Here is a 72,089-nt window from a genome sequence, read left to right on the forward strand (position 1 = left end):
TCAACATATCAAACTGGCAACATGTGAAATAAATAGAGGCTAAAATAGCAAAATGGTAACAAAGATTACAACTTACAAGCTATAGGACAACTTTCCGTTCTGCAATGCTTTGAAAATGAGCGATGATGTGCTATCCCAATTTGACAAACAATTGAAAATTCTCACCTCATTTGACAAACAATCAGGAATAGCAGCTCACAAAATCCTCAAATCAGTAGACAGTAGGGGCCTTGGGGGCTTGGGGCTGGCCGTGGCCGTGTGCCCGCGTCGGCCGACTGGACTCGCGGAGGGCGGAGCCGGCGAGTCGCGGCGCTGAAGCCTGGCGCACCCAGCCGCCCACGGCGGCCCGTAGCGCGTTGCGCGCGTGCCGCCGCCGGCCCGTCGGTCACCGCGGCGCCGCCGCTTCGGCTCCGCGCCGTGCAGGCCGCCGGCCACCGCTTACCGCCGCCCAGTAGTGTGTAGGCCGCCCGCCGCCGCCGGCCCGTCGGCCGCCGCGACGCCACCGCTCCGGCTCCGCGCGACCGCGCAGCCGCGCAGGCCGCCCGCCGCCGCTTACCGCCAGGCACCCTCCCAGTCCCAGCCCGCCAGCCGCCGCTTGCCGCCGGGCGCCGCCACCGCCAATCCGTCGCCGCCGCCGCCGGACGCCGCCTAGGGTTCGAGCGCACTGGCCGTGGTGCGTGATTCTGGTGTGTGCGTGCTCACGCGTGGGGGTGGGGGGCAATCGAGTGGCCGGATGGGCCGGATGGGCCAGTTGGGCCAGTCGAGGGAGAGCGAGGTTGGCCTCCGGTGGGCCTTTTTGAGTGAAATGTCTATGCTAGCTTCTGTATTTTTGTTTTTTTCATACATATATCTAAAATACACTATGTATATGAATTTTTTTTGCAAAAATAATGGGTATTCAATTGAATACCATTGAATCTAAGTGGGCCCGCCACTAGTGGCAATTAGTTGTCCATATTGCAATGATTATAGCACGTTGCAATAAGTACTATCGTGCGTTGCAAAAGAGTCTTAGATATAGCAACGAACTCAGTGTTGTTGCAAAAGATATCTTGGTTATTACAATGAAAATAGTGTGGTTGCAAAAGGAATCTTGGTTATTGCAACGAAAATAGACAATGTTGCAAATGAGTCTTAGATATTGCAACGCTAATATGAATCGTTGCAACTAGTATTAGATATAGCAACAAAAATGGTATTGTTGCAAAAGAAATCTTGGTTATAACAACAAATACTGAAACCATTGCTATACAGTAGGTGCTATTGCAATAATATATAACCGTTGCAATATAGGGGAACGCATGGTTGCAATAGATGAGTTTGTGGGTGCCGCCAACTTGGTTATGTTGGTGGACCTTTATTTTGGCCCACACATATTTTAGGCTTTTCTTTCACGAGCTGAGAGGCCTAATCCTGGTATATGTCGTCCTAGCGTCACCTCTCCTCCTTCTTCGCACGACTCATCTCCTCCGCTTCTTTCACGAGCTGAGAGGCTTGAGATGATATGCCCTCTAGTATTTTTTGATATTATGATGCACTTACATGTTCATATTGCTTGGGAGGCAGAACAGTGGAGAAAAATCTATCAACACAGAATAGTGGTGTTGTCGTCAACACATAATAGTGGTGTTGTCGTCAACATAGAACAGTGGTGTTGTCATCAAGGGCAATGACGGCATGGAATGGCATGGAGTGATTAAAAAAATCATCACCCTTTATTTTGCTAGACAGCATGAAGTCACATTGTTCGAGTGTGACTGGTATGATGTTCCTGCACCAAATAAAAGCAAATCCAGAGGGTACAGTAAAGATAAATTTGGGATTATCGATATTGATACCACTCACTTTCGCTTCTCAGATGATCCATACATCCTAGCAACACAAGCGGAGCAAGTGTGTTATGTAAAAGGCGGGAAGAAAGGTACTAAATGGTGCAGTGTCCTCAAAATGAAACCTAGAACCCTGTTTGTCATGCCGAAAGTAGAGGACAATGTTGGTGATACAAATGTAGACTTGGTTATCACAGGAGTGGAACCAATGAATGTTGAGGACCATCAGGAGGCTTTGACAAACTGGATTAGGAAAGACATGCAAGGGTTATCTAGTGATGCATCTGTACTTCAAAAGGTGGTGCCCATGCCTGAACCGGATCATGCGGAAATACCAGAAGACGAAGATGATTCTGATGACACCTACATTGGTGATGGAGTTGTTGCTCCGGTCAATATACCTGGAGAAGACAAAGATATTTTCTTTGTGTAATTTGGAGTTGCAAAGTTTACTTCGTGAGCGAAGGCGGATGCACGGCCGTTGTCATGGCCGCACAGCCCCGACCATCGCGCCTCTAGATCTGTGCAGCCCTGGCCGTCGCGCCTCCAGATTCGCGCCGCGCTGCTCTGATTTGCTCCGGATTCGGGCCACACTGGCCTAGTCATCGCTCCTCGGGGCTGCGCCGTGCCCCGGCTGCTATGCCACTAGATCTGGGAAAAGGGGCCTCCGCCGCCCATGGCCGCGCCTCCTGCGCTCGATTTGGGGGCCAGTGAGGCTAGGATGGTGCGGCGGCGGGAGGTGCGGGGCCAGCGAGGCCAGGATGGTGCGGCGGCGGGAGGTGCAGGGCCTGTGGAAGGGAGGCAAGAGGTGCCGCTGTAAGGATAAGACTGGAACGTGCGGGTGGGTGGCGGTGTAGCTGCCGCGGCAGTGAACGAATAGGAGCTAGGGTTTCAGGGAATCCGTTCGACTTTTGTTTCATGTGGATGCGATCCGATCCGTCAGATCGAGGATTCAATGGTCAGGAAGAGATGGGCCGTAAAGGCCACGCGGACGGAAAAAAAAAGATGGCCCAGATCTATACTTTGGGGGTATATAACATAATTTTTTTGAAAGTTACTTCACAAGGGTGTATTAATTAGTTAGTTAAAAAATAAAAAAATAAGCTCCCATTGATCCAGAAAAAAAAAGACATAATGGGGAAACCCAAGTCTTTAGGCTCCCAAACGCAAGCATTACCGCTGCGCCAAACATTTATTCATGGTACTCTTTGTATTTTATTATTTTATATAAAACTGCTCTTGTAGAGAAAATGCAAAAAAGAAAGTACAAAAAATACTACAAACAAGATGTCGAACCTAGCCACCAGGGTTCTCGAGCAGCACTAGCATTACCACCACACCACTCGACCATTTGTGATAGATTGTTTCATTATTTGTAGTTAACAAACCTCGCTCGGCCCAGCAGCGACAACCCAGCTCCGCTCGGCCCACTTCCATCGCCTACGCCATTCTCGCTCGGCCCGCATCCTCCCTGCGCCGGACTAGCAAGCAGCCAGGCCACGTAAATAGGGCAAAAAAGTAGCCAGGCCACGTAAATAGGGCAAAAAAATAGTGAGGACCAAGGGAATTGAGCCATGACCCCAGACACAAACCACACATACCTTACCATTGGGCTACTAGCTCAGATGGGCTTTTACATAGCATAGGAGCTTTTTATACAATACAATATTGATCAACTGATTTGGATTAAAGAACACATGAATAGTTGATCTTTCTCTTTTTAATCTAGAATCAAAATTTGTAGCTGGTATTTATCCATCATACATTATCCAAATTTGATGAGTTTTTTTTTCTAATTTTTTCTAAAATCGCCATATTTTCTTTACTGGCGTTTATTTGTATGTTAATTGCTATTTCTTGAATTTTTTTATTTGACATGTTTTCTTCCAACTAAACAGAGAATAGAAAAAATATGTTTTTGCATAACAATTGCTAATGTAACTTGATATTTTCCAATCTTATGGTTATCATAAGGTTGTATTCAATTTTGAGGTGCATACGAGTTCGAACATATTATGAGGTACTCAAATCACAAAGTTTGACTTGAGTTGTGTGAAACAATGTGAGAGGTCTATCCATTTTATGAACAACGTAGACTCCAATTTTTGTGAAATCTTATGAAACTTTTATGTTAAGCTTATAGACCCAAAATATGTTGTCATGTAGATTTGTAGAATTTTAAACAAATTTAGATATTATTGTAATTATTATGTAGTAATTTGGAGATAGAAGTTTGAATTGTCCCTAGAAGACAATTGATTTTTTCTTCTATCTCCAAGACATGGGACAGAATTGAACATACAAGTCTAAATATAATTTTTTGCATTTTTTTGAATCTTATTGGAGGTACACATAGTTCAACTTGGAGTTATTTTCGATAAGCGTGTAGAAATTCATTTAAATGATAGAAAATAGTAATTCTATTAAAAAATTAATAAAACTCCTACATGACAACTTAGATGTTGTTTATTACATTTTAAAAATATATTAGTGTATTGAAGATAATTTTATTTGTGTGTTACTTTACGACGGTGTAATAAAATGAGAAAGAAAAAGAAAAACATTAAGCAGAAAAGGAATGAATCAAGCCCATTTTGGCCCAAATGGCCCAACTATTTCTAGCCGTCTGTCGTCAATCCGATAGTTCTGATCGCACTCATACAATATAAAATCAGCTGATCACCCCCACAAACCATAACTCTCCTCTCACACACCTCCACCTCCAGCCGCAGCCCCCCTCCTTCTCTCACGCGCCCGCCCATCTCATCTTGACCGGTCCTCTCTTCCTTCTCACGTTTCTTCCTCCTCCCTTGCTCTCCCATGGTTTCCCTTCCCTAAATCCTATCTCTACAGCAGCAAACCCTTGCGGGGAACTAGAAAATCGGATCGAGGACAATAAGAGGAGCAAGAAAGGTGCATCTTCCATGTAAATCGGTCCGTTCCCCATATCTTCCTGCTGCCCTAGGGTTTGGGGAACGACCAAGGTGAGGTGAATCCACTTTAGATCTACTAATTGATGTTTTTAGAAGGTTCTTGATCCTGAGGATTAGTGGATTTGTTGGGAAAAACACGGTTTGAAGGTCGATCTAAGGTGTGCTGTCCTGTAGCTCGGGCAGTGTTGCTGTCCTTGTAGTTTTTGCAACCTAAACGATTTTTCCTCCAAACGTGGATCATACAAAAGTTGTGGAAGATTATGAGATCTAACTGTTGCCAAAGTTTCGTATGTTTTTGTGGAGTATACTTTCGGTTATGGAATATTGTTTGGACGATGTTTTTGAATGTCGAGCTGGTTGACAGCAGATGTTCAGAGATGTATTAGATGATCTTAAGGATGGAATTCATGGAAACCTATAATAACAAAGTTGTAGGTTTCTCAGAGACGTATATCCTAACAAAATTTTAGAATTTTTGGACAAGGGGTTTGGGAGATATAGGGCTGCTGCCCAAAATTTCAGACAGATTCTGTACTTCACATTCAACTGCAGTTTTACCCCTCTTTGGATTATGCTAAAAATAAAGGATCTAAACAAAGTTGTAAGATTTCTCCCTTAGTTTTCTAAGGTGTATTTGCTTACTGTCATATCTTTTATAATTTTAAAGATACCAAAAGGTGAAGCAAAGCTGCTGCGGTTAGCCTAGGCGATGTTCACCATTGTTGCTTGTTTGACGGGTTGAGCTGAATGAGTGATTTACTTGCTATGTGCACATGGTTTTCTACCTCCAACTTAAATTTCAGAATGATAACTTATCCAATATAATCCATTCAATTACAAGTTTATGCACATCTTACTGTTGTTATTACATATACCATGTTCTTTACTTTATAACTTGGTAATGGCTCTTGTTGGCATAATTAGGATGAGGTTTATGTTGTCAAATGAGGAGAGACTTATCTAGTGCATGCGGTGTATACTCTCTTCGTGTGATCTATCTTGGCATTGCATTTCATTGCATCACAATGCATGGCATATGGAGTTATGTCGCTTAATAGCATGATACTGTAATATTTAAGAGTCCTTCTCTATGAGAGTCTGTTTGTTGCTTAATGATGGCTAAGATTTGTTAAACCTTGCCTTTAATCATTTGGATATCATGTTAGGATCTTTCATTTATGCTAGTGTGCTTTATTTTTTTCATATCTTTTTGTTTGTTGCTTCCGCGATGTTCCTGTTTTATGTTTTAGGGGAGATGCTGTCGAAATATTTCCCTTCCATCTGGTGTGGCTTAGTAGCATCCTAAGGTGGTGTTAGTTTTCCTGGGGTGTTACATTAACAACAGTATATACTTCTTAACAGTTTGAATTATCCCTGTCAGGTGCTTTGTGCTTTGAGCATATTTTTGTTTAATAACCTAATTCATACAACTTTTGTTGCAGATTGTCAACGAAGCAGCTAACTTCAGATATACCAAACCAACATTTTCCTGAATGTATACATCTTTGATATTCTTCTGAACATCTTTTCACCTATAGCAGCAACACTTTGTTGTAGTTAAATTGTGACTGTTTCTTTATTGTCTTGAAAAAAACTTAAAATGTATACCTCAGAATATTATTCTTATGTGTGTATGTGTATCTAAGGTACATTTTGCTATAGTCCTGCCAACTAAGAAAATGAAGTCTTTCAGTTTATGCAGGTAAATCTGGAACCAGAGCTGAGGACGAATATGGCAGTGTCAATGATGGTCCACTCGTTGACTACTGAAGAGCATGTTTATGAACCTGAAGGCACTGGTGTATGCCTGTGCACAGTGTTGCCAGCACATTGTTTGACAGAAATCAATTAGATTTATATATGATTTCGGACCATTTTATTAGTTCTCATATACTATTTCAGTGACTGGATAGGAGTCAAACTGTTTTGAATGTACCTGGCTATTGTTTTTAGTTGATGGGTTCATATAATATTATATGTATTCTGGGTTGAAATGATGATTATGATATATGGGCATATAACAACGATTTCACGTCGTTGCTATATCCATTGAGCGTATAACCACGACCCATATTGTGTTGCAATACCCTGTACGCATATAATCACCAGACATATTTCATTGCGATATGGTTGAAGCATATAATGACGGCACGTACATTGTTGCGTACCTTGTACGCCTATTACGACGCTTTCTCGCCGTTGCGATATCCATTGAGCATATAGCGACAACCCATATTTTGTTGGGATACGGTTGATGCATATAGCCACGACTAGTATTTCGTTGAGATAGCTTGTTAGCATATTGCAACAGCATAGGTCTTGTATTGCAACAACATCCTTGCGTTGCATTATCGCTTGTTTGCAATAGCACAATGTTGTTGCAATAGCCTCTATAGCAACGACCCCTACCGTTGCAATAGTGACAATGGGCGTTGTAATATCTACTTATTGCGACGACACACGTCATCGCAATAATGCAACCTTATTGCAACGGCTGCCTGTGTTGTTGTAATAGCATATTGCAATGCACTTTTATATGACGACATGATTTTTAGCGCCACGACATGAAATCGTTGCAATAGACCCCTATTGCAATGAAATGACCCCTATTGCAACAATTTCGTGCCGTTGCGCTAGTGACAAAACCTTGTAGTGGCAGGAGTTTTAACCTCATAGGTAAAGGTGAAAGAGACCCCCACCCCTCCTTTAATAGCCATGGTAAAAAGGCGCGAAACAGCACCTGTAACTTGCATTGAATACGAAAGGTCATCCAATAGCCGGTTGACGCGTCACTCTGATGTAGCACTGGCCCGATCTTCCGATAGGTATAGATAAACTCGATTTGATGGAGACTCGACATTGACGATCCGGCTTCAAATCAAAGACGATTCGAACCCTGCAACCACTACATCACTGCTCCATTAGTTATCAACCAAGCACAACTTGATTCACCTCGCTGAAAAAACTTTCCCTGCAAGTGAATCGAAGAACCCAAGCAAGAGAACGTTAAACACGCAATCTGAAATTGCAAATATGGATGAAGAAAAGATCAATATGGGGTTCAAGCTCTCGATTCGAATGGACTAGTCATCACAGGCGAGGAGAACAAGAACAAGGGCCCTGGATCACTGTAAACGAATTTGGCATCACAGTTATAATGAATCAATCTCAGTTTCTCGATGGAAAACTAGAACTAAACAAAACCCATGTTCTAAAGGCGGTGGCTATTGAGTTTTATACCCAAAGGGGCATCCTAGGGTTGGGGACAACTAGGGGGGAGGTGCCTACAACATGGGTTTAAGGCCCGACACGATACAAGGCCAAGTTGGCCCAAACAGGTGATGCAACACCTTGTCATGGTCACACAGAATGATCCACGAACCTTCTGGAGCTAGGACTAGAACCAAAAGAATGGCGTTGTCATCCCCTTTCCAACACATCAAAGAATGCCTCGTTTCCATGTCGTATGAGGGAGATAGCCGAAACCGTGCAGGGGTGTCGGTTGAATCCGAACCGAACGCGACGACTGTGTTGATGATGACTTGTGACTTGGGGAAGACCATGACTCATGTGTGTCTAGCAGGGCGACATCCTCATCATACTCCAAAAAGGCAATCCTTGGCTCGATTCGAACCGATGCTCGAGGGTGACATTTTTCGGGAGGAGATCTTTAGATCACGGGTTCGGTCGTTGGTGTCTAACCTTGCCCACGAGTGGCTACTGTTGGGGATCGCCCAAAAAGATGGTCACTGTCAAGGTCATTCGAATCAATGCCTTTTTTACAACTCTGCTTTTTACTTAACTTTGAGTGAAACCTTCTGGCTTCGGGCGAAGAACGCAAGGCAAGGAAACAGTTTCAGCCCAAAGCCAAGTAGTGCCAATCGTCCTTTAAACTAACGGATCCCAACCTTTAAAACTCAAAGCTAACCTCGAGTGCCAAGTTATCTACTATCTTGAGCAGGGTCATGCTTTCTCTTGACAGGTAACGAGGAGTGATGTTGCATGAGCCTTGGCTACGAAGCCAAGGCGACCTGAGCCTCCCGAAGCTAAGGTGGCCTCAAGCACGAGGCTGTGACTCTTGGCGTGAGGTTGAAGGATGCAAGAGCGTTGAAGCAGTCAAGGTTGGATTTGCGGAGCCTTGTGAGAACGTGATTTGTAGAGCTGTCATTCGGCGTGAGAAGCGTGACCTCGAAATGACCTTCATGTAAAGATTATTCCTGGAATGTAGTAGTTGGTTAAGGGTATTTGTGGAATGTAAAATATCTCTCTGGACACTATGAAAGGGAAGCCCTACCTTGTTGTAAATTTTAATGAAAAGACATCTCAAGTGCTATTACATCCTCGTAGTATCTTAGCCTCGCCGGAGTCGAAGATACTGCGCCTTCCATTTCCATTGTGTCTTGACCTCATAAGAGTTTGAGATACAACACAATTCCAAGTTTTCAAGAGCACAACATCAATACAACCCAGAGAGGTTTTAAAGATAGGCTCTAGTTGAAGAAATCCTGAAGAGACTACTCGCCTAAGAGGTCTAAGTACCCAGATGCCTTGAGTACTCGTACTCCGCAGAAAGGAGTCGCATCCTAAAGTACTCTACATCGTGTATCTGAAAAGACTCATCAAAGTAGCCTTGTGCGCGGACACTTACATCTACCATACAAGCAATCATCAGGGTAGTTCGTAAGCTGCACTAAAACAAACAAGTCAAAGCAATAAAAATTGCAACAAGACTTAGAATTATTTACATATCATTCATATCATGTTTTACATTACAAAGAACTAATGTTCACTTTTTACAAGATTACTCAAGGTCTAGATGATTAGCTACTTCCTCCACAATAGGATTCATCTCTTCTAGGTACTGCTGGAATAGCTCATCTGAGCAGTCCTCCACTACTCCTTCCACGTCAGGAGCAAGATTCGCCTCCAGGTAGAAGGACTTCATGAAGCCCAGCAACTGCTTGGAGACAGACTTCACTATCTTCTAGACGTAGCCAGTGAACTTTGCTAACACTTCCTTGAGTACTTCAGATAGAGGGCGGGGCTCTACACCTTCAACTAGGGGCTCCACCATGTCTGCAATAGCTTGGGATGCTTTGGATAATTCCTTTAGAGGAAGCTTCACAGCCTCCAACTCGGCCTTGCGCTCCTGGAGAGCCTTCATGGCATTGACCAAGTCGGCCTCACCATCCTTGCGTATTTTCTTCTCCTTTTGCAGGTGATGGTCCAGGTTTTCATACAACACAGTCATCCTATCATGCTAGTCCGTCACCCGATAGTAGGAGTTCTTCGAATCAATAACTTGGCCCTTGAGATCTTCTTTTTTTTCCTCGAGCACTGCAGGAATAATTAAAAGAAGCTCAGTATTGCAAAGTAAAATCAGTACTCGAAGACCAAGGGAGAAGATCAATTATCGCTTAGTTGCTGCTTCAGAGCCTTGTTGTGCCCTCTAAGATGGTCCTTTTATCCTCCTCAAACTGTTGGACACTATTCCGGTACACAGCAGCTTGTCCGTTGTACTTCATTAGCAGCCGAGAGGGGTACTCCCTCTCCTTGACAAGCTCCTCGGCCAAGGCTTGAGCACAGAGTACCGCGTCCCCATAGCCTTGCAGCATCTGGGACTTCCGGCGGGAGCGCTTGATTACATCCTGCAATACACAACAAGTACTCGTGCCAAGATACATGTACTAATTTCAAGTTATGGAGGAAGCAGGATGAAACTTAAATTTGCATATACACCAACGCAGCGGTACATCTCCATCATCCTGACAACCATATCGATGTCAAGCAGTGGGTCGGCGATCAGTTGAATGTCTTCAAGATTTATTTCCCCAGCTGCCAGTGGGTCCTCGTGCACTTCAGCTTCTGTTGTGCCAAGTGGAACCATGGCGATTGGTTGATGGACCTGGCTAAGAAGATGGGACGGCCGCCACGACTTCCAACACCTCCACTACTTCAGTTTTTTCTAGAGGTAGTCGCCACTAGAGCTTCGGCAACTGGTTGCTCGAAGGTTGGCACTACAGTGTCAGTCAAGGAACCTATTACATCTACATCAATGCAGCTACAAGAGATATGGTACCTGGGTTGATTATTGGTGCAAGATTTTCTTCTGGTGGTGGACTTGTTAGCTTCGGGGCAACATCCTAGACCGAGTGGCTACTGCCATCGATCACAGGTTTCAGGCTGGGCCCTCCAAGTTCCATGCTAGAGGATTTCCTAAATAAGACAAGTTTTTAGAGACATACAACAAGTTGATAACAAGCTGCAATTAGTATTCAAAAAGAGTAGCAAGACTTACTTCGAAGAATGCCTCAGCTTCAGTGAAGGCTCCCCTGATAGGCATAGTGGCTTGATTTTCAAGGACGACTTCTTGGGCGTGGCTTGCTGAGTCACAGTGCGATCATCGCCAGCCTTTGATACCGCCTCTGTTTCTCGAGTAGTCCTCATGCCAACAAGGTTCACCACAATAGCGGGAGGTACTCGATCATCATCAATCTTGATGACTTCCTCAATTGCTGGTAGTTGGTATTGTGCGACTTTGGTTGTCGCCTTCTCTACCTCGGACTCCTCCTCGACTACCTGCAAACCACCAATGCCACATTGAGTAGACATTGTGGTACTAGATCTACTTACTGAGAGTACTAGATCCTTAGGATCTTGCCTTTCCTCAAAGGTTATTACTGCTGGGATTATGTCTTCTACAGTGAGAGGCCTCCTCACGGCACGCTTACCAGCAATGATCCGTTTCTTCCTCGGCGATGGAGCAAGCACAACCTCAAGATCATCTTCAATTGTGCGCTTCGATGACCTAGAGGATGACCCAGCCTTATCTGATGGCTGGACCTGGAGTTAGAAATCCTCCGCAGCTTCAGAATCAGAGCTGCTGGAGGTCTCCACTTCTTCTTCTTCTTCCTCCTCCTCAGCTTCACTCCCCACACTCGCTACCGTATGGACACGATAAGCAGCTTCAATGTCTTTTGATATGGGAGGAGGAGGAGCAGAGCAGTACAAGTGTATGTCTTCCAGCACAGGCAGACAAGTTAGTATATTCAAATTTACCAAAATGAGTACTCGGGGGATATGGCCACGAGTACTTATTGTTTTTGGTGGCTTGGCGGAGCAGAATTCTCGGACAATTGTCAGGATTTCATCTGCATCCTTGAACAGGCACCTCAACCGCACCATGACCTCGTCCACATTGAGTTCCTATAGAGACAGCCTGGACGGGTCGTTGACACCTGAGTAGTCATAGCCCTAGCTGCATCATAGTTGTAAGGGCTGAACTCGTCGCTTCATGAAGCTAAAAGCTACCCCGACTCCTGTTAGTCCTTGTTGCTTGAGCTTGGCTATCCTGTCTAGGAGCTCAGGTAGTTGCAGGCCGTCTCCATGGTTTGGCTCGTCCAGCCACCTATTGTTCCAGGGGGGGCGATGCCCTATCAACTGGGGAGCTTAGGGTCGTGGTTGCCAATGTAGCACCACTTCTCCTTCCATCCAGAATGCAAGGCCCTTAAGTTTCTTCCTCATCTGAATTCCAGCCCCTCCGACTACTTTAGTGTGTTCTCTTTTGGGCTTGATACGGAATAACTTCTGAAACAACTAGAAGTGAGGATGGATCCCCAAGAAGGCTTTGCACAAATGCACAAAATTTGCAACGTGTAGAATGCCATTGGGATTTAGGTGCACAAGCTCTAACTTATAATAGTCTAGGAGACCATGGAAGAAGTCGGAGGTAGGTAATGCGAGACCATGCTCAATAAAATGCGCGAAGATTACTGTCTCCTCTTGGTACCCCTCTAGCGGCTATGGGTTGTTTTAGGCGGATCTCCAGTTGATGATATCTTGCTCTTGGAGAAGGTTGGCCGCTACCAGCGCCTTGATGTCTTCCTCCTTAAGAGATGATCATTCCAGGCACATGTCAGAGCAGGAAGAGCAGTTTGATCCGTCTTCCCATACTTGGGTGCCGGTAGTTGAATTTCCTTCTTTTTATCTACCTTCTTCCGGCCTTCCACCACCTTGGTTGCAGCTGCTTTCTTCCCCATCCTTGTTGCCACAAGTGTCTTCTTTCGCATATGCTCGGGGGCTGAGTGGTGGGAGACGACAGCGCTAGCGCTTAAGGATCGGGTAGCGGCGGTGCTAGGGCTATAGTGCGGAAATTGAAAGAGCAGATGGCAAAGGTAAAATGGAAGGAATGTTTTCCTCCATTATTGATAACCGCGGTGCAGTAACAGCAGCAGGATTAAAGGAATATTCCAGTTTAATGGACCCAAAGATTACGCACCTAATTGGTAGTTACCTCTATTTTCGGAAGAGATAAGATTACTGTTGACGGATGGTCACGTTGACCAAAGGTTGACCCTTATACCCACCAAACTAGTCATGTAACGGCTCGGGGGCTGTGTGCCATGTGCCCATCAGCAAAAAAAAAAAATCTCTAGTTTTTAAGGGGAAACTGGTGCAAATTACAAATTGACCCTCAGCCTGATTCTTCAATTCAACCTATGGCTCGGGAACTACTCCATATGGAGTGCCACTTTCATCGCACTTCCATAGAAAAATTCAGAGACGAAGATTTAAGACCGAGTTAAATGAGGCTTGAGCACATTCTAGCCGTATGGCAGTGCTCAAGTACGTTTGAAGACTCAACCCGATGAAGTGCTAGAAGAACACCAAAACTAGTCGGAGAAGCCTACAAAAGTACTCGGAACTACTGCATTTGACTAAAAAGTACTTGGAGGCTTGTCGTACATACATCTATGGGCCCACCAGAAGGTTTGGACAGTCCTAGATATAGGGCTGGACACTAAGATGTGTCTGACATAGAGGCTACGGTGCAATACAAGAATCAGTCGAGGATTAAGAAAAACTACTCGTAGCAATTAGAGTACGACTCGCCTAGTCGAATCCGACTAGTATTCTTGTAAATTAACCGACCTGTAATCCTACCCTGGGAAATTTAAGGAGAGGTAGGGACCCCCTCCAAACCAATTCACTCCAATCATCACACAGAACGTAGGGTATTCCGCAATCTAACAGCCCGAACCTGTCTAAATTGTGTGTCTGTGTTCACCTTCGAGTTTCTGATCTCGATGAGCCCTACAAACTAAACACTACCTCTACCCCCTCAATAGGTTGCCAGATCTAAACATCGACAGGGGGCAAGCTAGGGAGGGAGGAGGAGGGTGTTGGGATACGAGGTAGGCTACACTAGCGCAAATCAAAATTTCTACCGCGTATAACCAGGAAGAACTGCCATATAAGGATCACGGGATTACCACTCGACGCACTACTAGTGCGGAAGATGTAGATATGCATCGGTGCAGTGAAGACGATCACGTAGTCGTACGTACTCGATCACGTCCAGCAGCTCCTCAGCAGCTCGTCCACGTGCAGCAAGATCGCCTCCGGTACCGCGGCTCGTCGTCGGCTCGTCGTTGCTCGTCGGCGGCTCGTCGGCGGCTCGTCCAAGTGCTGCAGGCGCAACACCTCCAAGGTATCCACACGTGCAGGGAGGAAGCGTCGCAAGCCGGACTGCTAGATCCGCGAGTTGCAACAGGCGAGGGCGTGGGAGGCGCGGCAGGTGTGTTTAGCCAAAAGGTGTAAACCCTAGGGCGCCCCCACCCCTCTATTTATAGAGGTTCCTAACGGGCCTCTGGATCCGAGGCCCATTAGCACTTCTAAACCTAATCCAACTCGGATCTGATCCGAATTGGGCTTCCAGCCCCTTAAGTGTGTGACCCTATGGGTTCGGATACGCATAGACATGGCCCGAGTACTCCTACTCGGCCCAATAGTCGGTAGCGGCCTCTAGCAAGACGTGCCAACTCCTATACGCACACGAAGATCATATCAGATGAACCATCACAACATAATATACATGCTATTCCCTTTGCCTCACGATATTTGGTCTAGCTTCAAGCCGACCGCTCTTTCTCGATCCTGTGATTCGGAATCCCTTTGTAGGTTAACTCTTAACCGTACATAGCATGGCCATGCATTTTCGGATCCGATCACTCGAGGGGCCCAGAGATATCACTCTCAATCAGAGAGGGGCAAATCCCATCTTGATTGACCATGTCTCATAGCATGCTTCTTGACAAACTCGAAAACTACCTTTATAACTACCCTGTTACGGTGTAGCGTTTGATAGCCCCTAAGTAGGTCGATCCACATCTAGAATACATGCGACAATCTCAGGTCTAAGGACAAAGCGTATATGTTGTTTTAAAGAGAGAACTACTTCTCGTGTTGGGTCAGTCCTAACACATGTCTCCACATGTGTCCACATTATTAGTTCAACATCTCCATGTCAATGACTTGTGAAACATAGTCATCAACTAATACATGTGCTAGTCTAATATTCATGTGTGTCCTCACATGAACTCCGACTAGGGACAACTTTAGAATAACCATACAAGTAAAGAGTTTCACATACAATTCACATAATTGCAAATCAATTCAAGTAGCCTTCAATGGATATTCAATGAACACAATATACAAATCATGGATACAAATGGAATATCATCATCTCTATGATTGCCTCTAGGGCATACCTCCAACAGTCTCCCACTTGCACTAGAGTCAATCTAGAAGGTACCTAATACCCATAGCTCTTACATGCGCATCATGCTTAGCCTGCAGGAGTGGTTTTGTCAACGGATCAGAAATGTTCAGATCCGTGTGTATTTTGCATATCTTGATCTCACCCCGGTTAACGAAGTCTCGAATGAGATGAAATCGCCGCATTACGTGTTTGTTCTTCTGGTGGTTCCTTGGCTCCTTTGCTTGCGCAATTGCCCCATTGTTATCACAGTAGAGATTCAATGGGCTGGACGCATTCAGGAACACACCAAGCTCAATGAGGAAATTCCTTATCCAAACACCTTCCTTCGCGGCTTCCGAAGCCGTGATGTACTCGGCTTCTGTCGTAGAATCGGCCACCGTCTCCTGCTTGGAACTCTTCCAACTAACAGCACCACCATTTAGCGTGAACACAAATCCTGATTGTGACTTTGAATCATCTCTGTCGGTTTGGAAACTAGCATCGGTGTAACCTGTTACAACGAGCTCCTCCTGACCTCCATAGACGAGGAACATATCTTTAGTCCTTCTCAAGTACTTAAGAATGTTTTTCACCGCTGTCCAGTGACTCTCACCTGGATCAGATTGGTGTCTGCTTGTCATACTTAGCCTTGCTGAGATGTATGCCATGTGACATAGGCAAGAACCCTTTCTTTGCCTCTTCCATGCTGAACCGCTTCAACACTTTGTCAATATAAGTATCTTGGCTCAAACCTATAAGCCTTCTCGATCTATCTCTATAGATCTTAATGCCCATAATATATGCCGCTTCCCCTAAGTCCTTCATCGAAAAACTATTTTTCAGTGAAGTCTTTACGGACTCAAGCATAGGAATGTTATTTCCAATCAGTAATATGTCATCCACATATAAGATTAGAAATACTACAGAGCTCCCACTAACCTTCTTGTAAACACAAGACTCTTCTTCGTTCTTGGTGAAGTCAAACCCTTTGACCACTTCATCAAAACGAATGTTCCAACTCCTAGATGCTTGCTTCAATCCATAAATGGATCTCTGAAGCTTGCATACCTTTCCAACATTTTTCGGATCGACAAAACCCTCGGGCTGTATCATATACACATCCTCAGCTAGGTTTCCATTCAGGAAAGCTGTCTTGACATCCATCTGCCATATCTCATAATCGAAATATGCAGCTATAGCTAGAATAATCCGAATGGACTTAAGCATCACTACGGGCGAGAAGGTCTCGTCGTAGTCAACTCCTTGAACTTGTCGAAAACCTTTTGCGACAAGTCGTGCTTTATAGATGTGAACATTTCCATCCATGTCCTTTTTCTTCTTATAGATCCACTTGCACTCTATGGCTTTAACACCATCAGGCGGGTCAACCAAGTTCCAAACTTGATTGTCTCCCATGGACTCTATTTCTGATTGCATGGCACTCTGCCATTTTTCGGAGTCTGGGTCCATCATTGCTTCTGCATATGTCGCAGGCTCATCATTGTCCAACAATAATATTTCCCGCATTTCGCGGAGCCTTGCCGACCTTCGTGGTTGTGGCGGTGCTTCTCTTGCCATGGGTATCTCAACTTGTTCTGCTACGTTAGCATCATTCATTGATTCTTGCCCGATCGGCTCATCTTGAACTTCTTCAAGATGCACTGTCTTTCCACTCTTTTCTCCTTTGAGAAACTCTTTCTCTAGGAAAACCCCGTTCCGAGCGACAAACACTTTGCCTTCTGATCGGTTGTAGAAATAATATCCCAAAGTTTCCTTTGGATATCCCACGAAAATGCACTTATCCGACTTGGGTGTGATCTTGTCCGACTGAAGTCGCTTGACAAACACTTCACATCCCCAAATCTTTAGAAAAGACAAACTAGGAACCTTTCCAGTCCATATCTCATATGGTGTCTTAACTACGGATTTAGATGGTACCCTATTAAGTGTGAAAGCTGCTGTTTCTAGAGCGTATCCCCAAAATGACAACGGTAGGTCCGACTGGCTCATCATTGATCGAACCATGTCTAACAAAGTTCGATTACGTCGCTCGGACACACCGTTTCTCTGAGGTGTTCCAGGCGGCGTAAGTTGTGGAACAATTCCGCAACTCTTTAGATGATTGCTAAACTCGTGGCTCAAATACTCGCCTCCACGATCAGATCGTAAGGCCTTAATTTTCTTGCCACGCTGATTTTCAACTTCATTCTGAAATTCCTTGAACTTTTCAAAGGTTTCAGACTTGTGCCTCATCAAGTAGACATAGCCATATCTACTAAAATCATCAGTGAAAGTTATGAAGTATTGGAATCCTCCTCTAGCCGTCGTGCTCATTGGTCCGCACACATCACTATGTACGAGTTCCAACAAGTCTACTGCTCTCTCAGGAAATTCTGTGAAAGGCGTCTTGGTCATCTTGCCTAGCAAGCAAGCCTCGCATGTCTCGTATGATTCAAAATCAAACGAAGTTAGAAGTCCATCAGAATGGAGCTTCTTCATGCGCTTTTCACTTATATGACCCAAATGACAATGCCACAAGTAGGTAGGACTCAAATCATTAGGCCGAGGCCTTTTAGCACTTCCATTACAGACAGGTGAACCATCAAGATTTAAAACAAATAATCCACTCACAATGGGTGCAAAAGCCATAAACATATTATTCTTAGAGATCACACAACCATTGTTTTCACTCGCAAATGAATAGCCATCCTTCATCAAGCATGAAGGAGACAAAATGTTTTTACTTAAACTAGGAACAAAATAACAATTATTCAACTCCATAATAAATCCTGACGGGAGGTGGAGTTGCATCGTCCCGACGGTCAACGCAGCAACTCTTGCATTATTGCCCACGCGGAAATCAACTTCTCCTCTTTCCACGCTTCTACTTCTTATCATTCCCTGCATCGAATTGCAAATATGAGCAACCGATCCGGTATCAAATACCCAAGAATTAATAATTGTATCAGCGAGAAATATGTTGTCTATAACATTTACAACAAGCGTACCTGAGGTAGAAGTACTCTTACTTCCGCCGTTCTTCAACGAAGCTAGGTACTGCTTGCAGTTTCTCTTCCAGTGACCAAGTTCATGACAGTAAAAGCACTCTTTGTCTGGAGCAGGTCCAGGTCCAGCTTTAACCTTGGGCGGTGGGTTTGGCTTGGACGTTCCAGCCTTGCCCTTCTTCTTCCAAGAATTGCCCTTCTTCTTAAAGCTGGGCTTGTTCTGTATCGCCATCACATGGCTGGTACTAGCGCTTTTCTTGATGTCAGCCTCTGCTGTCTTGAGCATACCACACAGCTCATTCAGACCCTTCTCCGTCCCATGCATATGGTAGTTCGAGATGAAGTTCCCATAGCTAGGCGGAAGAGACGAAAGAATGAAATCAGTGGCCAACTCTTGGCCCAGTGGAAAGCCTAGCTTCTCCAACCGTTGAGTGTAACCAACCATCTTGATTACGTGTGGTCCTACTGCTACGCCTTCTGCTAGCTTGCTCTCAACAAAGGCCTTAGACACATTGAACCTTTCAGTCCTGGCCTGTGTTTGGAACATGTCTCTAAGCGCCACGATCATATCGTGCGCCTCATGGTTTGTTTCGAACTGCATCTGCAGCTCGGGTTCCATGCAAGCAAGCATAAGGCAGCTTACTTCGAGGTTAGCATCATATGCTTTCTTGTAAGCATTCTTAGCAGCAGCAGGTGCATCATCAGCAGGTTCTTCTGGTAGTGGGTTTTCTAGAACATCTTCCTTTTTCTCAGCCCTGAGAACAATTCTCAGGTTACGGATCCAATCCATGTAATTTGTTCCATTCAACTTGTCCTTCTCAAGGACCGAACGCAAAGCAAACGGTGTAGTGCTGCTAGGTGCCATTTAATATACAACAAAAGCAATGCAAAATACACTAAGACAAACGTATCCATGATAGAGCAAATCACATTAAACTATTTTAACAGAATCTACTCCCACTAAAATCAATATCCCTCTATTGATACTTAGTGATTCAGGATCCACAACTAACAAGTCTACTAGTGAGCTTTAGCATCACCGCTAGCAAACAAGTTAGATCGGTAAGCAACCTTTTGCTAATCATATCACATATGATTCCTGTTGTTCGGTGACATCTCCATGTCTCGGCGCCCAACCTTTATGCCCCAAGGTCCTTAACCGTTAAGATAACCTTGTTAAGCAAACCAACCCTTATGCGTGTAAGTGTCCGACACAAACCCGTCTAGTCAAGGAAAACTAGTGGCACCCTAATTTCATAGACCCACCACTAATTGTACAAGACATGGGACGGTGCAAGTTTTAGTTGGGAGGGCATACTAACTTAAACTTTGTGAGGGATCGTTCTACTTCTAACATCACAGCATGCAGAAAGTAAAACATAAACAGAATAGCATTCACATAGTTGTGACACAGTATGGCCCGTTTTCATATGGTGATCTCCATCTCCATAGAACCTGTTCACCATGGTGATCTCCATCTCCATGTTCCATGTGCGCCATTCTCCTGGTGATGAGTCCTCCAAGAACTAGAGCATGCTATTACGCCTAATAGCTAGTAAAGAATCTAGTAATGAAGATTACATAGTTGCTTGGATCATCACAGATTGGTACGCAGACCATTAAATACAATAAAGTGACAACACATATGGCTCCTGCCGTGTTGCCGTACGCGCGACACGCAGGTCACGAATGAGTTACACACATGCATCACATACACAAGGGGGCCATACTGATCACAAGATACATGCATACATCCTGCAAAACAGAGTTAGGCGTCCTAACGTTCCAAACTTCGGAGGCCCGAAACTCCATCTTCCAAGCCGAATTTGGCAAATCTAATTTCGCCGAAAACGACGAAGATGTTGAAATTCATGTGTAACTTTTTCTGTAGATCAATTTTCGTATAGAAATCGCCCCGATCCGAGATCATACCGAAAAGTTACGGCTGATTTACCGAAGCATACGCATACGGCAAAATCCCGACCCCGGCAGTAGATCCCATCTATATTGCACATCTAATGCGCCTGGCGTATGACCCTGGATTTCGATTTGACCAATCATATTGATCTTCCCTCACTGCAACTGGGTTTACGTGTATCACTTAACTCCGATGGCGGAAACCGACCGGTAGGAGTATGTCGTTACACTACCATTGCAGCAAGGGCACGAAAACAGGACATAGACCAAACGGAAAACTCGCATATCTCCATATGCACACATCCCGAATCCAAAACTAAGCGGCTACGGCTCTGATACCACTGTTGGGATACGAGGTAGGCTACACTAGCGCAAATCAAAATTTCTACCGCGTATAACCAGGAAGAACTGCCATATAAGGATCACGGGATTACCACTCGACGCACTACTGGTGCGGAAGATGTAGATATGTGTCGGTGCAGTGAAGACGATCACGTAGTCGTACGTAGTCGATCACGTCCAGCAACTCCTCAGCAGCTCGTCCACGTGCAGCAAGATCGCCTCCGGTACCGCGGCTCGTCGTGGCTCGTCGGCGGCTCGTCCAAGTGCTGCAGGCGCAACACCTCCAAGGTATCCACACGTGCAGGGAGGAAGCGTCGCAAGCCGGACTGCTAGATCCGCGAGTTGCAACAGGCGAGGGCGTGGGAGGCGCGGCAGGTGTGTTTAGCCAAAAGGTGTAAACCCTAGGGCGCCCCCACCCCTCTATTTATAGAGGTTCCTGATGGGCCTCTGGATCCGAGGCCCATTAGCACTTCTAAACCTAATCCAACTCGGATCTGATCCGAATTGGGCTTCCAGCCCCTTAAGTGTGTGACCCTATGGGTTCGGATACGCATAGACATGGCCCGAGTACTCCTACTCGGCCCAATAGTCGGTAGCGGCCTCTAGCAAGACGTGCCAACTCCTATACGCACACGAAGATCATATCAGACGAACCATCACAACATAATATACATGCTATTCCCTTTGCCTCACGATATTTGGTCTAGCTTCAAGCCGACCGCTCTTTCTCGATCCTGTGATTCGGAATTCCTTTGTAGGTTAACTCTTAACCGTACGTAGCATGGCCATGCATTTTCGGATCCGATCACTCGAGGGGCCCAGAGATATCACTCTCAATCAGAGAGGGGCAAATCCCATCTTGATTGACCATGTCTCATAGCATGCTTCTTGACAAACCCGAAAACTACCTTTATAACTACCCTGTTACGGTGTAGCGTTTGATAGCCCCTAAGTAGGTCGATCCACATCTAGAATACATGCGACAATCTCAGGTCTAAGGACAAAGCGTATATGTTGTTTTAAAGAGAGAACTACTTCTCGTGTTGGGTCAGTCCTAACACATGTCTCCACATGTGTCCACATTATTAGTTCAACATCTCCATGTCAATGACTTGTGAAACATAGTCATCAACTAATACATGTGCTAGTCTAATATTCATGTGTGTCCTCACATGAACTCCGACTAGGGACAACTTTAGAATAACCATACAAGTAAAGAGTTTCACATACAATTCACATAATTGCAAATCAATTCAAGTAGTCTTTAATGGATATTCAATGAACACAATATACAAATCATGGATACAAATGGAATATCATCATCTCTATGATTGCCTCTAGGGCATACCTCCAACAGAGGGATGGAAGGGCGGCGGCCAGCGGGCTGGGGTAGATGCCAAGGCCAGGCTGGCTGCCGGCGGAGGGGGCGGGGGGTGCAACTTAGCGATTGCGCATTTACTTTCCTCCTCTCAAGTCCATTTAACCATACTAATTTTCTTATTATTGAATATTTTCAACTAGTCAACCCTATTCTAAACGACTCAAACCATTAAGGGGGTGTTTGTTTCTTTAGCACCTCCTAAAATTCTTGTCACATCGAATGTTTAAATACTAATTTGGAGTATTAAACGTTGACTAATTATAAAACCAATTGTACAGATGGAGACTAATTTGCGAGACGAATCTATTAAGCCTAATTAGTCAATGATTTGACAATATGATGTTACAGTAAACATGTGCTAATGATGGATTAATTAGGCTTAATAGATTCATCTCGTGAATTAGTCTCCATCTGTGTAATTAGTTTTATAATTAGCTCATATTTAGTCCTCCTAATTAACATCGGAATATTCGATGTGACATGAATTTTAGGAGGTCCTAAAGAACCAAACACCCCTAAGAATCACTAAACCAAACCAAACCCAGTCATTATATATCACCATATTATCCATCAAACTAATCTAGACCAATTAAGAAAACCAAACCACTAAAATTGGTTTACCATCGAACCACTACCAAACTTAAACAGCACCTGGCTGGATGCACCTTCGCTACCACGACGTGTATGTGTATGTGACAACTGACAACAGATGCTCATTCTGCTAAAAATATTTCTACATGCATAAGTAGAACTATTTATTACGCAAAACTAATTAACGGGACATCAGGCGTGCCAAAGGTGCGCCATGCTTCTAGTATGGAGATTTAGAACTGAGCTCCACCAGGAATAATACTGCAAGCATTTACATATACAATACTCTCTCCGTTCAAAAAACCAGGTCATCCTAAATTTTTAGGAGAGATAAAATGATCTTGATTGTCCATATTTATTAATTATATTTGATCCTGATTGATTGATGCATGCCTACATGCACATGCACGCGTGCCAAATTAAGTATAATAATTTTTTGATAAATTTTAAATCGCGGAATGACTTGCCTTTTGGAAGCACTCAAATCTTTCGGAACGGAGAAAACAATGGAAAAATCCCGTCCCGACCAGCACCATATATCGAATAAATCGATCATATATCGTATTTGCAGGAAAAAAATAGGAAACAGGAAAAATTCAGGAAAATACAGCAAATACAGGAGCGGAATCAGTTGAACCTTTCTCCGACCGTATTCACGGATCCCATATTTACTCAGGAAAATTTCCGTCGGTATTCGTGTACTTAGAGCAACTCCAAGAGTATCCTAAAAAGATTTTCCCCAAAACTATGCATTGGGGGTTCTCCTAAAAAAAATTTCCCCCAAAAACGTATCAATCTACAGCAGATCGCTAATAAATTGCCCCCAATATTTCAAAACAGGCCACGCCATCGTATTGGGCCCATCAGAAGGGACACGCGGGTGTGCGGGAATCAGGATTGGGGGAGAAACGCCAACGCTAAAATATACGCGGTGGCAGGCTGTTTTTTAGCGTCGCTAAAAAATTGGGAAAGGTTTGGGTAGACTGTTGGAGTTCGTTTTTTCTCTTTTTCTCCCTAAAAAGGATATTGGGGGTAAGATTAGCAGTCTTTTGGAGTTGCTCACTCAAATCTTTCGGAACGGAGAAAACAATGGAAAAATCCCGTCCCGACCAGCACCATATATCGAATAAATCGATCATATATCGTATTTGCAGGAAAAAAATAGGAAACAGGAAAAATTCAGGAAAATACAGCAAATACAGGAGCGGAATCAGTTGAACCTTTCTCCGACCGTATTCACGGATCCCATATTTACTCAGGAAAATTTCCGTCGGTATTCGTGTACTTAGAGCTCACAACCCCAATTTTGACCCAGTGGCACATTCGCCAGGCCGAAGCCCAGGTCGGAAGCCCCAACATGCGCAGTTGTCCCCCACTAGGCTTGCTTTATAGCTTCTCTGCGCGCTGGTTTCCATTCGCGAGGTGGGACTAATGCTTTGCTACGGGACGTTTCCACGCAAGAGGCAAGGACTCGCGTACTGCTGGTTGCTGCCTTGCGCATGTGTGCTTCAGAAGGAGAGAGGCGGAGCTGATGCGGCCCATGATTGGTGGGCTGGTCGCCTGCTACTCTGCTAGGACTAGGAGGTGCTGGTTTGACCTTTTTTATTCTTTTCTTTTCCATCTATATTTTTCCTTTCCTTTGTATATAGATCTGTACTCTGTTTTCTCACGTATATTGCACCACGATTAAAAAATAACATTCCATGTAATGTCCTACGTATATATCTGCGTTGATCTTTCCGATTTGAATTACCAATTTTCATTTCCAATATCCTGTGTAACCGATTTCGCTTTTCCGACTGGGTTCCCGCTCCATTCCTGTTTTTTATTAAATTTTTTATTAAAAAAAATACAGTAACGAAAGTGGTTAGGGTATTTTCCCGACCGTTCACTAGTAGAGAATTGGACTTTAGTTCCGGTTGGTAGGGTGCAAATATCCCGAAAATCCATCCGGGATAAACCAACCGGGACAAAAGGGTCACCACGGCCGGCGCTGCAAAAAAAAATCCCGAGCTCCCAGGAATATGCGCGTGCACAGTTCGTGGGACTTTTCACACGAAATATGCGCGCACGCGGTTTGTGGGATTCGAACCCACAACCTCCAACCTCGCGCATAGCTTCTTACCATCCCACCTACACACCACATCTGACTATGTAGGGGATGCTATCCTTTTGTATTAACTCGTGGGGGACCCTTTTATCCCGGTTGGAAACACCAACCGGGATAAAAGACCCCCTTTTATCCCAGTTGGTATTACAAACCGGGATAAAAGGGTTCGAGGATTTAATCCTCTTCCAGTCACCTCGTTAGGGACCATTTTATCCCGGTTTGAAACACCAACCGGGATAAATGACCCCCTTTATCCTGGTTGGTATTACAAACCGGGATAAAAGGCTCTTGACCCACCAACCGGGATAAAAGGGGGGATCTTTTATCCCGGTTGGTGTTTCAAACCGGGATAAAAAGCCTCTCAGAGTCTTTTTTTCCCACTAGCCTTTGCAACCGGGATAAAAGGTCCCGGTTGGTGAGCCCCCCACCAGTGACCGAGTTTTAGTCCCGGTTGGTGAACCTTTTATCCCAGGCCAACTTTAAACCGGGACAAAAGAGGGCGCATGGAAAGTCAATTCTCTACTAGTGGTTCCTGCTTTCATCCCTAGCTATACTATACCGACTGAAAAATATATCAGTCTTGCCTTTTAATAGAGAAAAGCATTGCAAGATCAAGTTGGTTATTGTTCATCTTCTCTGGTAACGCATAAAACCTTCTCACAAGAGAAATGGCCAACAGAAGAAAACTAAGAAAAGCAACACAAAAGCAAAGTTACTTCTGATTTATGGTCCTGGTATCAGATAGTCCCAAATCCTGACTTAAGATAGAAGCACAAGGTTACAGGAAACTCAAAGGTTTCTAATTAACAATGAAGCGAACACCCAACCGAATGAATAAGGCCGTAATCATAAAACACCATGGCAGTACAGTAGACTAAACCAACATGAAAGCAGCACGACAGTAATACCGATGAAATAAACCAGCACAGCATCCATGGCAATCTAATTCGGTGATTTCCATATATACGCAACCATGGCGATGGAATTTATGGACACCTCTTATGCACATCAAAATAAATACCAGACAAGTATTGTACACCTCAAAACAACCTGACGACAGAGCATCTACCCGATACAAGATTCATATAATCGGACAATGGAACAAATTGACAAAAGCAGCTTGTCCTCACAAGTCAGTTCAGCATTAGCATCAGTTGCACTATCATGCATGCTACTTCCACCAATAAAAGGTGCAATTCACATATTCTTCATACTACTACAGAGTACCATTCTAAAAGTCCTCTCTTGTTTTGTCCCTTGGAAGTCCTCAATTCTGCGAGCACTGATCATGGATAACCTCTGGAACCACCCTACAAGATAACAGTAAATTCCATGTGTTTAAAAAAAAGCACCCAAAAGGGAACCTGATCCACATAGATGGACAATCAAGATTAAATTCTCAAGTATTGATTATGTAGTTTTTCATATAACAGAACGAGTCATTATAAGATTATAGCAGAACCTACAGCTTATATCGTTAATCGGATATGCTGAAGGAACAAGACCTTGTGGAAGGAAACTTCAGACATTTCTAGACTGCATCTATTGGAAGTTAACCGAAGATGGAGCATACACGACAAGAGCAGCATATCGAGCACAATTCCTAGGGTCTCTACAAACTACCTTTCACACTCTAGTTTGGAAAGCGTGGGCGCCGTCAAAGTGTAAGTTATTCAGCTGGCTAGGCCTTCAAAATAGAATCTGGACCTCGGACAGGCTTGAAGCCCGTGGATGGGAGAACAATGGACATTGTCCATTATGCCGCAGAATGCAGGAAACGGGCATCCATCTCTCTAAAGATTGCAGGTTCACCAAAAGTATCTGGGAAGGACTAGCACAGTGGCTCGGTAACATTTTCTTACAGCCAGGCAATTGGGCACCTAGCAACTCGGTGTTGCAATGGTGGACACGACTGTGCACTGCACCAAGCACCACAAGAAAGGGCTTGCACACCTTTATCATCTTAACTGGCTGGGAGATTTGGGGAGAGAGAAATGTAAGAGTTTTTGAACAAATAGAATCAACAAATGCAATGATCGTTTAGAAAATCAAGGATGATGCTTCACTTTGGGTAACGGCAGGAGCAAAACATCTAGGTTCTCTTATTTAATGTTCTTGAGCTTCTGTTTCCTTTGACATTGTACCACGGCATGTACATAACCTTTTACGCCTGTCAAGGCTTTCCCTCTTTTCAATATAACAGCTGCCGATTTGTTTTAAAAAAAGTAGTACCAATGTGCCATGCTACCAATTCTTGAAGAAAAGATAATGCACATGATACTAACAACAAACTCCAAAAGAATTGATCACATTGAAACAGGATAAACCTATATATTGTGCAGAGAAGAATCTGGAATCTAAATCCAAACTCTCTTTATGCATGAAGAGAAAAAAAAAAGAAACTCCTGCTGAAAAGGAAACCCAAAAGAAAATGTCAAGATATTATTCACTTCATTCTCTCAATTATTACATGATATATCAATGCTTTGTGTTGAATTTTACAATGTGCTTAATTGTAGCATGCCTTATTCGACGACTTATTTTCAATTTTTTCGTAACTATTTGCATAATTTGTTTTAGAAGTTGTAGCATGCTACCCATTGAGTAGTTCACATATTCTCACAATCAGGATGAGGAAGACAAACTACAGCTATCGTAGAAATTCTGATCACAACCATTAACTAACTTCAAATGTTAAGAAGGGATCATGATTCTGCATGTAGGTAAAAGTGTAACTACATTTGCGTTGTTACATGTTCTTACCAAATATTTTTCCATTTCAAGGCAATTGACAAGGAACGCAGATATGCATAAGATATCAAAGAGTGCGCATACACAGGAACTGGATAAACGAGACTACTACATGCTATGCTACTAGCGAAGTAGCAACCACCTCATGAAAAATTACTAAATTTGCAAGCAACATGACTCAGACATGGTGCAACACTTAACGATATCTTCTGTTAGTGAGGGATGTCAACACTGAACTGAAAGAAGGCTTATTACTCGGTGCTTTCCAATACAATCACAATTATGGAAATTGTCAGAAGAAGAAAAAAGTAATCCTTGGACTTGTCTGGTTTGGTGCCTAGCTGCAGTGCTAAATCCTTGGCAGATTGGTGAAGAAGGTCATGGAAGGAAGTTCATAAACAGTATCGAAAGGGCTTTAATTCCCTTGTCATTCTGGGATCATGGACCCTTTGGAAACATCGCAATACTTGTGTCTTTGATGGTTCTGCTCCAAATCTACATGGAGCTTTTTAGGCCTTCATAGATGAAGCACATTTGTAGCAGGTAGCTGGAGCCAAGGGGCTTGCTTCCCTGCACCTAGAAAGGGTGGTGATCTAGAGTTTAAAACAGGGGTTTAGTCCGGTCAGGTCCATGTGTGCGTTTTTTTATACGAAATAGTAGTGCCAATGGTTTACATCACTCATTTTGGTCCAAGGTGGTGATGTCCTATAATTTGGACATTTATTCTCTCTTAATCAAAGATATGCAGCTCTCCTGCATGTTCTAGAAAAAAAAATAATATATGACATAACAATAGTTTATCGTATGGATACAAGATCAATTGAATTAGTAGCATCTAAAACCAACTGATAACAAAGCCTGAAATGCAAACAGCAACCAATTGCTCATAGCAGCAATGTTGAAGGCTTAAAGCTACTTTCCCTCACTGCCCCGGAGAATGGTTTGGTCCAGGTAGACATGCACCAAATTTATTAGGCTACAGGCAATTATCCATATTGTAGCATAGGGTCAAATACTGGGTCAAAACTCAAAAGTGCACAAACTTTTCTTAAGAGAGAGGGATAGTATTTCTAAGTTTCTATTTATATATGTTTTTATAAATTGGTTTAAAACCAGAATAACCTATTTAATGATCTCACTTATGAGTGCATGATGTCTAATTTTAACTATCAGGGAAATAGAACTCAGAAGTAAGATCGAGCATCTCAGCAGATTGCTCAAATCCCACTATCAAAATACTTTCTCTCCTTATCCAATAGTTACTTTTGCATTTTTTTATCACTCATGCAGACTAAAAAAACCAATCTCCTATACCAACCTAGCAAGTGGGGCCCACACGTCAGAGTTTATTTTTCTTTTTTTCTCCCCGGTCCCTCTCTTATCCGCTCGGCTCCCCACCGGCCCTTCTCTCCTCCCCTCTCAATCGCCGCTGCCCGCTTCTTCCCCACGTAGGCTGCGCTCTCTCCCGACGGTGGTGCCAGCCCGGCGTCCCCAGCATCGGCCATGCCCGCCCGCCCGGCCACCCCCTTCTCCCGCGCACCAATCATGCACCTTCTGCCAGCAGCGACGTCCGCCGCTTTTACCTCCCCGTGCAAGGCGTAACCCCTCCCAGCAGCGGCGTCCTCCCGCTCCTCTCCTCCACAGGCCACGCCTCCACCTGGTGGCGGCGCCCACCCGCTCTTCCGCCGTCAGCTGCCCGTCCGTTTTAAGCAACTCTCTCATCTGGGTGGGCTCGCGTGTGCAAAGATGGCCGGCATTGCTCGACATGGTGGCATCAATGGTGGAGCAACGGTGTCGGGTGGCGCGGACATGTCCGCACGCCAAAATCAACCGCTGATAGGGGAGAGCGCTGCAGCGGGTTGCTTCTCCCCTACATCAAGGGGAGAGGAGCTAAGTTTTTGGCAATTGCCAATAAGATTTTGGTATTGGGAACAGATTGGTAGTGTGCTGGAGCTCTCTCTCATCTCCCAAACCTCTCAAATGGCAGTTTTTTGGTATTGGAGGTGGATTTGAGCAATCTACTGGAGATGCTCTAAGAACACTGAAACTACTTAACATGACACAAATGTTAACAGGGAAACAGAACTCTGCAAAACAATTTGGTGTGATGTCTAGAAAAGGCATGAGTGGGATGTGCATTAGTTCACATCAAAATGCAATAATGCAACAGAACATTCTGCATTGGTGTTGAGAAATAGCGAGTTGATCAAGCTCAGAAGAAAAACCTGTCCTTTATCAAAGATCATTCTCTTAATCAGAATTCATCACATTCTTTACACCATGTACTAAATAGTTTAATAATTTAATAGTGCAATGCAATATCTTGGACCATGTCAGGTTTAAACATTATGCTCATAAGAGTCATTCCATACTGCAAGTAGAAATTCTTGGTGAACCCTTATGTAATCTGTCTGTTGCGATTTGAATGTACCAAAAGCGATGCAATTTGACTGTCGACATGGTGAAACACTTAATGATTTTTCTCAGTTGGGGCTTGATTTTTCAAAAATGTGATCCAGCATTCCAGCTTGCCTTCAGGTCAATCCAAACAAGGTGGAATAGTGCATTATTAGCAGTGTTGACATGTCAACACTAAAACTGACAGAAGGCCTATTACTGGGTATTTTCTGATACAACCACAACGGAGATTTTCAGAATAAAAAGTAATCTATGTCATATCAGCTTATTTTTCCTAAGGTTAAAATATCAATTGAATCACTACCATCCAAAACCAACTGATAACAAAGCCTGAAAGACTAACATGAACCAATTGCTTATATCAACAGCAATGTTATATCTATTTCCTCCCACCACATGGGAAAATAGTTTGGTCTAGCTAGACCTGTTCCAAATGAATTAGACAACCATATTCATATTGGAATAAGAGAAGGATGTTATGGAGGGTAAAAAGCTGGGTCAAAAGTGCACAGTCTATTCTAAACTGCAGTCTTTTATAAAGAGATAGGGACAGTTCTACCAAATTTATTTCGATATATACACACACATATAGAGAGAGGTGTTTATCTAAAGCCGGCCACAAAATAACTAATTCTGTGACTAGACCCAATTCTCCATCCGGTCCGATCAAACCCGAGCCCGTATCACCCGCGCGCTCATCCCCAAACGGCTCCGCAGCTAGCCTTGCGCTTGCGCGGCTCGACTCGGCGGCTCTCAGCCCAAGTGATAGGGCAGCCACTGATTAATTACATAGAAAACGATCCCCAAATTTCTCCCATTTCCCATCACACATGCACGCAGAAAATATTGCCGCCATGATTCATTCGCCGAGCAGGAAGCGGGATGCGCAATCCTCCGGAGGTGCCGCCGCTCTGGCATCGTTGGAAGAGATCCCCCGATTGCTGCAGCTTAATCAATCGCTCCTCGATGTTATGGCACAAAAACCTGCTTCCGCCCCCCACCGTGACTCTCCACAAGAACATAGCATCGCTGCTGCTGGAGGCGCCTAAATCCTCCACCGGCGATGACGCTGGGCTGTTCCAATCGTGTCCCCGTAGTTTAATTAGCCCCCCCTCGACGGCCTGTGCCATTGGTGCTGGGATTGCCATGTGCGTGCTTGCTGGAAGTTCTTGGTGTTTGGGTGACCCGCCCATCCTAATCCAAGCCAGCGGAGACACTCTGAGGTAAGCATCACGCAATTCTCCCTCCCTCATTCCATTAGCACTGATGCTCCATGGTTCTAATTGGATAATTGCGTCAATATACAATTTGTTTTCATATACGATTTGTTTGATTCCATCTTTTGATTAGATGTACATGTTTAGTATATCAATTACCCTGCAGCATATATTTTAGGTACGTAATATATTTTTGAATGACTCATCAATCTTACAGTAAATTAATTAGTAAATTACCAGGCTGCATAGTACTTAATTCTCTTGCATTTTTTTACTGGTGCCTCAATCTTATAGTAAATTTTCCCTGCGCAGTGGTAAATTTACTATAAGAATTTACTACTTTTTAAATTCTGTGGATTTACTACTTCAATGACTAAAAAATCATGTTGTAAGTTAACCATATAGTTTACTATTTTTAAAAACTTAAACTAATTTACTAGGTTATAGTCTGAAAGTTCTGTCAATGGTTGTTTGTGTTACCGTAGCTTTGAATGGTAAACTATGTTGTAAATTAACTGTACAATTTACCACTTTTTAAATTACGTGGATTTACTGCTTCAACGGATTACTATATTTTTTTCACAGAATAGATAATGTGGTAAGTTAACCATATATTTTACTATTTCTTGCAGGAGTTCTTCAGTTTTGGGTGACCGGCTCATCCTAATCCAAGCCAGCGTAGAGACCCTGAGGTAAGCATCATGTAATTCTGCCTCCCTCATTCACTCTACTGATTGTACCCATTGGTATGAGATTAGTGCGTCACTGCACATTCCTGATTTTGAAGTTTTTTTTATTTGTCTGATTAGCCGGGTTGCATTGCGAATTTCCAATGCAGCCCTATCTTCGAATCACAATATCATGGAAGTCTCTGTATTTTTAGGTTTACTACTCCAGTTACCATGATGCATAGATAGTAGGTATAAATATATTTTTGAATGATTTGATGGTTCCTTATAGTAAATTACCATGCTGCATAACATAATTCTTGTAAACTTACTAAGCCTCTCATTGGTAATTCTTGTAAACTTTATGCCTCTCATTGTCCCTGCACAGTGAGAAATCATTTGTTTAATTTACTATTTTTCTGACTTATGTGTATTTCCTATTTCAACCAGTTACTACAAATTTGACTGATACATCATGTGGTAAATTTACCTTGACTTCACCTGGCTATAGTCTGAAAGTTACGTCAAATTGCTATTTATGTTACTGTACTTTTGACACATAAGTTATGTTATGTGTTTATGCCTGCAAGCTTATTTCCTTCAAATTTACCTGTGTTCACAAAAGAAAACACAATACACTATTTTTTTATTAGGGCAGATGAAGCAAATTCAGGGGAGATTAACAGCATCGGGTTCCGCACCACATAAGATGAATGGACCTTCGATGTTAGCGCGGTCACTCGGGCAGCAGCTTCACAACCAGCTGCAGGAGCCGATGCACAGACACATCCATCAGCACCCCCCCCCCCCCCCAACCACCTGGTGCCTGTGGTGCTAATTAGATGAAGAACAATAGCAAACCACCATCCAAGATTGTTCAGCGATCTCATGCCGAATCAAGCTGTGCCAGGGATCTTCTTCATAATGATGATAATGATGATGATGCTGCCTTCATGGAACCCCGTGAAGGCAACCAGTTGCCAAGAAACAGTGCATCAATGCAAGTGTAGCAGCCAATGCAACTGGCAAGGTACTAGTAATTCATTTTTCCTTTTAGCTGCATAGGTGAATTTACCATTATGTGGTACATTTACGACACACTAGTAATTCATTTACTGCAATAGTAATTCATTTTTCCTATTAGGTGCATAGGTGAATTTTCCTTTATGTGGTAAATTTACGAAGATCCAACTTCATTGACTCTGCACAGTGGTTAAAAAATCGTGAAATTTACTGCACCTTGAATTATGTCGATTTCACCAGGTTCTATCGTTGTGCTTGATTTACCAAATTGCACGAAACAAAAGTTTTCAATCCTGTTGCTCTATATAGTATTTGACCCTTTTTCCTAAATTCATCTTGCAGCCTTCCAAGAATCCAGAGTATGCTCATGCACTCATAGTTCGGTGTGCCCCATCAACATTCAACTCGTTTGTCGAACATCTAACGAACATCTAACCTTACTGCAACGCAGGAGAATCATAGATATGGGTTTTGGTGGCCTCCTGTGTCTTTCAGCAGAGAGGCTAGAGAGCAGGGAACTATTAAAGTTCTTGTTCGACAGGCTAGACCCCAAAACTATGGTAATCAATGTTAACAACAAGGCAATCCATGTCATCCCATTTGCTGTCAAACAAGTGCTTGACTTACCGGACAGAGGTGAAATTCTAAGTTTGCATACACACACGCAAGCATCCAAGGCGTTGTCTGCTTTCAAGTCATTAGTGGGTCTAGAAGAATCCCAGGACCTCCATGTTAGTCATCTCCAAAAGATAGTTAAGGATGATCATGAGCTGGGGACTGCCCCCATTGATGATGACATGGCTATAATTTTTCTTTATCATTACTTGCAGCAAACTGTTTTTCCCAAGCACTGATAATAACATGAGATGCAAGGATGTTTACCTTACTAGGGACCTATCTCGCTTGCCGGGTTTTAACTGGTGCAAGGCAGTTGTGAATGACCTACGAGATGCTCCAGTCACTTGGGAGGTTGACAAAGCGAATAAATCACTCTCAGGATGTTCAATATTACTGATTGTGAGTATACATTTCTTTCGTCTATATACATGAAGTGACTTGAGTAAAATACTTACTAAAAATTGTTGGTGCACACCCATTTACCTATGCTGTTGAATATTTTTTGCAGATACTGTATTTGGACAACCTACAATGCAAAGATCGGATTGTGCACACCAACACTCCTCGCGCAAAGTATTTTGATCAAAATGTGATAAAAAAGTTAATTAGTGCCGATAGGACCAAAGACCAACAAGGGAAGTCTACATTTGGGCTGTTACCGGTATTGAAGTCTGGTCCTTGTTATTACGTAAATTATTCTCTAGCATTTCCAACATGTACTAATGCTTTCCCTATTTCATTTGGTCTGTGCAGCCTAGGAACAACATCAATACTTGCTACTATATGCCTCAGCACCTATCTTCAAATGTCCCACCATCCATTGAACCGTTGGCAACACATTTTCCCAACATGCAAGCAGAATTGCATGAATTAGTTGATCAGATTGGTAGCAGATCCAGGAAGATGCGAGCAATGCTAGCATTGGAAAATTTTGATGCCGAAGCTAAGAAAGCATTGAGCTATATGAACATTGGGCAACAGATGCTATAGGATGCGCATGAGGTAGTCATTCACACTCTTCGGACAATTTTGAATAACAAGGTGCATGGCAACAATATTGAAGAACATAATGATCAGCCCCACGCTTCTGATGCAGGTAGTGACACGAATACTGCTCCACAACAATGCCATTGATTTACTATTTTTTTAGTTTTCATACTCTATTACTTCATGTATGCAGATGAAGCCGATGACAATGACATGTATGATGGCCACAACAGTGCGCATAATATAGGATCTGAACATGCATCTAATGTGCCAAATATTCAATCTGAAACAATGGAGAGTGATATGTCTTCTGGTAGTTCCCACAACTGTTGTTTGTTGTCAGATCCAAAATATTAAACATGCATAGAATTTACGTTATCCCTCATATCTTCACTTTTTTCAGGTGCTCACACAAACCACGAACTTCACCAGGATGCACGTGTTGAATTGCAACAAAATAGGACTCAAGAACAAGTTTTACCAACATCCAACACATTGCACAATACTATTAATTATAATTATAGCTTCACCTATCCCAATGTAATTCACTAAACCTGACTACTTGATTACCACCCCAACCTTTATTTATCGTAACTCATCCCCATCCCCCTCGGGAGGATGCTGACCTTGAAAAGCAAATGGATGTCGAACTTTCACCCGTCTGCACTCAAGTTACACATGCTGCTTTCAGTAAAAATCACTACTATTTTTTTACTACCAGCTATGAGCTCTCTTACACACACATTTGATTATTCATATGCAGGTTCACACAGATGTGACGATTGATCATGTCGTGCCTCCTATTGCGGCTAAAGGAAACACCGCCACAGCCTCTCCAATCAGCAGTATGCATTCTTCATAATTCCTTTTTTCAATATCCAGGGTTACACAGATGTGACGATTGATCACATCGTGCCTACTGTTCCGGCTAAAGGAGACCCTGTCCCAGCCTCGCCAAATGGCAATATGCATTCTTCTTAATTCTTTTCACCATCATTTCACCTGCTACTTATTTTATATTAGTTGCAGGCACCCACAATATTGTTGGCGAAGCACCCCCACACCTAGATTCCCTAGTTCACCTCGCAGATGCATCTACTACCGGTACTATCCACCCGCAAGCTGCAACTGCTAACATGACTATACCAATAGCCAATGTTTATTCACATCCTGACAAACAAGTAACAGATAAGGTGGTATAACTTAAACCTATGTTTCAAGCATTGAACAACCATTTATTGTAAATTATTACCAAGCTACTCACTACACCATTTTTGCTCGCTGCAATCAAGTCCAGGAATCGAGACCACCACAGATGATGCACTTGGCCCTATTCTTTTACAGCCTTGCACACAAGTTGAGATCATCCATTGTCCAGACATTGCTTTGAGGCCACAGCGGCTTCCAAAAAAACAAGCCATGTATGTGTCCCATTTTAAAGGCGATCCACAAAGAGCAAAAGCTCCATAGATAAAAGAACATGTTGACTGCCATGAAATGCAAAAGGTACTGTCTACAACCTACTCTCGAAGATCCAATGCTGCATGCACACACTTAAGAGCCATTTTTTGCATACCAGTGATATTTTCATCCGCACCAGCTTTAGAGAATTCAGTGGATCAGAAATATCAGAGTCTTTCCTTGATGGCGAGATGCTTTCCACCCAATTTATGTCATACTTTGTTGCCTGCATGAGCTATGATGAATGCCACATGGCCGATGGTGGTGGGTACAAGATCTTCCTGTCTCAAGAGCTTGGGGTGAGTGCAAACCTATGCCATTCACTACACAATTCAAAAAAAAAATTATACCCTCTGATGTCATTCTATTACACATCCAAGAATGTGTCAATATAGAGGAAGATGAAGATTTCTCTCAGTGGGAATCACATCAGGCCCTAGCTGTTTTACAATGAGATATTGGAGATCTTGACCCAACTAAAGTGAAACTAGTAAGTAGTATCTACTCCGGACTACCTCATGAATTTACTAAAAAAAGGCTACCTCATGAATTGGAACTTCCAGTTTTCTCACTTACATTTCCTTCTGTCATGTCTAGTCCCTTTTGCCGGTTAGGAGGAGGAGCACTATAGCATATACTGCATCAACTTTATACACAACCGCATTGATGTACTTGATTCAAGTCCTGGGTGACCGAATTATTCGACAGCTTAATCTCTTGTTCCAGTTGGCAATATATTTTAAAATAAAGCAATTTACTAGATTCAAGCGTCCTATCATTGACGTATGTATGCATTCACGCGACAATGACTGAAATCTATGCCATCAAATTCATGGAGCTAAGGAACGGTGACTCTTTCCATGTTCCAATCCTCACAGTAAGCCTAACCATTTTTTACCAAAACACAATGTTTTTAATTTTTACTCCATCTACAACATTCAATCTACAACAGTCGGCAAGGGATGCAATGGATGATTGTGCTCCAACCTTATTGTGGTAGAACCGTCCAAATTAACCTGACTAAGATGCACTTAAGTCGCCTAACACGCGATCATGCACTTTAAGCAAGTCAACTTGGTTGACCGTCGGATTTCATCCGATAAACCACTTACATAGGATTGAGAAGCATTGCTCACACGAAGGTGAGTAGCACAGAGGTTATAATATTGCCATCACATTAACATAGTTCAACATTTATTACATCAGAGTTTTCAAAATTCAAACAGGTTTGCAAGGTTCAACCAGACAAAGTAAAACAAGCGGAAGCTAAACGTCGATACACGATATCATGATGAAGCCGATCATGACATCAATAATCCCTGCCCTCGCCGTCCGAGGAGGGATCCCACTCGACTGTCCAACCCGGAGGGGGTTGGGTTGGCCAAGTGGTGCCAGCAGCCATACTATTGACATTACTTGAAAAGTTAAGCCACAACAAGGCTGAGCAACTAATACTCAGCTAGACTGACCCGTCCGGTGATAAATACTGTCACCAACTTCTAGACATGCAAGGCCCTTTTTGACTTTGGGTTTGTTTTTCCAAAAGCATCTATAGTCGGTCCTTACTTTCAATATTTTAGCTCAAGTTCTATGTTCATTAACCAGTCTAGATTAGCAACTTATACTAAACAATCATAGTTTTTCAAGTAATTGAAGAACAAGCATCAAGATTAATATCATCATCATGTTCCATCTTTACTCAGTGCAGAATAGCGATCAAGTAGCTCCAAACTGTGAGAGGCAGACGAATCGATTCGAATTTCTTAACCATGCATGGCGAACCTAATCTCACAACATCCGCACACCACGAAGGGCCGCTTCATTTGTCAACCATCCCTATCAATCCCTTAGGCACGTGTCAGGGCCAACTGCCTTTGGCATGCAATGCTCCATAATCCCGACCTCTTCCATACTATGACCGCACTTGCACCCACATGATGCACCATGGGAACGACGTTCCAAGGACAACCGGAGGGTATGCCACGCCCTATTAGGCATTGCAGCTACTTGACCTTAGCAACTAGTATTCAGATCAAGGTAGTTCATGCATCTATGGTTTCAATCAATTCCTAGAAACGTAAATGCATAACCAAAACAACCAATATATTGCAAGTATTTAAACATAGGAATTTATGCTCCAGGGCTTGCCTTCAGGAAAGGTTAGCGGTTCCTCGGGGTCTTGATCTAGCTCGGGCTCGCCTTCCAAGTGATGAAGCTCCGCGGTAGGTTCTTCCTCTGGTGCAGGGTGGAGCTCGTAGGTTCCGTCGGTGAGATTAGTTTCTACACGACATGCACATGCAGGAGTTTAGTTTCAACCAGGTGCGAGCACAAATGATGCGCGGCATGGATTATGGTAGAAAGGAAGTTGCCTATAGGCCACATTCTTCTAAACAAGGTTTTTAACTTCTCTTAACTTCGCAAAGGAAGGTGAGGTCGGGTTTAAACTTGCGGTTGACTTTGATGGTGACTGTGTACACATTTAGATTCTTGCAACTTAGAGTTGCACAAACAGAGTGGGAGGTCGTGTTTGGGGTGGTTCAAGTGCATTAGAAGAGTTATTTACTTCTGAATATTTTTACGTACCTCTTTCAAAATTTCTTACTTAACTTATTAGGATTTGTGCTTCTTTTTATTCCTTTAAGTCGATTATTCAGCCTAAAATGGTTCCACAATCAAACAACAACCAAAGGTACTGAGAAAATTACAGCACCTCACTTAAGCCATTGGATCACCACAAAAAGAATTACACGCATTTTATTATTAAAGGTAGCATGTACTCAACTATTTTTATCTCCACACTTACAGTGATTCTGAGGGTGAAATTTTACCAGTATGTTGAAGGTGTCTTACATGAGCTTTGGTGAATTTTTCATGATTTTTGGAGAAGGACAACTATTTTCCCTATTTATCTTCTATTTAAACATGCTTAACAAGGAGGGTGGGTTTCTTTCTTATTCTGACCACAACCCATATTTTTCCTGAAAACTATAACTAAAAACTGAGCTACTCCCAGTGGTTTCATATTTTTCTCAGCTCGGGATTAATACTTATGCAAAAAGTAAGATTTAACCCTAGATTTCAAATATAAAGTTAAAACAGTAACTTTAAGTTCTACTCCAGGGTCCTAAACATTTTTTTGAACTTCTACTCATAGAAACATTCACCGCAGAGTTGGATTTACCTTTTTAGCATTTTTCTTCTATTTACTATGATTTAAAAGGCCTAAAGAAGAAATAAAACCATAAGATATTATTTACAACAGTAACATGAGCAAACTTATTTTTTAAGAAACTAGACAGAACAAGGATTTCAACAAAAGTGATTTGGTATTTTTCTAATTTTTCTACGATTTACTGGGCATTTATAAAGTTTAAACCTTTTTCTGTCGATTTAAAACTAAAAACCGTGGTAAACTTGCACTCTACCCCCCTACGTCTACGGTTTAATCATGTAGGGGTCCCTAAGTTTTGCGCCTAGGCCCTTGGAAAGATTGGGGAAGATGCAATGTCGTCCCCGAGGGTGCGCACGGCGGCGGCGGCGAAATCCGCAGCGATTCGCCAGCGGAGATCGGGCAACAAGTTGTCGGAGAGGCTCAGGGGCTCACCTGAGCTCAACTTGGCGGAGTTGTGGTGACAGAGATGGCCGGCGGGGGTCGGAACACGATGGCGTTGACTGGGCTCGGCGGGTGGCGGTGCGGGCGGCGTTCCGGCACACCGGCGGCGTCGGGAAGGCAACGAGTGGCTCGGGGACGTGCGTGGAGGGACGGAGAAGCGGGCGGAGAAGTTGTCGGAGTGCGGGGTGGCGCGGAGGTGGGAGCTTCACGGGAGCCTAGCGGCGATGCAGAGGAAAAAAGCAGGGGCGCGGCTAGCGGGAGGTAGCGAAGGGTGGCGCTGATGGCGGGCTTGGCCCTTTTATGGGGCAGAGGTGGAGCAGAGGGTCGAGGCAGGGCTCTGGGTGCGGAAGGATAAGGCTGGGGGAAAGCGAGTACGTGGGTGAGGCGGCCATTGGACGGAGGCGCCATTAGCCGGAGAAGTGGATCTCCGGGGATAGGATCTTCCGTGCATTGGGCAAGGGAGATCGCGTCGAGCAAGCGCGGTTTTGCCGGGCGGGAGGATTGGCGAGGCCGAGCGTGCGTCTGGTCGCGTCAAGCGCCGGATTGGGAGCAGCGGCACGGCCGGTGCCCGGCGGTGGCGTGGCGTGCGAGGGGAAGGAAGGCGTGGGCGCCGATTGGGCGGAGCGGCTCGCGCGCAGTGGGAGGGGGATAGCCTCGGTGGCGATTGGCTAGCACGGCGCTCGCCCCGTCTTGTCGTGGGTGCGGGTAGGGCGACGGCGATTTCGCCGGTGGACGGTGGCCGCACGGCGGGCGGCGCGCGGGCGAACATGCCTGGGTGCGCTGGCATCGAGGCGCTTCGATCAGCAAACCTGACCGGCTTTGGGGACTCTCCACTCAAGATTTTCAAACTAAATGTTCGAATGACTCTTAAACAAACTTGTAGTACTGCGGTCATAGTTCAAACTTAATTAAAAGTGTTTTCTCAGATTTTGAAAGGATTTGGAGATAACTCGAGCCAAAGTTTGCCAAAAAAATAGAGTTTTCGGACTTCGGCATTTCAGCCGAGTTGGTGACATTTCAGGAGTTTGGCTGTCTTTGACTCAACTTTAGGGTAGCGTCTGGGTTGAATTAGACCAAGGTGTTATTGAAGGAATTGCTCTTCGGTCTTAGGACTTCAACTTCTATTAAGGGTTTTTCTTGAGTTTATTTTAAAAATTTGGAGAAACACCCTCGCCAAGAGGCGCACTCTGGACAGTTTCCAAACTTAGAGCTGGAATGACCAAAGGGCTGAGTTGACTGTTTTACTCGACTTTGACCAAGATTTTGAGCAGGTTCGGTTATGATTTGGACCTAGGTTAGTGTAACAAAGTTGGAACACACTCAAGGGAATACAACTGTTATTAAAGGTATGACCTGAGTTTAGATAAGAACTTGTGAGATAACAGGTTGCAAAGTCGAAGAAAAACTTGAATTCCAGGACTTAGGTTGTTTGTAGGTTCTATAATACTCCTGTTTTGATTCTTATTTTTGACCTTCTCCCACTCCGAATTAGCCAAAGTGTCTTTAACAAAAGTTGTTTGGAATTAAAAGTTTTACAACTTTTATTCGGGCAAAAATTTAAGTTTGCATATAAAATCTCAAGTTTTATATTTAACTCCAAAAAGGGCTTCTTAGGGTCAAAAAGGACATTTCACCTCTTTTGATTAGTGACTAATGACTTGTTTATCTTTAATTACATCTAATTAAGGCAGAGTTGTTACACTTATCCTCTCAAAGAACCAATAGTCCTTCTTCTAGTTCTATTTAATCTTCACAAAAGCTTTGCATTCACACCTCATTGACATTTTCTCACGTACCCTCTCCTCACCAGGCTTGTAGTAATCCCAGTGTCCTTGTTTGTTGCACGACAACTCTAGTGCAATCTTTCTACTAGTCTTGGTTATGTGCACATCAAACCCTGCTTTGCCCGCATAGAATTTGTAAAATTCTTGGGCTTCATCGCTGCTCTAAAAAGTAGCTCCTCATTTGGCACAATTGTGTCCAGCAACATGGGATCCTAGAAAACGAAACACCCATTTCAGAAGGTAGTACCACAAGACTCGAAACAAAAAACAATTGATACATATCTAGCACTTATAATTTCTCATTATTTGCATCGCGGTTGCATACTGCTCAGTTAAAAAAATTATTGCAGTCCTAGAAAGGAACCACGTTACTAGAGATTTTTTGGTTAACAAGTATTAAATTTCTTCTAGTCCGGCGAACCAATTTTCATTTCTGTCATTGTTTTCATCGCCACCTGTTCAATCAGTTTGTTTACTGTCAGCGCTAGGGGGATTGCCTGCCTCCTAGAGTGGGTCCACTGATACTATGCATGGAACTTAACCATTTCCTCATAATTGCTGTAACTTCTGTCATGTGCACTAAAATAGAATAATAATTTTGAGTGCATTGAAAAATTGCTAAATTACATGATATTATTAATCTATTTCAAACACACAGCCATTGAAAATTATGATAAACAAAAGAATTACTGAGTACACCACAGTATTGTTTCCACTCTGATTATTTTTCCGTTTTAACACAATCAACTCATGCAACATCATCAAAACATCCTCCAGTTGCCTTTTCGTGGGTGGCCTCCCCTTCTTGTTCATCTATACTTTTGTTTTGCACATCTTGTTCAGCCCAACTAGCCTCAGGTTCACCTCTAGTATACGGGATCACATCATTTTGTTCTTCTGTATGATCCCCCACATGTGATGCTCCAGTATCTCTTGCAATAGTTTCACCCCACTCAACTAATGCAGTCAGATGCTCACAGCCTTTCTAACCCAAGACTTGCGGCGTGCCCTGACGGTGGCCATCGCGATTTCTACTAGCTTCTTAGTTTTTGTACTAATCGCTCTCGCACCCTGGTACTGAAGTCACAATGTCATGCCTGTCCCACATTACCATCATTCTCGCACCGCTCGTGTATCTCTTCATTATGTACTCTGGAGGTATATTAGGAATCTGAAGGTATGTGAAGGCTTTAATAAGATGGGCGCAGAAGAAGCCTGTAATGATCAAATTGACCATGATCAATGCTACTTTTCACCGAACCACATTATACTTGGAAATGCTAAATGGAAACTTTTTGAAATGCCCTCTCTTACATGTATGCTCCCTGTCTTGCACTTGCATGTATATCTACCTGATCTTACATTAGCCTCCACTCTAAAAGAATGTTGAAACCAAGCATATTGCCATGACTGATCCGTGTGCCTTACCAGGTAAACATCAACCTCGTTAGGATGAGGATAAATACGGAATGCAATACTATAAATATAGATTTCCTTGTATTTTTTGTATACAGCTCGTGTGTACACCCTACTAAGATGGCCATCAAAGGGCTGCAATGTCAACCGTAAGTTACTAGCCTGTTTCATGGACATCCACATAAATAATTACCCCTCAGTAAATGATCTTAAAACTTCTTGAGAAACAACAATCCACTATCATTATTACCTGAGACCAATGGGTTTCCCCACCCACCATGTGATTTGTGTGTTGAATGAAGTCCAGCATCTTGCATGCAAATTTACTCATGCATGTTATATGTCCTATGAAGCCACTGCCCTTGATCATCTTATTTACGCTTTCACTTGTTTGTGTAGAGGTGATCCTGCCATAGTACAAAGGTTTCAAATAAGCAGGAACCTACAATTTCCTACTCTCCCAAAGTCCCTGAATAGCATCATCCTCCCGTATGCCATACTCATCCACCAATTCATTCCATGCAGACTCAAACTCTGTAGGTGTCAGTGGGTGATTGATTACAATGAGAAGTTTTATCTTCAGACCATCATGAATCTTGTACAGTTTTTTCAGCTCTGCTTTATACTTCTTCAGCATGTACCAACGGCACAACCAATATTGTGTTTTTTAGAACACCTTCTTGATCGGCCCAAAGGGAATGTTGTGTACATTTGTCAAGTTAGAAGCTTCTTTTACTTTATACTTTATATCTTAGTTCCATATGATAAACATGGCTACAGATAATACAGATTAGTAAATTCAATTGCTGGCTACAGATTATTGTTGGATGGACTGGATGTAGAATAGCTGGGCTGTTGGATGAACCAATCACATATATTAGAAAAAAGACAACATGTCAGCATACTCACATGCAAGTAGGTCCTCTCCGGATCGGGCGTTGCCATGGTCCCCGGTGACACAGGTTGGAGAGGAGTCACCACGACCAACTGTGCGGGATTTACCGTCGACCCTAGGGATAACAACGGTGCTGGGCATGGCGACGTGGTGGGATGGTTCCTTGCTGCGGTGCCCTGAGTCATCGGCATTTCTAGCGGAGCCGAAAATCTGACCTGCGTCGATTCCAGTGATTGTGCCATCAACAGGCTAGGGGACACGAGCGGTGTAGCAGATGGTGTCGCAGGATCCTTGGACGCTACCAGAGTTACATCATCTATGGAATTGGACTGCGCAGGAGTGTGAAGCAACATGGCGCAGGAGATGGAGTCGCCAGGCATGAAAGCAATTAATCGTCATTTGATGTCCCTAATGCCGTAACGGGTGCCACGATTCCTCCAATAATCTAGCGCTACTGCAATAACAACAATCAATGTCATCATGATTGTCCACTACTGTTGTGCCATTTATTCAAATATCGTAGTAAGTTAAATACTCCTTGGTAGTAAATGCAAGCATGGAGAAACACCTGTGCGGTGCGGGGCTTACCAGTAGGGAACACCTGTGGCGGGCGCGGAGAAACAGTGACATGGAGCCGCCCGCAGCCATGGAACTGCCGTCACCCACCGGTTCGCCATCCATAGGGCCGCCTGCCACGCCACCGACGCCATGGGGCCATGAGCCTGCGGAGGAGAGGAGGATGGGCAGGAGGAAGAAGAAGGAGAGGGGGAGGACAAGCAAATGCATCTTTGGCATGCTGTGGAGGCATCCATATATGATGTGGGAAGAAGGGAGTCTGTGGGGGCGGAATTGAGCGACACGGCAACAGGCGGAGAAGGCAGCGTCGCGGCCTCATGCATGGAGAAGACGAGGAGGCAGGAGATAGAGAAAAGAAAGGAGAGAAAAAAAGAGAGAGAACGGGCACGCACTGGTGTCTTTTGGGTCTAAAGATCACAATTTCCATGTAAAGTCTGTAAATGGTTCCTTGGTACAGTGTGAACGCCTAATTACCACGCGGTAGACTAATGACGTTAATAATTATTACGTTTTGCTCGTAACTGCCGGCTCGCCTCATCAGGCCATCAGGGAGCTCGACGCTCAGTTTGCAACAACTGGGAGTGGACTGGCCGGGAGGAAAAACGGGAATAGCGGGAGGTCGGACCAGCGCTGGCCGTTGGATGGGGTGGTCACAGAATAACCTATTCTATGGCTGGCTACAGAGTATAATATATATATATATATATATATATATATATATATATATATATATATAAATACTATATTTAGCTCTGGGTACGGAATGAGCAGCTCCACTTGCCTGCTTGTGGCTTCCCCCGCGGCAGTGGCCAACTGGCTAGCTAGTCCCTGGTTTTTTCTACCCATTTTGCCGTCTTTTTACCCCGATCGATCCCACGTTACGAACTACTCCCTTCATTCTAAATTATAGGTTGTTGTGATTTTTCTAGATATATAGATATTATTATGCATCTAGATATAGGGTATATCTAAGTACATAATAGAATCTATAAATTAAAAAATCTAAAATGACATGTAATTTGGGATGGAGGGAGTAATTCGGACCGTGGGTCCACATCCCGTGCAGTTCCTGTCTTTACCCGACTCTTTCCCTGCTGGCCACGACTCTCTCCCTCTCGGCCACCGCCCGCCGGCCGCCGGCCCACCGTTCCATCCCCGCGCAGCCGCGTCCTCCCCATCCTTCCATCGCCGCGGTTCCTCACCTTGTCGACGCAGTGCTGTACACCGCAGGAGCCCACTGGAGCTAGTTGTACACTCTTGCCATCAGCCGCTCGAATCCTCGCGCTCCGATGCCGCCGGCGAGGAACTCCACCGCGGTGAGTCCTACTCAGCTCGTACACAAGTTATCGTCGTCAATCTGCCGTGGAAGGACCCATCGCGTGAACCCCGGTTCTCAGAGCCGGTTCCTCTCCCGCCGCTAGATCCCGTTTCTCGGTGCCGCACGTCTCCCCGAAACCGCCGCCACTAGCACACAAGCGTGAGAAGCTGAGGTCCAAACTCATCGTCAGTTTGTTCCCTACCAACCAGCTGACCTGGATTTGAGACGCATTTGCGGCATTGAAGCTCGGCGGCGGCAGGTTCCTACCCGTCCCTTGCGGCAGCCTCCAATTTCTTTCCTCACCAGTTCCCCCTTCCAATCCTGCTCGCCAGGACATGAATCGCATTTGAGGCGTTGCTCCTCGATGGCAGCAGCTTCCTATCCCTCCCCTTCGGCGTGGATTTATTTGGATTAATGAGCTATTCTCCCCCATTGTAAGGTTCCTTCCATTCTCCTCCCGTATGATTTCAGTTGATTTTGATTGATTTCCCGCGGAAGTACCGTTCATTTGTGCAGGTTATAGAACAATGTTGGCCACTTAGATTTGCAAGTTGGAACTGATGGGAGATTGAGTATTAGATTCGGAATGGTCTCCAAGTAGGAAATTTCATCAACCATATGTACTACCCCTAAAATGTAGAATTCTCCATTCAGATCGATGCCAGGATCATTCAGTAAAATTTTGCCACTTCGTGTAATGCACATCCACGCTCCTGTCATTTTTAGAGATGATGGATCATTTTTCTCTAATTTTTAATTTGAGGTGCTAATCAGAAAATATGCTAATAGGAGCAGACAGCTTTATTTTGAACTAGAAGCACTAATGTTTGCTTTCCAGGAAGGACAGTATGCATTTTTTGATCTGTTCTTGATGCTCTGTTTTGTGTTTCCGATCAGTTGAAGTGCAAAATGGACAATGCATAATATAAAGTAGGACTGATTTTTTTTACTCAATCCATTTTTAGCTGTAAGATTCCTACGTGGAAATGCATGTCTGCTCCATTTTTAGTTTAGGTTGCTGGATAAGTCTTGCGGTCTTTTTTTTATTTTTAACCTTTTTTTATTTATTTTTAAAAATAACCTCACCCGGGCTTTATTTGCGCGGCGTAACCCTTTTGACCGTGCCAGACCGCCTGGCGCGGCAGGAACACGCTGCCGCACCGCATGCACTGGCGCGGCGGCCCCTGCCACGCTGGCGCGGCGAGTCGCGGCGCCAGGTGAGCGCTGACGTGGGTGGGCGCTCGCCACGCCAGCCCGCCTGGCGCGGCAGCGTTGACGCACCAGCCCGCCTGGCGCGGCAGGGCCAGCACTAATTCCACGCGCCGGCTCCCTTCCTCCTCCCTCCATCCTTTCTTCCTCCTCCAGACACACCAGCACCTTGTAGCGCCGGCCCCCACCGTGCCACCCCCAAATCCACCCAAAATCAGACGATTTGGGTGGGGGAAAGTAGTGAAAATCGATCCCTGCTTCGTATGGAAGGTATTCCCCCAATTTTTCTCGTGTTTTACCGTTGCATTTGGTAGATCGGAGGATGTTTAGGTGACTTAGGGTTAGGTTAGTGATTTCAATTTTGAATGAAATGCAATGGTGTTTTGTGTTAGATGATACGTAGTTCAGATGCAATTGAGTCTCTGCCCGCGATATTGACGTGTAGAACTTGTTGAATATTTCGATTTAGGTATATATTCATCCAATTGTGTGGTTTACATGACATGTATTTTTTTATATCTTCAATTAATTAGTCTCATATTTTTGTTCCTTAATATAGTTGCTATAGTTGATATGTTTCAGTGTTTGTATTTCGTAGATGGAGTGTTTACATTTTATCGAAATGATGTATATAGCTCATTTGGATTACGTGTGTAAAGTTTATTTGTGTATTAATTTTGTGGCACTTGATGTCTAGGTGAGATGACGTCGTTTGGTTGTGAATACAAGCGGCGTAGGTGGTATGTCCGTTATGTGGGCGAGTCCAATGGTGCTGGTCCCGTACCTCCTGCCCTTCCGGTACCTCTTTGTAGATGTGGCGTGCAAGCAGAGGTGAAACAATCAAGGCATCCAAAGACAGCCGGAAGAGCCTTCTATGTATGCAAGTGGACTTTTGGTCCAATTCCTGCCGCACCTTGTGATTTCTTTCAGTGGATTGATGGACCCGACAAATATGATCCTAGGATCCGCCTATTCCAATATCATAGCATAGAGCTTAAACCATACCATCAGTTTAGGCGTTGGGTTCCTCCTTCACCAAACCCACCTAGGATGACCGAGGAGGAGAAGCAGGAGGCTGCTTGTAGGCGTGTGAGGGATCCTCCCATGTGCAAGTGTGGTGTTTCTGCTAAGCTTATGCGTCCTAACTTAGGGGATCCACCTAAGTTTACTCCATTCTTTCGATGCTCGCTAAAGACTCATGTAAGTTTATTATGAGAATATTAGTATGTCGTGTAGCTAGCAGTTATAATTTTGCAGTATATTGTTCATATTTTTACTTGATGTTATTACTTGGAAGTTGGAGCAGCATTTTCTAGTTACTTTACGTATGAGTAGTTCACGTCACCGTTTTTTTGCAGGATGGGTGGCCGTTGTGTGATTTCAATGAGTATATATACGGCCCAATGGCAATGTGGCCAACGGAGGAGCAAGTGCGGGAGTTCGAGAGTGGAAAGGCACCGTGGCCATGTGTGTCCTCTCCTATGATAGATGCAAGTGTGGTATATTGGCAACACAAGATGTGATGCCTTCTGAACTTGGATATGGTTCGTTCTGTGGAAATGCACATGGCGATTACCAGGTTAGTAACTACTCGTCTCTTGTGTGTTATTAAGGTTGGAACTTGTTTCATATTCGTAAGAATATAAAATTATTGTTGCAGGAGGGAAGGACATGTGATTGGGAAGATTTTTCTGGTCGTTATGATTTGTTATTAATGTTGGGTAATACATTGGAACCATGGAAGTCAAGGAAACAATAAGAACTCGAAGAAAAGATTAGGAAGGACTATGATGTGCCTATCCCTGACAACAACTTGCTTTGGGGGAAAATATATCAAGATATGGTGCATGAGACTGGAGTGGAGCCTGAAGGACTTTATGCGAGGAAAACTATTATTAAGTATTGGAGGCAAAATAGATCCAAGTATCCACGACCTCTAACTGAAAATGAGAAGAGAGAAAATAGGAGGAAGTTGCAGGAGGAGAGGGAGTCGGAGAAACAAAGGTTGAGGGAGGAAAGAGATCGCTTAGGTTATGTGGTTGATCCGAATGCGAAATACCCTAAGGGTTCATGGGAAGAATATTTGCAGCAAGTTAAGGCAAGAAAGAGAAGGATTGAAATGGAAGAGTTACAACAAAAAGCGGAAGAGGCACAGATGGAGACGATGAAGGCTCTTGTTGCCGATTTACCTGTTGGTAAGGTTAATGTCGATAAGAAAGGGAAGGGAGTTGTTGTTGCCCGGGATGATGATGATGATGATAACGAGTTACTATATGAAGGTGACTCGGACTAGATGAACATGTTGATTTTGCTGAATCATGTTTCTCTTTAGTTGTGAAAACTATGTTTATTTATGAGAAAATTATGTTTATGTTTATTCTGAGAACTACGATTAGTTGTCAAAAATAATTTTCATTTGTGAGAGAACTATGTCCAAACGCATCAAAGTTTCCTCTTTGATCAAAATTAAGATTGAACAAAAACTTGTGAAGAAGTACTGTAATATTTTAAAAAAGACAATACTCTTTCTATACTTACTGGTAGGGTCCGATAGAGCGTAGGGTCTATCCGAGCAATTTTAGGTATATTCGAGCATTTTTTATCCGACCGATGCCCGTTGGGATTTGGCCTGGATACGCTGGGGCGCCCAGAAGAGCAAAGCTCATTTTGAAAACTGGGTCAAGCGGCGCATTAAAAAGGGCTGCCCCGTTAAAAGATGCTTACTTTGTGAACAAAGTTCAGAATCAATAAGGGTTCTCCGAACGAAGGGAGTGTACAACTGGGGCGCAACCCTACTTTTTTGTTGGAGAGATAGAATGCAGTTCTTCACGAAGTTTGAGACAAAGGAAAAAAGAAAAGTTTCTCTATACCCTCTGCGTTTTGAGACATTATGGCTTTAGGGTCGACCCCGCTAAAAAAAAGGAATCCATAAAAACTAGGACTCCAACACCATGATAAAATACTATCCGCATGATTTGTTAGGGGGGCTTGCCGCGCCAAGCAGAGTGGCGCGGCAGTAGTGCGCTGCCGCGCAACCCGAAACAAAGTTTCAGTAGGTGTGTGGGGGGTGGAGGGGCTTGCCGTGCCAAGGGCAGTGGCGCCGCAGGAATGCGCTGCCGCGCCAGGCGGAGTGGCGCGGCAAGATTGGGCTGCCGCGCCAAACGCAGCAAAGTTTCAGTAGGTTCTGGGGGGGGGGGCTTGCCGCGCCACTCCGCCTGGCACGGTAGGAGTGCGCTGGCGTGTCAAGCGAACCAAATTTTCAGTAGGTTCGGGGGGGGGGGGGGGCTTACCGCGCTACTCCGCCTGGTGCGGTAGGAGTGCGCTGCCGCGCCAAGCGAAACAAAGTTTCAGTAGGTTTGGTGGGGAGAGAGGGGGCTTACTGCGCCAATTGCGCAAAAATTTCAGTAGGTTCTTGATGAGGACATCACATGTTCGGATACAACCATATTAGTATCTTTTGACTCCGAGGTGAAACAATTCTTTATCATAATTATATGTGACACATTTGATGAATTGATGCTGCACCATGATGTGTATTCGTTGTCAATTTCAGAAATACATACATGGATCAAAAATAGTGTTAAACACACATGGAAGGCATGGAGGACCAAAGAAGTAGATTGGGGGCCAAGTCCAAGTATTCCTAACGTCCTCCACCAGGCCACCACGTCACTTTTGGCCCAAGGAAAGAAAGAGATCCAATCCAACACGTTTTGTTGCTGGATTCGGACTACAGTTCTGGCCCAACTTGCAACGACCGCCACGACCTCATCCGGACTCCGTTTTGGGCGTTCAAGTACTCCTTGGAATCCTTATGAAGCCTATTTTCATATGGATCTGGACTCATGTCCATATCTATTCTGAGGCGGCCGTAATCATCGAAATACTACCGAGAGGTTTTCTGTCCATAGGTGCTGCGTCGCCCTATTTTGGCCTGATGGGCCGTGTATCAAGTTGGGTCCATTAGGGACGTGTCCTAGGGTTGGAGCACGATCCCAACACCCCCCTGGTCGTCCTCCTAGGTATTAATAAGGATTAGAGCCGCCACGAACAGATTGGGTTTTGTTTTGTTGAAAGTTTAGCCATTGCTACTTCCTTGTAGACGCGTGTGTCGACTAGACCATCCGTTCTACTCGATTCGGAACCCCAACTTTGTGATTTCAGATTTGTTTTCATCTCCATATTTGCAATTGAGTTGCTTGTTCTACTTGTTCTTGCTTGTTCTTCGATTGCTTGCAGGACGAGTGCCCTAGTGGCCGGGTGACGCGCTCCACAAGATCGCGGCAGCCATTGGAGGTGGTGTATCGGTTGCTAAGGCGCAGCTTGGAAGGCTGTAGTCGGGCCGTGAACGTCGTCTCCATCCACCAATCGAGTTATCCACGCCTCTCTCATCGAAAGATCGGGAATCAACCCTAGCGGGTTCATATCAGTAGGGGGGCTGTCGCGCCACTCCGCCTGGCGCGGCAAGGGTACCCCCCGCGCCAAATCTATTAAGGTTTCAGTAGGTTTCTGGGCTGCTAGACTTCCGCCGACTCAGCTGCCCCAGCAATCCGGCTGATGAAACTTAAATAGCTTTTTTTGTTTTGATTTTTATTAAACTAGTTTCAACCACGAAATTATTCCGTATCTCGTCTAGTACGCGATAGCCTACCAGTGCGAACATTTACGAAAAAATACACGAAACACAAGTATGTCATGGAGCAAACATATAATTTTGTATGGACAGAAATAAACCTAACATCCAACCTAGTCTTTTACACGCGTGACAGAAATAAACCTAACAACCAACTTAGTCTTTTACACACGTGACAGTTCCAATAGTCTTGCACACACATATAACATAAATTGCACACCTAGTGCATCACACTTGAGAAATGCAACGTTCAGTGTCGTGACCGCCACTCATCCGGAGGAGTAAAAGGATCTCTTGGGCGAGGCTCCCTCCTTGGATGCGTGTAACGACCCCGGATAAATCATTCGGGTCAATCTTAATCCGAGCCCCAAATTCCTCTGTCTCAGCTCTTCTCGAGCAGAAGTGCTCCACTCCAGTTCCCAGTCCTGACCCCTGAAGACTCCAACTCACCCTGCCAGTTCCTTCTAAGTCTCAACAGCAGTGTCCCTCTCAATCTGGAGCAAAGGAGAACCCGAGACTGACGGGTGGACCTGCAATCTTTTCCCCGGATCTCCCGAGGTAGACGCACCGAGTGGCCTGCACCGCTTCAGAGCTCCCCCGCCGTGTGGCTCAACTTCTCCGATGCCCGCCACTCCGCCCAGTCGCCGGCTGCGACAGGATGGATTCTCGCGCCCTCCTCCCCAATCGCAGCGGAAGCCCCTTTGCAACCCTTTCTGCAGTGCCTCAGCTCGCTCGCGCCCTCGCCGGCCGCGCCTTGGTGCTCCAACGCTGCTGTGGCAGAGCTTTGCCACCTGCTGCGTCCAAACTGCCTCGCAGCTCGCGCCCATCATCATCTTACCAGATCCCCGGCTGCAAGGCCTGATGCCTTCCGGCTTTTCCGCTGCCTCTACACATTCGCGCTCGCCCGCGCAGCCGCAGCCCACCTATCTTTTCACCGGTTGCAACCTCGCTTGTAGTGCCATTCTCCCTGTCACAACCATCAGATCCGCCGCACGACGACGCCCACCTCCGCCAAATCTCAGCCCCGGCAAAATCGCGCCTGCGCCGCCTTGTCTCCCGTGCCCAATAGCTGAGGACGCTATCTCCGAAGTCTTGTTCCGCTGCCCATCGCCGCTCAATCGCCGCCATGGCAGCGCACTCCCTCTTTTCTTCTGGTCTTCGTGCTACTCCAACTCCCTCTCTCTTCCGTGCAGCTATAAAAGGGAATGCCAGAGCCCTACTGGAGTTCCCTTCGCCATCGTTGCCTCGCCGCCTTGTTCCTTTGTTTTGTGCTTGAGCGCCGCCACCTAAGTTCTTGATGAACTCTCATCTCCGCTCAACACCCGCCCCTCCCAATCCACCCAGCCGCTTGCTTCTCCGCGCTGTGCTAGAGCTTCCTTGTTGCTCACAAGAAGCTCCGCCGCCGCCGGAGCCCCGCCGGACATCGCCGCCACCAAAGCCTTAGTGCTTAAGACCTTCCACTCAAGTCTACTCCTTCCCGACCCCAAAAGGCTGCACCTATAAACCGAAGGTAAGCTGCCGACCCCTCACCGGTTCGCCTGACCCTAGCTGTTCGCCCGACCCCTTTTCCGTCTCGCCCGACCCTGTCTGTTAGCCGACCCTTATCTGCTTCGCCCGAGGATTCGGCTGTACTTTTTCCTTGACCCGAGGGTATCTGTGTAAAATTTCGGGGACTTCTCTGTAATAAATCTGAGGACCCCAAACACAGTCATCCCTTAAGGTTTAAGGGTCAGATCATAAGTTTCTTCCAATCCGACCCGTGGTCTTATTCTCTATCCACTGAAGCTTGAAACCCCACACTTTTTCCGTAGCTTTGCTACAAGTTTCTGGGCTAAGACTTGCGAGTGTTGCTGTTGAAATAACTGTCTAAACACTAACTCCTGCATTGCATTCGTGTAGAGCCGTCTTGCTGATGGCATCTACGAGCTACACCCTGTGCCAGAAGACGGAGCTGTAGCTGAGCTACCAGTTCCAGAAGTCGAAGTCGCACCAGCTGAAGACCCGCTTCCCTCCCCTCCGCTTGAAGGCAAGCCCCGGAGCATGAACCCCAAAGTTTCCCAAACTTGCGCATGCCTTCTTTCTCATATTGTGCATTTACGTATAGGAGTTGTTTGCAACCTTAGATGCATGACATAGTTCCTTTGATTTGAACAATAGTTGTGGACGGTAATTCATTATTTGTCGGGAAGAATCTTCTTGACAATATTCAACACCCCTGAAATGCCTTATCGAACACACCATTTTTTGCCTTCCATTGCACAAATTCTAGTGTCGTACCTAGTTTTTATGGCCCTATTGGCAATCTGGGTACAACAATTTTTGGTGATCATCTATCATGCGCTGCAACTTTCCTGCTTCCTACTCAGTTTCACAATCTCTGTGTGCATCTCGTAGCACCTGACCAAGGTCATCAGTAGGGCCATTTTCTGCAAACTCATCTTCATCAGCCTCGCCCATTATAGTATCTGCAAAAGCTTGGCCTGCAACCCAGTCCGGAATGCTGTCATCCTCCTCCTCATCGCCATCTTCCATTACAACCCCTCGTTCATCGTGCTTGGTCCAAACCAAATAGTTAGGTATGAAACCGTATCTAAACAAGTGGCTGTGAATAGTCCCCCAAGAATCCTTTGAATAGTCCTTCTTGTTATTGCATTGGAAGCATGGACAACATACGAACCCATTCTCTTGCGTGTTCGCTTTGGCCACTTCGAGAAAATAATGCAAGCCATCAATAAACACCTTGCTCCGCCTGTTTGCATTATACATCCATTGCCGGTTCATCTGCATCGTATTACGCATGAAAATGGATTACACTTGACAATGGATTACGCGTGAAAATTGATTTACACTTGAAAATAGATTACGCGTGAAAATTGATTACACTTGAAAATTGATTACGCGTGACAATTGATTACACTTGAAAATGGATTCACGATTGAAAGCATGTCAAATGTTGTAGTGCAAATAATGCTGAAAGTTTAGATATAGATACAAATACACATATTTAAATTAAAGATCAAGACAACATGATACAGTACAACAAACCATCCACTGGTTATTATCTAGGAGGACTTTAAGTATCCTTGGGCGGTGAAGATGAAGGTTCCGCTGACCCAGCCTCATCCTGTGGTTTATTTGTGCCACCTGAAACAGTAGAAATAAGTGGACGTGAAACACCTGGGATTGAGGGTGGAGCATAACGACCACCAAAAGGAGGTTCCTGACCCGCGGCAACAGTTTCTTCCTGACGTTTTTGCAAATAACAAAGCATTGTTTTTTCCAACGCGCTCATTTTCTTCGGCTTATGCTGAGGGCCAACTATGATTTTTCCCCTTGCCAAAAGAGGAACAACAATCGCCTCCACCATCGCCACTTCCTCCAGTAGCAGAAGCCATCTATGTACAAAAATTGTTACCTTAGCACTGCAGAAGTTGTTGAACTTGAAGACCATAATCATCTCGCGAGCATGTCCTCAACTAGGCGGCACCGCACTTCGTCATGAAAGAGGTTCGATTTTACGAAAAAGGGGACACGGTCACGATGTCCGTATCCACTCTTTCTCGTAAAATCGAACCTTCTTCTTGACATACGTTGCTGCTCGGCGGAGAACATCCTCGCAGAGATGAACACGGTATGCAAGTTCAACAAGTATGGATTTGAAAAATTATATTGAATTTGATAAGATAAACCATCTAGATGAGCAAGAATACATACTATATATGACACATCAATCTCCCTCACATTCTAATGAGGACACCACATGTACATCTACACCAGTAGCACCTCAGGCGCCTCCAGTTGCTCCTCCACCTCAGGCGCCTACAGTTGATCATCTAGTTGGGCCAATCACTCGGGCCCGTGCGAGAGAATTAAACTTCATCATGCTGTTAAGGAACGAAGGCCCAGTGGAATAAGAAGATGGCCCAACAGGGCAGCCCAGGTGGGGCGCCTAGGGTTGGGAGCCGCGGCCCTCCCCCTGGTCGCGCGCGCCACCCTCCTGCCGTGGCGCCTGCTCCGAACTCCAGGGGCTGCGCCCCCTTTATTTAGTTGGAGTCCCTTTTGTTTACAAATTGAGTTTTGTTTTACATCTAGCTTTAGCTACTCTCGAACACGCGCAAATACGCCCTGTCCTCGTGTGATTCAGAACTCCACCTTCGAGTGATATTGAGATTGCTCGCATCTTTTTCTTGTTCGTTTTTCAATTGCGTGCAGGAAACGATCTTCGTGATCAGGCTGATCTCGCACCGGCGAGGTTGGTAACCATCGGGAGTTGGTTCAACGATTGCATTGGCGCTTCGGGTTCGCTCGTCATAGTCGGATCGTGAGGGTCTACTTCCACCAAATCGAAATTATCTCCACTCACCGAAAGATCGGGTACTCGAAGCTAATTCCCATCTAGCTCAAAATACCTCTCCATTTTCTACTTCATCACATTCTAGCAAATAAACTTTCCATCTCCAAAGCATAAATCAAAGCGTAACAAGAGGATGAAGTAGCAAACCTTCACAACACTTGTATTGGCTGAGTGAAATTCCCATGAAAATGAGGAAAAAAAATTTGGGCAGCACCTCCCTTGCTTCGGCACCACCGGAGAGTGGTGAAGTTTATCTCTCCGTCTATGTGGTGGACTGGCTCGGGCTAGAGGAAGAAGAAAGACCTCTGTCCTGGTATATAATGGGGATGAGTATTTATCACGGTTAAAAACTCCAACCGGGACTAAACTTTTTGTCCCGGGTGGAGGCTTCAACCGGGACAAAAGGTCAACCCTTTTATCCCGGTTGGATCCTCCAACCGGGACAAAAGGGTCTCGCCACCGACACCCCAAAACTAGCCATTGGGACTAAAGGGGGGCCTTTAGTCCCGGTTGCAAATACCAACCGAGACTAACTCCCCCTCCATTTTTGCCTACCGTGGCGCACCCCCTTTTGTCCCAGGCCAACTTTAAACCGGGATAAAAGGGGGCGCATCGAAAGCCAATTCTCTACTAGTGTTTGCATCATTATGTTTCTTATGTTGAGATCTACAAAACAAGAACTATATCGATATATTTTGAAATATATTTTATATACTAGCAACTTATATTGAGTATGTGGCAGCTACTTATATATTAAGTGTGCAACGATGTGTGTAAATAGTTTACACAACAAATTATGTGCATAAATTGCTACACAAATAATATTTACATTCATATTGTTTACCTACTCAACACTAAAGTATCTAAATAAATCACCACATTATCTCTACATAAGGTATTTACTGCAAGATATGCTAGATAACACTACTGGCAAACATGGCATTAGTCCCGGTTGGTAGGCCTCAAAGATCTTGAAAATCTATCCGGGATAAAATTTTTGAGACAAAAGGGGCTTCTATAGTCCCTGGTCGTTCAACCGGGACTAAAGTGGATACGTGCATGCGCCTGTATGGCGCGTGCAAGTACCCTTTAGTACTTAAGATTTTTTTAAAAAAATTATTTTCCATATTAATATTGCATGCAAGTCATATATATATATATATTTCATGGTATTAGTATATATATCTACAGTTCGTAGTATATTATACAAATCAATCTAGTATTTATACAATTACTATATATACAATAATTTATCCACTTCATTCCTAGGATCCTCCTGTCGTGGTGTTGCTCGGTGCGTGTATTGAACATAATTAAGTATTAATAGTTTTATTTTACGTACATTTATATCATGCAACGACATCACCTTGGGTCCCACAAAACTCTGCATGTGCTCACGGACGTAGTATCCATATAGATTATTCCCTTATTCCTGTACTAAGCACTTTAGTGGGAAAAAAACAGGTTATGAAATATTTGTGTTATAGAATGTACAAAATGTGCAAACTTCATACGTATTGGAAAGTCTATTTTGAATGTAAGGTTTTCTTTGAATGGATCACGATGATTCTTAAGGAATGGTTTCCATGCATTGCGGATTAAAATAATGAATGATACAGTGTTAGGTGAAAATTTAGGAAACAAACTTTTGCACAGAGATAAAGGTCCAAAATTATTACGAGTTTAGCATGTTTTGAATGTCTTGGTACTCCTTCGGTGGTTTCCTCAATGAATCGAGCACAACGATGCGGCTTGTATCAATCATAATTATTGTGAGGATCTAGTGGAACTGTGTACGTAAATATTCATATTAGAGCTAACTAACATTAATTAGGTAAGGAAAAAGAAAACATAAATAGATAGTACCCACACTTACTTACTTAAAGTTGTATGGTAGTAGTATAAGTAATGTTCATATTAGAGTTAACTAACATTAATTAGGTAAGGAAAAAGAAAACATAAATAGATGGTACCCACACTTACTTAAAGTTGTATGGCAGTAGTATGTAACTCTTGTAATGTTATTTGTCAAGGAAATTGTATACCGCCTCCAATGTTTTCTTTGGCTAATCCCGTATCTGCTTTTGGTTAACAAGCGATGGATCCATGAAGCCAACATTGAAGTATGATTCTCTATGACACCTCTGAATTAGCATCCTACATAAAATGGAATACGAAGTTAGTAGGGAGACGCGCACACAAAAAATAATAATATGAGCCAAAATTTACATATAGATAAAAAGACACTTACAGAATCCAGACGCTAATGAGAGAGACGTCAAGGGCATCCTAATGGTACACTTCATATATATCCGTGAATTCCATCCTTTGGCACCTTCGCCAAAAAAAATCAGTCGGTTTAACCCAAAGACCGAACATGAGCCTCTCGTCGGTAGATTGCTTCATGTACCATTCATGGAATTCGTACAACTTCATGGATAGCTTCCGTACCAACTCAGGCCTTACTACAGGCTTGCCTAGCTCAAAGGTCTATTTAGGTACAACTGGCTCTGGAGCTGGCAGTTCAACTTGCCCTAGAACTTCAGCAAGAGACATACCTGTATCTTGCATAAATCAAATGACATGGATTTGTTGTTCTAAGGGCATTGCTACTATAGTTTGAGCATCTTTATCTGGTAGATCCCCGAGCTGGGGGATAGTATGATTTGAAGACAACTTTCCTTTCCATTTTTTCTTCTCATCAGCCTTAACTAACGCCCAGTCGTAGTTTGATAGTAGAGTCCTCTTTACTTCTTTTGACATGCTAATAAAAAAATTGTAATTTTGCTCGATCTACTGGATTTGGCTCCATCTCCTTTGCTTTTTTTTTTCTTCAGTGCATTTTGTTAAGAACTCCTTGCAAGTTGCTTGGGATAGCTCCTGCAATTCCTCATCAGTCATATTGGCCGGTAGTTTCTCAATGGGTTCAGGCTTCTTTGTTTTCTTCATTTGCTGCCTTGGCTTGGAAGATGGTGGTCATGAATTCTTCAAAGGTGTTGTAGGTTCCTTGCTCGATGCAGATCTTAGTCCTAGAGACGGTGATCAGGGAGGGGTGTTGTTGTCGTTGTCACTCACAGCACCAGGATTCGATGGAGATGGAGACGGTGATCGAGCAGGATGCGATGGTCCTGGTGGTTATGAAAGTCCTAGAGAAGGATGTGCTGGAGATGACAGTCTTGAGCTTTGAGGAGATGGTCGTGGTGGGCGATCTACGGGGAGCAATGATGCCTCCGTGCCAAGGATGATGATGTAGTGTTTGCACCATAGAATGAATCCATGAAGCGCATCTCCTAGTGTCCTTTTCCCGTCACCTCTCGGGAGGTAGAGCTCTAGGCCTTCATATTGACTATCAACAATATGCTCTAGGCCGATGCTTGTGTAGCCAGGTGGAATCTTCATGCCATGGCTTGCCTGTCTTGGTTGGATTGGTAATGCACTCCCGTACACCACCTATACATATAGCAGAAATAAATAAGTTATTAAACTCCTGAGGCGTGGATCAATTGAGAAGATTGCATACCTTATATATATATGTATACCTTAATAGTGATATTGCCAAACGGACGGGGGAGACGAGGCGGCACGGATCTTAAAGTACGCTAAGTGGGAGATGAAGGTCGGGGAGATGAGTGGGCACCTTTTAAACCCCCCGCCCAGACGAGTGGGCACCTTTTAAACCCCCCGCCCCCCCCAACCAAGTCCTAGGTTGATTTTTCAACCGGGACTAAAAGGCCTTTAGTCTCGGTTGCAAAGTCCACTCCAGGAGTTCAGGACTAATGCCCCCCCTCCCCCCCCCCCGCCCCGGTCGCGGTTGCAATTTGCAACCGTGACTGAAGGGTGCTTTTTGCGCGGGATGTGAAAATGACCCTTTAGTCCCGGTTGCTAATTGCAATTGGGACTAAAGGTACAACTGGGACTGAAGCCCCCTACCCTTGCGGTGGCCTTCGATGGCACATTTTTGACCCGGGATTAAAGTGACTATAGTCACGGGTCCAATGTTAACAGGGACTAAAGGGGCTGGATGGAAGGTCAGTTCTCCAGTAGTGTAACTTGTCATAGTGTGTGTGCACAAGTTGTTACACATCTTTAAATAATTGGTACAGTTTATACGGTATGAATTTATGTGCATACCGTGTAATAATTTTATTCTATTTTTTTAAATAGCAAGTTATGACATAGTTGGTACTATGTAACAAGTTTGTTATATATTTTTGCTACGGCTGCATATCATGTAACAGATTTAATATAGTATTGAGATAGCAACTAAGTGTGCATACTATGTGACAACACTTTTGGGATAGCAACTTTAATATATACATGGTAACAACTCCTTTCATAATCTCTAATTATACATTTACATAAAAATTGCTATTAATACAAAAAGTCTTCAAACTATATGCAAGTGGGATCTAGTTTTATTCGTCTCGTCGTGTACAAAAAATTGGTACAAATGGAATTTGAAACTGACACTCTATTCAAAAGTTATAGCGATTTAAAGTAAATATTATCCCTTTTTCCCAAGGCGACATAAGTCTAACAATAGACATGCATGTAGTCTTCCAACCCTACTCGGCGCTAGCACAGTAGGGTTGCACTGTTTCTTATTGCGCAACTAGTCATGGGTTAACCCAGTCTTAAACTATTTGTAGATTGTAAACTTTCATATATATATATATATGATATATGATATATATAAATGATTTGTACATACATCTGTCAGTTTCTGAACCTGTGACCTCATGCTCGCGCATGACACCCCCTAACCACTCTCTGCAGTGCTTGTGATAACATTGAAATGTTTTTTTTCCTTTGGACCATTGTTGGCTGCAACTTTTAATGATAATTTAGATATAATTGACTTCAAGTGCCGAAGTTGTCAACTATAAATTTCCAGTTCCAAATGGCTTTGTTGAGTTTGCTAGTGTAGTGTTTTTCGTGGTTGTGGTTCATTTGGGTCCCTTGTGTTCATCCGGATACCTTTGTGTTCATTTATATACTATGAAATCATCACCCTTAGAAGCTTTGCTCGGAGAATTAATGTTTGGGAAAAAAAGTAAGCTCAGCCCTCATCCGAGGTGACAAAAAAGTGTGTGCCCAGAAGCATCTAGCCTAGAACTACTCAGCGAGGGCTTGAGCTCTGTAGGCTTCTAAGTCTTCTCATATATCTTGCTGTTGCTTTGAGATACCACATCTACCCTTGTTTGTGAATGGGTCATGTCCTACTAGGATCCTGTTTTATTATGTTCTACTCCCTCCTTATAATACTATTCATTTTGGCTTTTCTAAATACACAATTTTTCCTATGTATCTAGATATAATATATATATATATATATATGCACATCAAAAGTTATGTATATATATCAAGAAAAAATCCAAATTGAGTAGTAATTTGGGATGGAGGGAGTAATAGGCATGCGTTTTCCTGAAGTTCTCAGTAGCATATTATTTCTTGTATAAGTATTGTCTTCCATATATTGGATTGTATGTTTTCACTACTAGAAAAAGTGGATTTACTACTAGTTGGGAAGCCCCCCTCTAGTACCGGTTGGCTAACCGGTACTAGCCAATCAGTACTAGAGGGTCCCTATAGTACCAGTTAGAATAACTGGTACTAGAGGGTATTAAAAAATAAAAAAAAATCAAAATCCCCATGGCCCCGCCCCCACCCCCGCTGGCTCCTCCTCCCTCTACCCCCGTCGGTGGCCCCTCCAGCCCTGCCGCCAGCTCCAGCTCCTCACCCCAGGCATGAGGTGAGGGGTGACCGGAGGGGGAGTTGCGGGGAGGCCGAGGGAGAGGGCACGCTAGAGGGAGGGAGGGAGCCGGTTGCCGTTGGAGAAGAGGAGCGGGAGGGAGAAGAATGGAGAGAAGAGGAGCGGGAGGGAGAGAGAAGATGGTGTTGTGCTGTGCGGAAGAGAGGAGAGAAGAATGGAGAAGAGAAGGAGGAAGTCCCTCTGGTACCGGTTGGTAGCTCCACCCGGTACTAGAAGGTCACCTGTAGTACCGGATGAAGTCCCCATCCGGTACTTAGAGGCTGGGACTCCAGGGAGTCCCAACTTTGGAACCGAACAACCGGTACTAAGGCTAGGGATCAAAGGTTATTTTTCTAGCAGTGTTTTATCCTTACGGTATACCAGGAACAAAACTGAATGTAACACAAGACAATTTGAGATGTGCTCGCCGAATAGCACAAGTGAGAAAGAGAGAGGGAGATAATCTGAAATTAGTTAAGAGGGATGATGGATGTTGAGTTCGTGGGACAGTTGTTGAAGATAGATACCACGACGCGGGAATCCATTTTCTGTTTTTGAGATCCAACCAAATAATTCTTTGAAAATATGGTTAACCTAGTAACAACCTTACGCTTGTTTTCTTGAAGCTCATTTCAAAACTTATTTTTGTTATTCTGCTTTGTTTTTAATTTGGGAGATCCAAACAGCAAGCACCAACAAGTGTGATTAAGATACTAGCTAATAACATCAACAAAGATGGAAAGTTTAGTTAAACCGACAAACTTACAATTCTCAGAATAACACATGTTTATTACTAGCCCAGCTGAATTGCACGGGTTGACAAAGTAGCTAATACAATACGAAATACTAAATTCTTAAAAAACACAAGGGGTACTTCCTGTAGTACTCCTACATTTTTTGCGTGACAAATCCAAATAAACCATTAGGGTGTGGTGGTGTGGATAGCCATAGCCCATAAGTGATATGAGAGGCTATTATTTCTTATATCTATGACGGTAACGGTTATGCGGCATGCCCAGTAGTGATGGGGACGCTGTGGAGAACGACGGTCTCGACGGTGAGGCCTGGACCAAAGCCAAAGAGCACACCCCAGTCCATGCCCTCACCGGTAGTAGCTCGTCCATCTTCGGCCGAGAACTTCCGCATCTCGTCGAGGATGAAGAGCACGCAGGCGCTTGACATGTTGCCATACTCAGAAAGGACCTGGCGGGTGGCGCGGAGCCTGGCCTTGTCAATTCCAGCCTTGGACTCCACCGCGTTCAGGATTGCCGGGCCGCCGGGGTGCGCCACCCAGAAGATGGAGTTCCAATCGGAGATGCCGAGCGGCTTGAAGGACTCCTCCAACAGGCGCTCGATGTTGGAGGAGATGAGCTCCGGGACTCTTTCCTGGAGATGGAAGGTGAGCCCAACCTCACGGAGGTGACCTTCAATGGCGCCGTCCGAGTTAGGCAGAATGGTCTCCGACGCTGATACCATTTGAAACAATGGCCGCTCCACATGCTCGTCGGGGTCCGCGCCTACTATCACCGCAGCCGCGCCGTCGCCGAACAGAGCCTGGCCGACTAGCGAGTCGAGGTGAGCCTCGGAGGGGCCCCGGAACGTTACCACGGTGATCTCCGAGCACACGATCAGCACCCGGGCGCCGCGGTTGTTCTCGGCGAGGTCCTTGGCGATCCGGAGCACCATCCCGCCGGCGAAGCAGCCCTGGTGGTAGAGCATGACCCGCTTCACGGAGGGGTCCAGGCCGAGGAGCTTGATGATCCGGGAGTCGGCGCCGGGCATGTCGACGCCGGAGGTGGTGCAGAAGATGATGTGCGTGATCTGGGAACGCGGCTGGCCCCACTCTTTGAGCGCCTTCTCCGCCGCTGCGGCGCCCAGCTTGGGTACCTCCTCCACCAGGATGTCCTGGCGTGCGTTCAGGGATGGGGCAGAGTATGAGGCCATGTTGGGGTTCTCCAGCAGGATGTCCTCCGTCAAGTGCATGTAGCGCTTCTGGATCATCGACTTGCGGCCTGCACCCACCCACACTCATGACGTTTGAAATTCAAATTTTTTTAAAGGATTGCATAGTACAGATTAAATGTTTGCAAATGACATTATTATCCGAGATGAATACATGCATTATCAGTAAGTTTTTTAGCCTTTGAAAAACTAGAATTGGGGCCCATATATGCAACTATGCAAGGATTTGAAGACAGTGACCGGTCCAATCTGCTGGACAATAAAACTTACCGTGGAGAGAATATAAAGGAATAATCGACTAATAGAGGAAAAGTTAGAAAAAGGGGTCGAGCTTTGTCAATGAAATTGCTAAATTCGTTACTTGGTCCGTCCTGGAGGTCCCTCTGTCACCTTTAAACTTCGTTACTACCTACCCACTCAAAACAAAAACCAAACCATTCTGGTGGCCGCCATTTACCAGGTTGGTTCAGCACAGGACGTGAACATGCATGATGATCGAAGCATGTTTAGCATGACGTGCAAACTAGGAAAGCATGTTTAGCATGACGCATGCGATTATGGCTAGCAAACCAGTTCAGTTATCGGAAGACGTCTGGGAGTATAGGAAGAGAACTAGTAGTGTTGCATACGCACATATCCTCTTGAATTTCTCCTTGAGCTCGGTCATGTGCTCGCTCTTGGTGACCCGGAAATAGTAGTCCGCGTAATCCGCCTGGTACACGCAGTTTGGCGGCGTCACCGTCCCGATGGCCAGCACGGACGCCGGGCCCTCGGCGCGCTGCGCCTTCCTCACCTCCTCCACCGTCACCTTCGCCGCCATCTCTCGATTCCGCCGGGAGCTGAAACAGAAAGCAGCAAGCAGCAAGGTATAGCTCTCAAGCCTTAGCGTACCAGCTTGTAGTACGTCTCGATATCTGTGTGCTTGGGGTGGAATGCCATGGTCGATCAGTGGCCTATTTTTATAGTCGAGTGTGGTAACAAAATTTCTCGTTGAGCCATTCGTAAAGGTACCTGGGAGCGGACTTGTTACCCAGGTATCCTGCCAGCACGCCGAAAACTTGAGAAAACTAGTGTCATCGTCGTCGTCGTATCGAATTCCTGTACTACTAAAACAGCCATCATCTGGACGGAACAACTCAGGAGAGATTAGCATGCATGCTCCATGCCACGCAACAGTTCATAGTACTCACACATATAAATTTCATGTGCCTTCGGACGAGCACCTACGACTACAATAGTCGGTGGTTTCAGCTTATTAGAACGCAGCTGACGAAACCAACGTCTGCGGTAAATATTCCAAACCGTCTGAAATACAGTTAGGATAACATGATTGAAAATGATTATTGCTAAGGTCTGGTGGTTAACTAAATATCTTGCATATGATATGCACAATATTCACACATATAAATATATAATAAGTTCCATGTGGCTTCACACAAGCACCCTAGCTAGTTATGCGGATCAAGCACCATGTAGACTTGCAATTGGACATTTGTTACCACTATCACATATATACGTGTTCTGATGTCTTTCTTGATAACTTCATAGCCAAGCCGATTCATCTAGAAAGAGATGATAAAAAGGGGACGAAAAAAATGAAATCAACATGGCTACTCCCTCCATCCCAAATTACTATTTGTTTTAGTTTTTCTAAATACATAGTTTTAGATATGCACCTAGATATATACTACGCCTAGAGACATACACTACTGGAGAATAGACCTTTCGTCCACTGCATTAGTGCCGGTTGCAAATGGACTTGGTACTAATGTGAGCATTAGTACTGGACCTAACAGCAAGTTCCTCGGGAGCCACTCGTGACCCCCCTTTAGTACCAGTTGGGGGCACCCTTTAGTACCGGTTGGAGAGCCTCCAACCCGTACTAATGTGCCACAGGACCTTTAGTACTGGGTGGAGCTTCCACCTGGTACTAACTTCCCTCCTATAAATCCGCCTTCTTCCTCCTCCTAAACCAGCCATTCACCACAGCTCGGGCTTCATCCTATCTATGACGCCATAAGGGAGGTGCTGCCGGATTGAAGACCATTTCATGGAAATTTCACTCATTCAAGTGTTCTAAAGGTTAGAAACTTCATCCTCCCTTGATGCATGGTTAGTATACTACGTTTTATGATTTAGAGCTAGAGTAATTTGTGATTTTTAGAATAAGATACAATGGAGAAATTTTTCATTTATATGCATGTGTTATTTAGAGCTCATATTTGTGATTTTTAGAATAAGCTACAACTTTTTGGATGTTATGTTTCGTATTAGTCAAAGAAATTGATACGAGGTTAGAGGAATAATTTTATAATTTTGTTACTTTTCAAATATGAGCTAAATAAATTATGGCAAATATGAATCAGATAAATTGTGGTACATAGAGATAATAAGATGAAATAAAGGTACGTAATTAGTCATTTTTAGAATAAGCAACAATGGAGAAATTTTTCATTTGTGTTATGTTTGAGCTAAGTAAATTGTGTGGAAAATATATAATTTGTTCATAGTTTACTCATTTGCAAATATGAGCTAAATAAATTGTGGTACATAGAGATGGTTGTTGCTACTGGAGGTCCTGGCAATGGTGGATGCGATCATTGTTCCTCTCGTGGCAAGGGGAAAACTATAGATGGCCCTCATGATAAGCCGAAGAAAATGAGCACGTAGGAGAAAGCAATGCTTCGTTATTTGCAAAGATGTCATGCAGATGTTGTTGCAACAGGTCAGAAACCTCCTTTTGGTAGTCCTTATGCGAAAGGTTTTTAATGTTCCATAGATGATGTTGTCTAATATATTAGAACCATTATGCTGTGTTTGTGGTTATTAACAAAGAAAAAAATTAATGTAATAACGAATTGTACTATTATGACATGTGTCCGTTGGGTTTATTAACACTACTATTTGCAAAAATTTCACCCTACTAAACAAGAACTAATTTTTGCATGGTTAAAATATTAAATATTTCAATTTTTAGCACCATTAAATATTAAACAATAAAATTACATAGAATTAAACAAGTACATGATTAAGCATGGTAAACATGTTAATAACACTACAGGCAATATTCTTCCAAATTTTTGCATGGTCAAAATATCTATTTTTTCTAGTTTTAAAGATAACATAAGTATTATGATCATTATAACCTATGAGTAAGTTAGAATTAATAATTTTACTATGTTACAGCAATCAGACCGGCAGGAATCAGTACCTATCCCTTACAAGAATTGAACCTGTGTCTTCGACATGAAAAGACGAGATCTTGAACCGCTAGACGAAAGGGACAACACTTTAGTACTTACTATAGTACTATATATTATATTGATATTGGGTCACTGAACACTGTCCAATACCGGTTTCGGAAGGTTCAAATGCATGTTCCCAATCTTTGATTCTCGTCTTGTTTCACTTTCATTTTCTTTCATTCAGTCTCACTCTCGTTCATGAGTGGAATCGAACCACTAGATATTTAAATGCATCTAATATTTTTATAGTGTGTATCAACATCAAGCTGACAAATTGTTTTTCCTATTTTTCTGAATGTTATTTCTTTTACTACGCAATAAATTAATACAATACCAATTGTAAAAGAAAGAAAAATAAAAAGATGTTAAAGTGCTAGCGCGATCTTCGTCCCCAACACTTAGCGCGATCTTCATCGTCCAAATCCGACGCCGCTCACCTCCACGTCGCGAGCCTTGTTGCCGCCGTCACCCGCTGTTGACCGCTGTTGTCCCTCCTCATCACTGCCGTCGACCACCGGCCGCCCCATCTCATTGACCACCGTAGGCCGCCGCTGTGCCACCTGGTCGGCCCCTCCATTCTTGAAGCAGCTAGAAATTATAGAAAATCCTATTAATTCTTAGAAATGTATAAAAATAAGTGAAAATTACTTTGATACTTGTAGAACTTACCAAGTAATTTTACGATCTTGTCATATACTATTACAAAATTCATCAAATAGTTCCATCAAATATAGAAATGTGCAATTCACTGTAAATATTATTGGTAGTCATTTCTTCTAACAAAATTGTATAAGTTCTAGTCATTCTTACAAGAAATCCTAATATTTTTTAGAATAATTCCTTTAATATTATATTAGTTATTTATATTGTAACAAATTGTATAAGTGTAGCCATTTATTGTTACAAAATGTGTAAATATTAGCAATTGTATAAATGTTTCATTCTTATTTTAGTCATTTATTGTTTGGAAATTGTATAAGTTCTAGTCATTCTTAGAATAAATCCTACTATTTTTTAGAATAATTCTTTTATATTATAGTAGTTACAATGGCATGATCAGAGGACGAGCAGGCCCGATTAGATGAGGAATACCTAATGGGCTTGATTGCTGAAGGTGGCACTAATGATCGACCAAATGAAGAGATCGATCATAGTCAGACTAACATTACCTCAACATGTCTGGTGATAGAAATGAGGAGCAACCAATTGCCGAGGAAGGCAATGATGGGCAACAAGGTGAGGTATAGCAATTATTATATGTAAACATGATTTGAATTCTCTACTTATCAGTATTATTAGGAATTAATAGTTCTTTCATTTTTCAGCCATTTGGATCGAGCAGCAGGCCTAAATGGAAACGAGGCAAGAAGAAGAAGTTAGAGAGCTGTATCATCATCACGGAAATTGATGAAGATGGTGAACCAATTGCTCCACACAATGCTAAGACCAGATTGGTGAATCAAATTAGATTTCTTATTAGAGATAACATCCCAATAATCCTTCAGAATTGGAAAAGTCCTGAAATCGATGACAACGTTGCTTCCACAAGCAAGGTCCCCATAGGTGTGGTCCCTGAGCGAGAGAAGGAAATAATATGGGATCATATAAAAGAAAATTTTATGTTCAAAGGTGTAGATGAAGTAAGATTGGAGCTTCAAGAAGGGTGCAATTGCTTTTCAGACGTACAAGAAGAACCTGAACAAAAACTACATAAAGAAGGGGCTTACATCAGATTTCATGAAGCACCGAAAGTTAAGAGATTACTGAGATTCGTTTGTGCAGTTCAAGCAGTTGCAAAATAGCGCTAAGGCAACTAAAACCTACACCAACAATGCTCAGAAGAAGAAATAGTTTCATCGTCTTGGGCCAGGAGTTTACAAGAAGGGGATCATGAAATGGCAAATGATGGAAGATGACATAATTGCTAGGGGAATAGTACCGCAGACTCTCGAATGGCCAAAGGGAGCAAAGAATTGGTATTATGCTCATAGTGGCACTCTCAATCCCGAAGATGGATCATTTGTGTTTGGCCAAGAATTAAGAGAAGTGGCTACGAGACTTGTTGACTTAATAAAGGCAACGGTCAAAGGATTTTTCATGCCTGATCGAGAGAAGGACGAGCTGACTATGGCACTAGGTAATCTAGAACACCCTGGATGTTGCCAAGGCAAAGGAGTACTTCCATGGAAGTTTGCCTTTTGTGAGCACATTGATTCATATAGAAGTCACCAAAGAAGTAAGGCCTAACACGCATAATAGCTGCGAGAGTTGCAAGAACACGTAGCTTTGACAAAGGCAAGAATGGAGGAAGTAATCGACTGGCATGTGGCTCTAGCTCTTAGCAAACAAGCCAGTGAACAAGCAGTTGTAGCATAAGAGGCTCATGTCGACGTAAGCCCCTTTTAGTGTTGAAGTAGCTTCGCTTCCATGGAAGCCCTGGATGGAGGATCTTCCGACATATTTGAGGACAACCAATGTCACCCTGTGATGGACATCACTGGGAGAGCCCCTTGTGAGCTTATTACTCCCGTGAAAAACAAGATCATCATGGTGGCTGATGGTGTGGCTAAACAACTGACACAAGGCCAAACAATTCATGACGTGGAGATTCCAGCTCACGGATATGCCAAAATTGGGGTGGGCTGAGTGGTTGATGGTTTGGATGACCTAAAACTAGAGATCCCTAGAGGTGACAGGGAAAAGAATCTAGGAGAAGCCATCCATGGTTGGATTCGATGGCCCAAGCGCTACATAAGGATTATGTAGCTAAATCCCCCAACCTTGGTATCATCTCCTCAAGGCTCAAGGGCAAGATCACCTACACCATCTACTAGGGCACCCTCTCCACTGCCAGATAGGGATCCTAGCATGAGTCTATCAGCTAACAGGGATCCTAGCAAGAGTTCATCTCCACCTGTTATCAGCAAGGCTACACGGGGAAAGACGCCTTCAGTTCCGCCTACTGTAGCTACAAGAAGCAGAATAAGCCAAAGGAAAGGCAACCAGAGCCCAAGAAACCTTGTGATATGACTGATTCAGAACTCCACATAGTAGTGGATGCTGAGGTTAAAGCTCACTTCGCACCAAAGCCTCCCATGAAGAAAGATCCACCACTTCATAAGGTTAAACTTTGGGACGCAGTTGGTGGACCATCTTCTAACAAAAATGTACAAATTGCACCAGTGGTACATGGAGGCTTCAGCCAATAGTTTACTCATGCTCAAAGTTTGGATTGGAGATCAACATTATTTTCATGGGAAAACATTGTAAATGTGCCATTGGAGGATTTCTTTTACCTTTACAATCAAGAAGAACTTGACAAGTCACTCATTAGTTCCTGATTTTTGTAAGTCTTTAATTTTCTCTAACTTCAAAATCCCCGCTTTAGTCATTGTGCGATGTCTTAACTCCTATTCGATTTTATATCATGCAGGATGGAGATTCAAAATTGTCGGAGGAAAAGATACTATGATATAGGCTTCATGGACCTGAATATTGTAAACGAGTCAACTCTAAGAGATAGACCAAGTTGGATCTTGAAGAATATATATAAGTTCCTTGACAACAAACATTACAATAAGTACATACTTCTACCGTACAACTTCAACTAAGCGTGTTTCCAATCTCTTATTTTTTGAACTAGTAGTTAAACATAAGACTAACTAGCTTTTGCTATGCATATATGTACAGCTTCCACTGGCTACTCCTTGTCATCATGGTTGATTGAAGCGCAGTCTATGTGTGGACTATTTGAGGAAACTAAGAGATCAATACAAAAACCTCATAGACATTCTGAACAAAGCATAGGCTCGCTTCCGTCGATATCACATAGGTGAATACAAGGAAGAACTTGATTTCAAGCCTGAATTCCCAGTATGTGTTGAATTTCCACATCTTGTGACACTTCCTTGAATACAACAAATATTTCATAACTTGTTTTGCCATATATATATAATGTTTGAGATAGAATCCGGGGAATAATTTATGCAGATACTATGTATGTGAGTTCATCCATCGCTTTGTAGGTTCGAAGCGTGTGATCGACTATGAAATCAGAGTACGTATATAAATTTCTTAACAATAAATTAGTTCTAATTATGCAGACCCGTTGATCTACTATATAATAACATTTTCCAATGACACAGTTGAGAGACATGAAGAAAGCACTCCTCGAACGGAAAAAATCACGGCAATTCAAGAACAACTCAGTGGATTTCTTCTGGACGAGGTAGTAAATCAAGCAGGGGAGTTCCAAAATGATGGATCAAATCTTCATCACCGTCAGGACCCAGGTTCAGAATAGTTGATCCGTAATGTTGAACCTGAAAAGTTGATGCAATGTAATATTATTCATATATGTGTATGCAAAATATGTATATATATATATTCTCTCAAATGTAATATTATAAATAAATACAACTTTATATATATTATCGTATTAGAACTAGTATACATAAAGAACGACATACTAATATAGAATAAAGAAACAGAAAAGAAAATAAGAAAAGAAACAGAAAAAATAAATAAATTAGTACCGATTGGGGAGACCAACCGGTACTAAATTGGCCTACGAGGTCAATTTAGCGTAAGCCAATTTAGTACTGGTTGGTCTCCCCAACCTGTACCAAAGGATCCCTTTAGTACCAGTTATTTCAACAAGGATCCCTTTAGTACCAGTTATTTCAACAAGTACTGAAGGCCCCCCTTTAGTACCGAACTAGCAATACCGGTTGCGCAACCGGTACTAAAGGGGAGTTACGAACCGGTACTGATGGAGCTTTCCTCAGCAGCGATAGTAAAAGTTATGTATCTAGAAAACTAAAATCAATAGTAATTCAGGATGGAGGGAGTATTAATTAGCCCAAACGACAATAACCGAAGACAGGTTATCATCACCTGCTACGTAAGGTCTATTGGTACAACAAGCTATATTCTAAGATAACCTCACCACGTCTATGCTCAAAGGTACAGTTCCCACCAATACATGCTAAGTAGAACAGCCATATAAAATAAAGTGAAAATGTTTTATCTAGAACAGATTAGGAACTCACAATTAAAGAATGAATAAAAACTTGATAAATTAAATGAGCAGTAGAATGTGTATTACCCTCTGTGAAGCTTAGTCTGGATAAAAACTTGATTGATTTCGGTGAACTCACGCAAGAAGACTGATGTATGCCAGGATATCAACTACTAGATATCAAAGTACATGTTGGAAAAGAACTTATATAGGTTTAATTAGGCTCCTTGAGTGCAATAGCCCTACGACATCCTATGTGTCGAGGATTTTATTATAGCACCCCCAGTCCATGGGTTCGGTAGATCCAATTGGGGTCCAAATGCCAAAAAAATAAATAATAATAAAGCCAGCTTGAGTGCCTCAAGCTGATTGTCTTAGGCCCATACCGAGATGCATAAACATAGGTTGCATGATCTTCAAAAGGTATTGTACTGGATCCAGCAATAGAAATAGCTTCATAATTATCCAATAACGTTAATCCAAGATCAAAATTGCGTTCGTGTGTTCCTGGTTTCCCCGCT

The 72,089-nt window shown here is 43.7% G+C and overlaps 2 protein-coding genes and 1 long non-coding RNA gene across 11 annotated transcripts; 2 read left to right on the forward strand and 1 right to left on the reverse strand.

Moving 5' to 3' along the window:
* The first annotated feature begins 30,531 nt into the window (after positions 1-30,531).
* LOC117862649 (uncharacterized) lies at positions 30,532-36,633 on the forward strand. 8 transcript variants are annotated; one of them, XM_072295175.1, is made up of 15 exons: positions 30,533-31,040; positions 31,667-31,726; positions 32,361-32,732; positions 33,068-33,456; positions 33,556-33,742; positions 33,852-34,004; positions 34,097-34,439; positions 34,524-34,643; positions 34,734-34,870; positions 35,094-35,175; positions 35,354-35,523; positions 35,628-35,836; positions 35,910-36,090; positions 36,172-36,281; positions 36,389-36,633. In XM_072295175.1, exons 8-12 carry the CDS (start codon positions 34,544-34,546, stop codon positions 35,718-35,720), a joined length of 582 nt encoding a protein of 193 aa, XP_072151276.1. In that variant the 5' UTR covers positions 30,533-31,040; positions 31,667-31,726; positions 32,361-32,732; positions 33,068-33,456; positions 33,556-33,742; positions 33,852-34,004; positions 34,097-34,439; positions 34,524-34,543; the 3' UTR covers positions 35,721-35,836; positions 35,910-36,090; positions 36,172-36,281; positions 36,389-36,633. The 8 variants fall into 8 exon arrangements, 6 of the variants coding, with proteins under 6 accessions (XP_072151280.1, XP_072151276.1, XP_072151278.1 ...); XM_072295177.1 differs by having other exon boundaries at positions 33,068-33,084; positions 33,177-33,742; XM_072295179.1 differs by having other exon boundaries at positions 30,532-31,040; positions 33,068-33,742; positions 35,360-35,523.
* Positions 36,634-45,114: 8,481 nt separating this feature from the next.
* On the forward strand, positions 45,115-48,991 carry LOC140223330 (uncharacterized). Of its 2 annotated transcripts, none has more exons than XR_011898725.1 (4): positions 45,115-45,827; positions 47,300-47,802; positions 47,961-48,181; positions 48,263-48,991. It is a non-coding gene; the product is annotated as an uncharacterized lncRNA (long non-coding RNA). The 2 variants fall into 2 exon arrangements; XR_011898726.1 differs by having other exon boundaries at positions 45,115-45,391.
* A 13,118-nt stretch (positions 48,992-62,109) lies between these two features.
* Positions 62,110-64,220, reverse strand: LOC117863212 (chalcone synthase 1). Its single transcript, XM_034746830.1, has 2 exons — positions 63,937-64,220; positions 62,110-63,353 (listed from the first exon to the last, which is right to left on the reverse strand). The coding sequence occupies exons 1-2, from the start codon at positions 64,121-64,123 to the stop codon at positions 62,344-62,346; spliced, it is 1,197 nt and encodes a 398-aa protein (XP_034602721.1). The 5' UTR covers positions 64,124-64,220; the 3' UTR covers positions 62,110-62,343.
* Positions 64,221-72,089: the final 7,869 nt, after the last annotated feature.

Source organism: Setaria viridis, chromosome 7, assembly GCF_005286985.2.
Source record: "Setaria viridis chromosome 7, Setaria_viridis_v4.0, whole genome shotgun sequence".
Classification (NCBI taxonomy): Eukaryota; Viridiplantae; Streptophyta; class Magnoliopsida; order Poales; family Poaceae; genus Setaria; species Setaria viridis.

Coding starts and splice junctions, on each gene's coding strand:
- LOC117862649 (XM_072295176.1), top strand. CDS start 34,544: ATGTATGATGGCCACAACAGTGCGCATAATATAGGATCTGAACATGCA. Junction 34,871..35,093: donor ATAGCTTCACCTATCCCAAT/GTAATTCACTAA, acceptor ATTCATATGCAG/GTTCACACAGATGTGACGAT. Junction 35,176..35,353: donor CACAGCCTCTCCAATCAGCA/GTATGCATTCTT, acceptor ATTTTATATTAG/TTGCAGGCACCCACAATATT.
- LOC117863212 (XM_034746830.1), bottom strand. CDS start 64,123: ATGGCGGCGAAGGTGACGGTGGAGGAGGTGAGGAAGGCGCAGCGCGCC. Junction 63,354..63,936: donor GGAGAAATTCAAGAGGATAT/GTGCGTATGCAA, acceptor GGGTGGGTGCAG/GCCGCAAGTCGATGATCCAG.